The sequence below is a fragment of the Panthera uncia genome, chromosome A2 (assembly GCF_023721935.1).
Source record: "Panthera uncia isolate 11264 chromosome A2, Puncia_PCG_1.0, whole genome shotgun sequence".
In the NCBI taxonomy this organism is placed as follows: Eukaryota; Metazoa; Chordata; class Mammalia; order Carnivora; family Felidae; genus Panthera; species Panthera uncia.
The window spans coordinates 55,457,776-55,528,098 of NC_064816.1; the positions used below are offsets into that span (position 1 = coordinate 55,457,776).

At 48.4% G+C, this 70,323-nt stretch overlaps 3 protein-coding genes and 1 pseudogene across 3 annotated transcripts in view; 1 reads left to right on the top strand and 3 right to left on the bottom strand.

Moving 5' to 3' along the window:
* EEFSEC (eukaryotic elongation factor, selenocysteine-tRNA specific) overlaps positions 1–1,325 on the bottom strand; it is a 249,667-nt gene extending 248,342 nt beyond the window's left edge. The window contains exon 1 of the mRNA XM_049641112.1: positions 965–1,325. Within this exon, the coding sequence (XP_049497069.1) occupies positions 965–1,280 (316 nt within the window). The 5' untranslated portion in view covers positions 1,281–1,325. The remainder of the gene's footprint in view (positions 1–964) is intronic.
* A 13,417-nt stretch (positions 1,326–14,742) lies between these two features.
* RUVBL1 (RuvB like AAA ATPase 1) lies at positions 14,743–58,840 on the top strand. The gene is made up of 11 exons (XM_049641116.1): positions 14,743–14,996; positions 18,669–18,755; positions 27,111–27,243; positions 35,701–35,852; positions 39,634–39,723; positions 40,515–40,664; positions 42,388–42,451; positions 43,860–44,058; positions 52,956–53,058; positions 57,329–57,420; positions 58,458–58,840. The coding sequence occupies exons 1-11, from the start codon at positions 14,856–14,858 to the stop codon at positions 58,615–58,617; spliced, it is 1,371 nt and encodes a 456-aa protein (XP_049497073.1). The 5' UTR covers positions 14,743–14,855; the 3' UTR covers positions 58,618–58,840.
* On the bottom strand, positions 49,800–50,430 carry LOC125931035 (U6 snRNA-associated Sm-like protein LSm3; annotated as a pseudogene).
* An 8,973-nt stretch (positions 58,841–67,813) lies between the features above and the next one.
* SEC61A1 (SEC61 translocon subunit alpha 1) overlaps positions 67,814–70,323 on the bottom strand; it is a 17,022-nt gene continuing 14,512 nt past the window's right edge. The window contains exon 12 of the mRNA XM_049641115.1: positions 67,814–69,925. Within this exon, the coding sequence (XP_049497072.1) occupies positions 69,739–69,925 (187 nt within the window). The 3' untranslated portion in view covers positions 67,814–69,738. The remainder of the gene's footprint in view (positions 69,926–70,323) is intronic.

Here is a 70,323-nt window from a genome sequence, read left to right on the forward strand (position 1 = left end):
CCCACCAGACTTGTTCTAGAAAATTCACCGAAGCATCATTAGCAAAAACTGGAAACGAGATAAATGTCCATCATTAAGAGTTAAGAAAACGTTGGTACAAGCGCACAAAGGAATTTTATATGACCTTTAAAAATTATGTAGCTTTGGGGCGCCTGGGTGGCTCAGTCGGTTAAGCGTCCGACTTCAGCTCAGGTCACGATCTCGCGGTCCGTGAGTTCAAGCCCCGCATCGGGCTCTGGGCTGATGGCTCAGAGCCTGGAGCCTGCTTCCGATTCTGTGTCTCCCTCTCTCTCTGCCCCTCCCCCGTTCATGCTCTCTCTCTCTGTCTCAAAAATAAATAAACTTAAAAAAAAAAAATTACATAGCTTTGTGTGTACTGACATGGAACTCTTCGCGTTGAGTAAAATAGTGTATATGGTGTTACCATTTTGTGAAGAAAAGGAAGAGAAAGGGGGTTTACATACACACGGGTATGCTTGTTCTTATGTGGTTTTTCTGAAATGATACAAGGAACGGGGAACAGCGGCTGACTCTGGAAATGGGAACCAGGAGACCAAAGAACTGAAGAGTGGAGACTTCTTTTTTTGACACTTTTGACATATACCCTTTTTGCAGTCTTTGTGTTTTCTTACTAGTTCGTGTATTACAAACTTATCTTCTAAAAAAAATTAATAAACCAAAAAAACAAAACCAAAAACTTTAGGGAAGGCACCTTCCTGCGCGGTCGTTGTGGGTGGTTAGAGCTTCCAAGTCAGCCGGGCCACGAGTTCCAGTCCCAGGGCCTCCGCTCCCTTGCTGCGGAGCCTCGGGCGCGTCCCGTCCGCCTCTCGCGACCTGGGTGGCCCCGGCCGTGAGGTGAGGCCACCTCCCTTCCCCGGCAGCGGCTCGGGCGAGCTCGGACCACGGGGCCCGGCCGCTCCGCCCAGCGTCCCCGAGCCCGGCTCCCGCCCCGGCCCGCGCTCACCGCCAATGATGGTCCGGATGAGGGAGGCGTGCCCGGGGCAGTCGACCAGCGTGACCTGAAGCTGCGGCTCGCCGGGCTCGGGCTCGGCTCCGGGCGCCGCCGGGGGCGCGGGCAGCGCCGCCCGCAGGCGCGCGGGCAGAGGCACCGAGAAGCACGAGAAGCCCAAGTCGAGCGTGATGCCGCGCTCGCGGCTCTGCGGCTGCTTGTCGAAGGCGGCGGTGGAGGCCGTGGTGCTCAGCGCCCGCGCCAGCGCCGTCTTGCCGCTGTCGATGTGGCCCAGCACGCCCACGTTCACGTTCACCCGCCGCCCTGCCATGCCGCCGCCGCCGCCGCCCGCCCGGCCCGCCCCTCCCGCGGCTGCCGCTGCGGTCCGGCCGGTTAAGCCGCCCCCCCGCAACCCTCGCGCCGGGCACGCCCGTTCCGGCCCCGAAGCTTCCGCCCTCTCGGCGCCCGCGGGCGCTGCCTGGCACTGGAGGAGAGAGCCCCGGGGTCGAACTTGACCGGGGTCGCCGACCGTGAGGCTGTACTCTCACCTGGCTCCTGTCCCCCGAAGCCTCGAGGAGTCCAAGATTGGGTGGATCCGTCCATCCATCCATTCATTCATTTTAACAAGCCCTTGTCAATTGCCCCCTGGGTACCAGGCACTGCTTATTCACGGTACTGGGATACGGCGCTCTCTCCACGTTACACTGTATTTGGGCAGGGGTGGGAGTCAGACACTAAATAGGTGAGCCTGGAACCAGACCCTTTCAGAAAGTGAGAAGCCTTCCAGGGAAAATAAAAGCAGAGATTAAAAGGACTAGAGCACCAGGGGAAGGGAGGACAGCTAATTTACAATAAACGGTCAGGGAAGACCTCTCTCCAGTTGCTGACTGAGCCGAGGCTGGAATGTTGAGAAGGAGCCAGCCCTGGGAGAATCTGGGAAAGACTTAGAAGATGAAGGGCTGTCATCTTCTGACCCTGGAAGTCTATAGCCTGGCCTCAGGACAGGCTGTAGAGCTCCAAATTGTACGTAAAATGTTATGTGCATGTGCTTGTACTGGGGAGTACATAACTCTCAAGAGATGCTTGAAGTGTCTGGAACCACTAAAAAGGTTGTCAACCACGGTCACCAACCAGGGTTCACAAGCAGGTGTCTTCACTGGCTAGGCACCTGACTCAAGGAGAGAGATTAGCAAGACTAAAACTCTTGGACTTAAAATGCATTAAGTGTGGAGACTGGAGACAGGAACAGCATGTGCCGCATAAAGGAAGCCACTGCTCACCTCCAGACAATTGGTACCAGGCAGGAATGCTAGCCCAGCATCGCCCATCTTCCCATTTTTCAAGAGAAGGGAGCATTTCTATATGAAATCTGACTTTTTACATGTCAACAACTAATTTAGCTTTTAATTGAAACACTATGGTAGGTAGCCAAGCACAGAATCTACTCCATTCTGCCTGACCGCCAGTTTGTCGTCTGTAATGAGCTAGGCCGTGCTCTGATACATTCACACTTGCCAGTAACTGCTCCCTGATGCCTCCTGTGGTCCAGGCCCTGCATTAGCAGCAACAGGGTCCCCGAGGTAAACAGACACGGTTGGTCAGTCCATCCTGCTGCACGGGGAAGAGGAGGGCATGTGTTAGGATAGCTAACACCAAGCAACTGCCACTTGAGAAAACATGTGCACAACATAGGATGAAGACGGAGGGCAGGGGTTTAGAGAAGGGCCAGATAAGACACTTTGGTCGGACTCACTGATGGAAAAGGTACTGCTAGGTGCTTGCACACAAAATACCCAGACAGAAAAGAAGCCGCATGGTAATCTTACTCTGAATATGTCTTTCCCAGTATAGTTTTAGTTTGAACACGTGGCCTTCTAATTTTTGTTAATGTTTATTTATTTTTGAGAGACAGAGCATGAGCAGGGGAAGGGCAGAGAAAGAGAAGGAGACACAGAATCCAAAGCAGGCTCCAGGTTCTGAGCTGTCAGCACAGAGCCCAACGTGGGGCTCGAACCCATGACCTGCAAGATCATGACCTGAGCTGAATTCAGACGCTTAACTGACTGAGCCACCCAGGTGCCTCCGAACATGTGGCCTTCTAAAATGTCGCAGGCAAAAGCTCTGGAGAGTCAATTATAGGCTGTGATACTGTGATTTATAATAAGAAATATTTTAGGGACGCATGGGTGACTCGGTTAAGTGTCTAACTCTTGGTTTTGGCTCAGGTCATGATTTCACAGATTCATGGGTTCAGCCCCGCGTTGGGCTCTGCGCTGGCAGCTGGGAACCTGTTTGGGATTCTTGGTATCCCTTGCTCTCTGCCCCTCCCCCACTGGTGCTATCTCTTGTCTCTCTCAAAATAAATACATAAACTTAATAAGAAAAAGAAGTATTTATTTCATAGGGTGCCTGGGTGGCTCAGTCAGTTGAGCATCTGACTTTAGTTCAGGTCGTGATCTCAGGGTTCGTGGGTTCAAGCCCTGCGTTGGGCTCTATGCCATCAGCACAGAGTCCACCTCGGATCCTCTGTCTCCCTCTCCCTCTGCCCCTCCCCTGCTCTCTCTCTCTCTCTCTCAAAAATAAATAAACATTAAAAAAAAAAAAAAAGAACTATTTATCGGGTCTCCCTCCTGTGCCTGGCACAGAGCTCCAAAAACCCTTGGAACTTCCTGTGATGAGAATGAGGTGTCTTTTGTTATGTTACTGAGGTGACTTTTGGAAAGCACCTAACGATGGGGGCTGGCTGCCAGGGGAGCCAACCAAGTGATTAGAGTTGGGACTTTTCACCTGACCCCTGGGGAGGGGAAAAAAGAGGAGCTGGAAATGGAATCAATCGCCAGTGGCCAATGATTTAGTCAATCATGCTTGTGTAATGATGCCCCCCTAAAATTCCAAAAGGGTGGAGTTCAGAGAACTTCCAGGTTCACTTCTGGTGAGCTCAGATAAAGCATGGAAGCCCCATGCCCCTTCCCACATATTTTGACCTATGTATCTCTTCTTTCTGGCAGTTTCTGAGTTAAATCCCTTTTTTTATGTGTTTCTTTTTATTTTTGATAGAGAGAGAGCGTAAGCAGGGGAGGAGCAGAGAGAGAGGGAGACAAGGAATCTGAAGCAGGCCCCAGGCTCCGAGCTGTCAGCACACAGCCTGACGCGGGGCTCGAACCCACAAACCGTGAGATCATGACCTGAGCCGAAGTTGGACGCTTAACCAACTGAGCCACCCAGAAACCCCAATCCTTTTGTAATGAACTTGTAACCCAGCAGTAAGTTGTTTCTCTGAATTCTGTGAGCTGCTGTAGCAAATTAATCAAATTTGAGGAAGGGGTCATTGGAACTTCTGATTTAGAGCAGACCTGATGTGGGGAGTTGTGTGTCCTTGCACCAAGCAGAGTAATTCTGATTTAAGTCCTCAGAAGTGTGGTGACAAACTAAACTTGCAGTTGGCTGCTGAACAGGTTGGGTGCAGTCTCATAGGACTGAGCCCTTAACATACGGAAGCTGATGCTAGCTTCAGGCACATAGTATCAGAACTGAGTTGAATTGTAAGAGAAAACTTTACCCTTCTTCCCTCTTAGATTCTGTGGCTAACTTAATAATTAAATTGATATAAGACAGATTCACAAGTTAGCCAGGCAAATTTGGTTTTGTACATATCAGAACTCACAAAAATATGAGACTCAAAGAAGTGACCAGAGCAGACAGCTTTTTTTATGTTTTAGATAAAGAAATAATACATTTGTGAAAAATCGACAAGAAAAAGAAGCTTGGGCTTAGCATAGCAAATTAGCGAAGAAGTAAACGAGGTTTATTTATACAGCCTTCTGGGCCTTGAATTCCCCATCTCTGGCAATAAGGATGTCTTCTACCCGGGTACCCTTCGTATGGGAAATTTATTTCCTGCTTTCAGGGAGACAAAAGAGGGCCAGCATGGTTTTATTGCACTGTGTCCTAAGTAACTTTAATTCCGAATAATCCATATGCCAAAGTGACATATTTGGGGACAGCCTGCCCTGAACCTCAACCTTGTTAAAAACACGACAACCGGCCCAAAATGGAGTCACTTATGTGAAGCCCTGTGTCACCAAACTGAGCATTAACTTAGTTACAAATTTGGCTCTCCGAGAAATGGAATCTTAAACCAGTCAATGCCTGGTGTAACTTCCTTGTTCCTGCACCTTGTTCCTGCACCCCTAGTATAGTGCATTTGAGATTCATCCACGTGGCCACATGTCACCACATCGTGATTGCCTTCTCGTGGTTGTGTAGTATTCCACTACAAATGGTGGACGGACCACCATTTGCTTACCCGTTCATCCACTGAAAGACAGGAAGACATTTTACTGGAGGTGCACTGGCAGTTTTGACTTTTAAATTATGCAAGAGTATTACCTATTCAATAAACAAGTAAATTTTTTTTTTAATGTAAAATAATGTCAGGGCGCCTGGGTGGCTCAGTCGGTTAAGCATCCGACTCTTGGTTTCGGCTCAGATCATGATCTCATAGGCGTGATATCGAGCCCTGCGTCGGGCTCCAAGCTAAGCGTGGAGCCTATTTAAGACTCTCTCCCTCCCTCTCCCCCTTCCCCTCCCTCCCTTGCACCTGCTTCCTCTCTCTCTCTCTCTCAAAAATAAATTAAAAGTAAAGTAATGTCCTAAAGACACCAGTGGGACTAAGATCCTTTAATTTTTAGTCCTTAGTTGGAGAGTTATAAATGCTTCTCACTGTTGCCTGTAGACAGACTTGTCACCCCGCCCCATACCCGCCACGCTCCTCTCTGGCCACCAAGAACCTGTGCAATCCTGCGAATGGACAGTGCCAATCCACCTTGCCCCACACTCACCCAACAGCTATGCCTTTGGCCTGCCACAACTTCAGGAAGCTTCCTCCTTATTATGTTCCGCACTAGTCACAGTTTGAGGAAGTAAATGACAAAAACCCTCCATGAAACTGACTGAAACAAAACAAAACAAAAAGGAAATTCACTGGCCCGTGGTATAGTTAAAAGTATAGGCCCTAGAAGCTGGGTGCTCATGCTTGAATCCCACCTCCGCTGTTTGAAAGCTGCATAGTCTCAGGCAAGTTACAAAATCTCTTTGTGCCTCAGTTCCCTCATTTGTGAAGTAGGAGGACATCATAGTTCCTAACTCACAGAGTTGCAAGGATTATATGAAGTGGTATTTGTGTAGCACCTAGAACAATGCCTGGTATATAAGTGCTGTATTATGTTTGTTGAGTTAAATAAACCTAAAAAGTCTAGAGGAAGAGCCCATTTTCATGTCGGCCTCACCCAGGGGCTCAGACGATGGCACAGAGCCACCAGCTTTGTTCTTCCCTCCTCTGGGTTTCTTCCATTTCCAGGCACGTTCTCTCCTCATGGTGACAAGACAGCTGCCAGCACCTCTATCCTTACAGCCTCAGCAACTCCAACTCCCCACATCAGGTCCCATTGTCCCTGATAAAGTTGTGTGTCCTTGCACCAAGCAGAGTAATTAAATGCTCTGCCTAGCCAGGTGTAAGTCACGAGCTCACTCCAAGCTCCAGGAGGAAAGTGGGGCAAACTCCCTATGGGAACTGGGGTGCTATCACCAACAAAATACAAATCACATCATGCCCCTCTGTTGTCAATTTTGTCTCTGCCCTGACATCAATTCCACTGAGTTGAGTTTGCTTTAAGCCAGGCTGGTGTTCTGAAGCCACCCTTCCTCCCCCCCTCCCCCCTACACTCCCACACCAGCATCCTAGTAGGCTGAGGATCCCTTATACATCTTTGATTGCCCAGGGCCTGACACAGGCAAATGTTCCTGTTTCTTGGACTCACCCCCAAACTTCCAGTCCACAAATACATCCTTCTCTGCGGCAGATTCCGGGGTCCCCCACAGTTTCACAGGCTGAGCATGGTCCCTGGGAAATGATTGACAGGAAACGGCCTGCAGAATTGCGATTATTTGGGATTTGTTCTTAATGTTAATGCGATGCTGGTTCCTTTCTGTTTCTTTAATGCCATTTTGTACTAAGGTAGTTCAAAGTTCTTTACAAGCAGCTAGTAATTAATTCAACTTCATTAAGGCCAATTAATCCAGGATTAATTATAAATTTGCCCAGAGGAAGTTATTATACTTTGCTCTTTGATTTAGGTTTTGGCTTCTAAAGATTCTTTTAGGAGTGAAATGGAAATTTCCCTTTTCTCTGAGGGTATCTACCTTGCCAGTGATTGTGTTAACCATGTACCTTCCTCAAAATGTCCTATATTAACCTCGAATGAGATTGTCACTCAGGCCACCAGCTGTGTGCTACATGACATTGCCAGCACTAAACAGATCTTCTAATGCCACATTAGACATAGGGTGAAGAAGAGAGTGTCCTGGCAAGAGCTGGTCCCACACAATTTCAAATCATAGCCCTACCTCATGCTGGCTGTGTGACTCACCCTTTCTTCTGCCTACATATGGACATCATAATGTTTTACAAGATCATTATAGTCTATATTGGCCAGCATCCACTCCCTCTTTTCCTGAAAGCCTCCATGATTTTCCTTGGAGGCATCACACCTTCTCTCCTCCAGGTCACTATGGGGACTGACTCCACTTAGTTCCAGAGTGAGACTGAGACTGAGGTCCAGTCCATCAGCCATAGCAATTGGTTGGGTAGTGAGCATGTGACCCAGTTAGCACAACTGGAGAAAACCCTGGAATTGTTTCCAGGGCAAGCAATACAAAAGTGTGCTCTCTGACACTGGACTAAAACCTATACAAATCGGTCTGGGCTATGATGGGATCCCATGAGGGGAGCCTGGCCATGGAAGAATAATGGGCCTCCAAAGATGTCCATGTCCTTTGAGTATGTGAGCATGTTATCCTGTAAGTATGTATCCTGTGAGAACCTGTGAGTATGTTATCCTACATGGTAAAGAGGACTTTGCAGGTGTGATTCAGTTAAGGATCTTGAAAAGGGGAGGTTATCCTGTATTATCCTGCGGGCCTGATGAAATCACAAGAGTCCTTATCAGAGGAAAGCAGGGGGGTCAGATTCAGAGAGATGGTGTCATGAGAAAGGCCCCACTGGCCATTACTGTCTTTGAAGACAGAAGACAGACATGAAGCCAGGAATCAAGCTGGAAAAGGCAGGCAGTGGATTCTCCCCTAGATCCTCCAGAAGGGAATGAAGCCTTGCCAACACCTGGATTTTAGCCCATTAAGACCCATTTTGGACATTGGTCTCCAGAACCGTAAGAGAATAAATGTGTGTTGGCTGAAGCCACTAAGTTTGTGGCAATTTGTTACCACAGCAATAGGAAATGAATGCAAGCATTTAATTGGAGTACTGAGTCTATTTTCATATTTGTTGCATAAATGAATATCTCCTAATTCCCTCCCACCTGATTAGAGGTGTAGGGGGTCTTTACTGGGCTCGCTCCACATCTTAGACCCGAGGATCACTAAGACTTACACGGTAAATAGCCTCAGTGTGTGTCTTCTGCTCAGATCTGCCGCTTTCATCCAGGCCACCCTGACCTCTGCCCCCACTGCCGTGTGACCCCAGCACAGGTGCTCAGGAGCTGCAGGCCCCAGCTGCTTTCCTAGGCTAACACTGGGACTCAGCAGATGCCACCACCGCCAGGTTTCCCCATTGCAGTAGGATGTGCCCTGCTGAAATGGAAACACTGGTCCCCAGCAGAGGGGGTTACAATAGGAGACAGAGGACTAGCTCTTGCTAACCTGACCCCTGTCCCCAGCCTGACTTCTGCCTCTACTCTCCACAGCAGTTCCTGTGAGTGCCCTGGGATACTGTTTCAGCTGAAAAAGCATGACAAAATTATCCACTAAGGCCAGGATACACACAGAGAAGGCAAATATTCAAGGGTGGGGCGGAAAGCCATGCCTCTATATTCCAAGGATCTGAAACCACTTTCTGTACCCTTCCCAATGATAGAGCCCCTTGTAAAAGATCTCATTTAATTTTCTTAGTAATCTCATACATGCATGTTGTTACTGCTGTTTTACAGCACGGGGAAGTAGACCTAGAGAGATAACTTGCTTGGAAAACATCGGGATTTGAATCCAGATCATCCACGCAGGATCCTTTTGTTCCCTGCCAGCTGATCCTTGTTTTATGTTAGGTTGCTTTAACCCCAATGATGTGCACCATCTTCATAATTTATGTCCTATCCAGGTACCACCTACCACTTAATATGTTTCTTTAAATTAACTCGCCTTTTGACTTAAATAAAAGTATTTTCCTATATGTAGAAAAACTGTCACTTGCAACAAGTACACAGGAACCACACAAACCTTAGTTTCAGAGTCTTTAGGGAGAGAAAGGGGTTAAAGTTACACTCTGCCCCCCTAAGACTTATTGAGAGAGAATTTGAAGGGCATTCATGTTCTTACTATAAAAATCAATATTATTTAGTTTTATGTCTTTGTACCACCTCTAAGTTGCCAGCAAAATTCTCTTTGTCTGCTCTGTCCTCAGAAATCAGACTAGGGCAGAAAAAACAAGCATGCCAATTAGGTTGGCAATAATCAGAGAGGCGTGTAATTCCAAATGTAGGTGAGGATGTGGAAACCCAAGATCACTGAATAAGCCAATTAGTTTTAAAAAGAGATTCCCTCAACAGGGTATTTCTTTGACTTACTGCTGATTGGCTGGGATCTTGGGACCATGGCTCTGAAGTGCACTCCACATGTTGGGAATTATTCTGCTTATAATAAGCATAGTAGGCTCCTTGGTGTGACATATTCTCTCAAAAGCTTTAAATGCACATTCCCAGCCATTGATCACCATGCAAATGATCTCCCTAAGACTAGACTGTCAGAAAAGGAATGAAGAGAATGATTAACTTTAAGAATGCAAACCTCACTTTGTGACCTGTGAATACCACAAAATTCAACAAAAAATGGAGGATTCTAGAGCAACCGCTGGGAGGAGCGCTGATGCCTTACATTTTGATCACATCCTTCAGTTTGGCTGAGAGTCTGATCAAAAGGGGGGAATTGTTAAAAACAAGAAACTAAGCTCAAAATGGACGCACTTATGCTAAGCCCGACATCACCAAACCAAGACTTAGTGTTGGTTCTCCAAGAAATGGAATCTTAAACCTTATCAGGAATCGTCTGATCAGCACTAGATAATCTCCCTGATAGACCCTGCATCCCCTAAAGGAAAGGAACCTTGTAATAACCAACCCACTTCTTTTGTATAGTGGGACTTTCTTATTTCTGCCCCCTTTCATTTTGTGTGGCTCCTTGGAGATCCTTTCTGCTCATTGGATGCTGCCTGATTCGTGAATTGTTGAATATAGCCAACAACATCTTTAAAATTTACTCCGTTGAATTTTGTTTTTTAAGCTTGCAAAGGATATCAAAAGATATGGATCGACTGCCAGATGAAGAGATACATAGGTCAAGGTATGGGGAAAGAGCCTGAAGCCTAAGCACATCATACTCCCCAAATCTTCACGTGTTCATCAAGTTCTCTGAATCCTTTTGGGTTTTTTTGGAGACTTCATTACATGGGCATGATTGTTTAATCACTGGTCATTGGCAACTGATCTAACCTCCAGCCCCTCTCATCTCCCTGGAGACCAGGGGAATGGGACTGAAAGTTCCAACCCTTTAATCACTTGGCTGGTTCTCTTGGTAGCCAGCCTCCACCTTAAGGTGCCATCCAAAAGCCACCTTATTAACGTCATAGACCTCCAGCTCCCATCACTTGGGAAATACCAAGGGCTTTAGGAGCTCGATGCCAGAAATAGCACAAAGACCTGTCAAAAAACAAAATTCATTTGACGATCTAATTGGCTTCATTTAATAATTCATGAATTGAGAAGCATCCCATCTTAGCAGATAGAAGGGAGCTCTGGGAAGCTGTACAAAATGGAAGGCTTTTATAGGAAGAAGGGGGGGGAGAAAAAGGAAGTTTCTAGCAAAGAGTGGATTGTTTCAGGCCAGGTCTCCTTCCTCTGCAGGAAGGCAGGGGTCTATTAGGCAGATTACCTCACTAGTGCTGACCAGGTAATTCCAGATGGACTGGTTAAAGTCATATTTCCGGAAGGTGTTGAAACTATAGTCAGGTTAGGAATTAAGTCTTGTTTGCTGCCATGGGTCTTAGCACAAGTGACCCCATTTTAGGTCTCTTGTTTCTTTTTTAACAGACAAAATATGTATTTCTTATTATAAAACACAGTATCACAGCTCCTGTGGATAATGCTGCTATGAAAACTGGTGTGTAGCTAGCTCCTAAGTTCCTGTTTCCAGTTCTTTGGAGTATATACCTCAGAGTGGGATTGCTGGGTCACATGGAAAATTTGTGTTTAACTTTCTGAGGAGAAACTGTTTTCCACAGCAGCTGCACTATTATACGCTCTCATCAGCAATGCACGATGGTTCCAATATCTCCACATCTTGGCCAATACTTGTTATTTTGGTTTTTTCTTTCCCTTCCCTTCCCTTTCCTTCCCTTCCCCTTCCTTCCTTCTTCCCTTCCTTCCTTCCTTCCTTCCTTCTTTCCCCTTTCCTTCCATCCTTCCTTCTTCGTTCCCCTTTTCTTCCTTCCTTCCCTCCTCTCCTCCTTCTTCCTCTCCTTCCTCTCCCTCCTCCTTTCTTCTCCTTCTTCTTCTTCTCCCTTTCTCCTTATTCTTCCTTAAGGCCACCCTACTGGGTGTGAAATAGTATCTCAGTGCAGTTTTGATTTATATTTCCCTGACGATGAATGATGTTGAGTATCACTTCATGTGCTAGTTGGCCATTTGTACATCTTCTTTGGAGAAATGTCTATCAAGTCCTTTGCTCATTTTTTAATGGGTTGTTTATTTTTTTGTGTTGAGCTGTAGGAGCTCTTAGTATTTGCTAGACATTAAATCCTCATCAGATACGTGACTTGTAAATATTTTCTCCCATTTTGTGCATTATTATTTCATTCTGTTGAGAGATAGAGTCTTTTGATGCACAAAAGTTTTAAATTTTGATTGAGTTCAACTTATCTGTTTTTTTCTTTAGTTGCTTAAATATGGTACCATATTTAAGAAACCATCGCCAAATTCAAGATTATGAAGATTTACCCCTATGTTTTCTCTTAAGAGTTTTATAGGTCCTCAACACAGGTTTTGGATCCACTTTGCATTAATTTTTGTATATCGTATAAGGGGCCAACTTCTTTCTTTTGCATATGGATATCCAGTTTTCCCAGCACAATTCATTGAAGAGATTGTCCTTTCCAACTGTCCCATTGAATGGTCTCGGCACCCTTGACCATATATATGAGGGCTTATTACTCTTTATTATGCCTTCCTGAGGCAGTGGTGAGGGCAGAGGTAGGTTTGATCTGGGCTTGTGGTTCCAAGGTCAGGTGTGAAAGAACTCAAAGCAAAGAAGCAGAAGGGGTTGAGAAACAGTTGGTTGAGATCATCAAACTTGGACTGGAGAAAAGAGGAGATGAGGAACTGGAGATGAAAGAACAAGGGTCACAGAAGTAAAATGAGAGAGCTGGCAGGTCTGAGAGTCTCAACCAGCACAACTCGGGAATGTAGCAGTCCACACAGTTACTTGTATACATGTCATCACACTGATAAGGACTTTCATCAGTACCCATGGATGGAGACCTAACTCAAACTATTTTAAGCCCCAATGTCAGTGCCATTTACACTGCAAGTAGGGCAGAGCTGTACCTGGGAATGTAAAAGATCTCATCAGGAATGTCTGGCCAGCTTTCTTCTCCTTTGTGTTGGCTTTATTCTTAGGCAGTTTTCGCATGAAGTGGCAAAGATGACCTGGAACACCATGACTCAAGTCTCTTTCTTGGTATTTCCAGTAAAGGGACTGGGATTCAGTGTCACTGGACTGTCTGCTCACATTGCTGAACCAATCATCATTTTTGTGGGGGGGCGGGGGGGGGAGAAGGGATACTTTGATAGGCCAGGCCAGGGTCCCATATCCATTCCTGAAACAAAGCTGTGGTTGGGTCAACCCATCCAAACAACTTGGACTCAAAGTCAAAGAAGGATGGCTCTCGAAAGAAAATTAGACTCATGGTAGCCAGAAGAAGCAGGAGGACGCTGGGTAGGCAACATATGTCCACTACTGTGGGCTTCACCTCCCCTTTACTCACCTGTGTATCTTGGACAATGGCCTGCTGCATAGTCTTCTGTTGAAATGAAAGAAGCCGTCTGGTTCTGCAACCAGACCCAGCTTTTTTCTACACCAGATGTGGGTCTAGGCTTTGCCAGGCACTTCTCAATTTGTGATCTTGGACAAACTCTGACCCCTCCTAGGGCCTCAGTTTCCTCATCTGTGAAATGAGGATATGGCTAGGCCCGATCTGTGATGGAACAGCTCTGGTAGAAGGGGAGGTGGGGGCATTGGACTGGCATCCTGCCTCTCAGCTTTCCCTTTCCCCACACCTACTGGCCACAAAAGAATTCTACAACCCCAGGGAATGTGGTTTGAAAACCATTGGATCAAGTGATCCTACTGAGTTCCCCTGAGCTCCCAAATCCTTATTCCCCAACCCTCGCCACTCATATCAGCTGGAAGGAAATCCTTCTCTTCGTGCTAAAGTTTGGGGCTTAAAATACTAAATGTAGGAAAGGTCTTCTCTCCTAACTGAACAATACACAAAGAAGTAAGTCCCACAGAGTGCCTCACTTCGACTACTAGTTGGGGGAAAGTTTTCCTCTTTACAGGGTGAAAGAATTGCTCTTCACCTATGGGTAATGACCAGGAAAAAGTCTATGAGGTGCTAAGCAACCTTCTCAGTGTCATAGGGTTGACGAATCATAGGCCACCTGTAACAAACTCAAGCCTTCCAAGGATTTGCCAAAAGCTTCCATTCACTGACAGAAACCATTACTAAGTCCCATAAAACCTACTGTTTAAAATACAAAATAAAATAAAATAAAATACAAAATGCAAAATAATAATAATAATAGTAAGGGGCACCTGGGTGGCTCAGTTGGTTGAGCATCCAACTCTTGATTTAGATTCAGGTCATGATCTCAGGGTCATGGGATTGATCCCTATGTTGGGCTCTGCGCTGAGCATGCTGGCTGCTTAAGATTCTCTCTCTCTGTCTCTCTGTCCCTCTCCTCTTCTTGAGCTGTCTCTCTTGAAAAAAAATTTTTTTTAATTTTAAATAAAAAATAAAATACATGCAGCAAAACTACAGGATTTCAAGCGTGTATGTGGTGGTTTAGAACCTTATTCGGATTCATAAGAAGACTCCATTGTGAGCCAGGCTATGTGCTAAGCAATTGAGTTAAAATGAACACAAACATGGTCTACACGCTCCTAATGCCTGCAGTTTAGTGAGAGACAAACATTGACCTAATAATCTTGCAAACAGAAACCTAGATTCAAAAATAGTATTGAAGTATAAGATGCGAGAGTCAGAAACTACTACAGTAGCATTTAACTTCAGGTCTGCCTCAACCCTAATGCAAGGCGTCCTAAGCTCTAGATAAGTCCCTCCTTTTCCCCATCTCCAAATCGGAGGTAATAACTTGAGCTCCGCAGAAGGGTATGACTTTCAAATAAGATAATACATAGTGGCACAATTAAGAGACAGACTCCAGGACCTCACTTTGGTGCAGCGCCCCACTCCAATGCCAAACTCCTGAGGAGGTCCCCTTGCATTTTCAACTTAGGGTCAGGGCAGGAAGCGCTGGCTGCGGGGGAAGCCAAACGCGCGGCACAGCCGGAAGTGGGTGGGCGGAACCCTGCCGGCAGTCGCGATGGGCGCGGCTACGAGCCAATGGGGGAGCGGAGGCGTTCCCGCCCTCGCCAATGGGACGCTGAGTGAGGCGGGCCTTGACAAACCGCCCTAGTAACAGCCGCATGGTAACCCAGGTGCTGGGCGTGTGGTACTTGCTCCCGGTTTTCCACGCAGGCTGTGGCTCTCGGCGTCTGCAAGATGAAGATTGAGGAGGTGAAGAGCACCACGAAGACGCAGCGCATCGCCTCCCACAGCCACGTGAAGGGGCTGGGGCTGGACGAGAGCGGCCTGGCCAAGCAGGCGGCCTCGGGGCTCGTGGGCCAGGAGAACGCACGAGAGGTGTGGCGGGCCGGCCTGGGAGTTGAGAGGCTGCTGAAGTGGGGGGCTGAGGGCGGGGTGCGCGCTTGGGTGCCCCGCCGAAGTTTCCGTAGGGCAGTGAGAATGGGCTACGAGGGTCGGCGAGGGAGGTGCACCCTGGGAGTGGGAGAGGGGCCATCCAGGAGAACAGGTGCCGCCCCCACGGGGACGGTTGACTGCTTGACTTCATTGACAAGTGTCGATTGAGCCCCGTCCACTGTGCCATGACGCAGGGATAAGGGGGGAAGAAGATAGTTAAGGTCCCTGCTCTCCTGGAGCTTACATTTTGGTGTAGTGAGAGACGATAAACGTTTAACCAGTAAATAAAATAATCATAACGTTTTGGTGGAGGTCAGGTCCTGCAGGACTTTGTCGGACCTGGTAAGGAATTTGGATTTTTGTGAACGGCAGTGGGAGTCTATGGGGGCTTTAAAGTAGAGGAGTGATCAACTTTAGAAAACTCACTTTCGTTCCAAGGCCTTGGCAGCTGAAGGAGGAAAGTGGGAGTTAGGGAGAGGAGCATCCTTTCTGGCCGTTCCAGTCAAATCCACTTTTTGTTTTTAAGTGGCAGTGATGCCAACTCATTTCACCTACAATATAATCGCAAAACTATTCACGCTCTTCGTATTATATTTTTTGCAGATGAATAAATTGAGGGTGGAAGAGGTCACTTCACTTACCCACTTGCCACTGTTTAGCAATGGTAGTGCTGGGATTTGTACCCCCATGTCTTTCCGACTCTCAAAGCAGTGCTCTTTCTGTGATATTACAGCCCCTTTTCTGCCTGCTGTGCTCTAAGATCAGATCCATGCCAAGGCCTTTCATAGCTTATCAGCTATAGAAACCTGCACTTAATGTGAGGTTAAAGCTATTGCCTCCTAGGCTGATTGTGCTAAAAGAAAGGGCCAAAGAAAAGCCTCTGGCTTCTCTTTTGAGCATCGTCTTTCTAAAAGGAAATATTGACAAGGTCAGGGTGACTTTGAAGCTTCTTTATCCAGTCCCTCTCTGCTTACTGAGGATGTTTTACTGAAAACAGCTAACTAACACTGGTTGAATGCTTGCTCTGCGCCAGGCAGCTCTTATCTCCAGTGTCTTGTTTCACCTCCACCCTAATAATTGTCTGTCCCCTACTTTACTATGCCACTTTTCAGACATACGAAAAAGTTAAAAGACTTGTATAGGCACCTGCATGCCCAATTGTGCAATGAACATTGTACTCGTTTGGTTTATCCTGTATCTGTTCATTGATCCATCCACCAATCTACTGTTGCATTTCAAAGTAAGTTGCAGACTGTAGTACACTTTACCCCTAAACCCTTTAGCCTGTGTGCCAGTCATGAACTGTGTTTTCAGATTAGGAACTTGGATTCACAGAAGTTAGGTAGGTAGGTCCAAGGTCACTCAGTGGATAGTGGTAGAGACAAGATTTAAACCCAAGTCTGTTTGACTCCAGAATTCATGCTCATAATTCTGATGTTTTATGCTTCCTTATGAATATGAGCTTCCTGAGAATAGAGATGGTTAAATATGATTATATTTACTCGTTAACGGGGCGCAGTATTTATTTATTTATTTATTGAATTAATAGGCATTCCGCTGCAGCTTCCAGGTTCTTGCATGACTCTGGTCACATCAGCAGTCTCCCTGGTGCTTAACATCCACTCATCTGAGTGTTAGATGAGGCAATCTTTTAAAGGCCCTTCCAGTTCTTTTTAGAATTTTAGAATTCACTAAATACATGTCACTGGAGAGAATTTGGAGCTTAAACCGAGGGAGAGAAATGAAAGAGCTCATAGTGTGTCAGTAAGAGTACACATCGATAGTTTGGAAAGTTTCTTTCCAAAGAGTACAGAGGATTATGAGCTTCCATTATTAAGGAAGACCATAGTGGGTGGCTCTATTTTCTTAGAAATGCAGTATATCTGAAGAATACCTTCTGGGCTCTGTTCAGGGCACTGCTTTTCCAACTGAGCCAAAAATGGAATATAGCCCATCCACATGCATACTTTGAATCCACCTATTTATTTATTTAACAAAAATTTTTAATGTTTATTTATTTTTAAGAGACAGAGTGTGAGCAGGGGAGGGGCAGACAGAGAGGGAGACACAGAATCCAAAGCAGGCCTGGAGGCTGTCAGCACAGAGCCCGACGCTGGACTCAAACTCACAAACTGTGAGATCATGACCTGAGCCAAAGTCGGACGCTTCACCGACTGAGCCACCCAGGCGCCCCTATTTATTTATTGATTGATTGATCGATTGATTGAGAGTGTGTATGAGTGAGCATGGGGGAGGAGCAGAGAGAGAATCCCAAGCAGGCTCTGTGCTGACACAGCAGAGCCCAACTCTGTCTCGTGAACTGTAAGATCATGACCTGAGCCGAAATCAAGAGTTGGACACTTAACCGACTGAGCCACCCAGGCACCATTGAACCCACATTTTTGTAGTGGCTGTCTAAGTGTGGGACCAAGGTACTTCTCCACAGTCCACGGGAAGTAGTGGTAGCCTGCCCTACGGCAAGGAGATGCACCCTTAACAGTTATATGTTAGGTTGTTAAATCAGTGTAAGAAACCTGATAGTCCTGGGATGTAAGTGTTCAGTAAGTGTGACTCTCAGCCTTCTTTATAGTTAATATCCTAAAACATAAAAATCAGTAGCCCATTTATGGAATTTATATATATACACATTTATATATCGATATGTATGTGTACATATGGCTATAAATGGTTTAATAGTATTCAGAGAGTTAGAATGAAGTTAGAATTCAGAGGTGTATTAGGAAATCATCAAGCAATTTACTCTTGAGTATTTGAAAGACATTCACATCTTACGGCGCCCTAGTGTTCACCTCATGTGCAGCATTTGCAGCATTCTGGGAGTTAATCGATGGCCAACTAGTAGTGTGTGCCTTGATTTTTAACCCTTAATGAGTTAATTTGGGAATCTGATGAAAGCTGTGACTCTCTTCCCTGGAAAAATGCATATGGGAACATATACACACAATTTTGTTTTCAATTTAATTCCGAAATTCAGGAGGTGTTGGGCCTCTGAAGTCTATCCCTGGTTTGTACCCTACCATCCATTCTCCACACAGCAGCCATCAAGGTCTTTTAAAAAAAGAAATCATCATCTTGGGATGAATAGTCTATGTAGATGAACTTAAACTTTACTAAAATTCTTTTCTGAGTCCTGGCCCCTGCCTGCCTCTTCGACCTGATCTTCCCATTCTCCTGTTAGCTATGCTTTGGTCATTGCGGCCTTTCTGTCCCTTGGATATATCCAGCTCATTCCTGCATTTTGAATTTGGGGTTTCCTTGGTCTGCAACACTGATTCCTCTTTGCCTGGAACTTTACATGTCAAATAAAATGTCATCAGAGAGGCCTCCCCAGGTCATTACCCTTTTTTCTTTACGTTAGCGATCTCATACAGTGTTTATTTCCCTTCCACTAGACCACAGGCGAGCTCCATGACCACAAGGCTTTCTTTTCTGTCGCCCTCCACTGCTTCCAGCACCTAGAACGCTGCCTGTAGTGTAGTGGCACTCATCGTTGGCTGAATGAGTTTGTGAATTGTTTGAACCAGAAACCGGAATTTTTCCCCACGTGAAACGTTTTAATACTGATTTATTATTTCTTTCCATTGTGGTGTCTAGGCATGTGGTGTGATAGTAGAATTAATCAAAAGCAAGAAAATGGCTGGAAGAGCTGTCTTGTTGGCAGGACCTCCTGGAACTGGCAAGGTACTCATTTTCTCTCATTTTCTAAATCTACCCAAGAGAATGATCTTAATGTTTAAGCCAAATTGAATTCGTGTCTTAACTAGTCTTTGTTTAGCTAAATTGGTTATATGTATGTTTGAAAAACTAATGTGCAGTAATACAATTGAGTATCTAAAATCCATGCTCCTCTAAAATTCAAATTATTCTGGCTGACCTCCAGGGAAGAGAGGATGAAGTCCTCAGAGGGGTCTCATTGTGTCTAGAATTTGTCCTTTATCTCTTTCCAGTCTCCTTTGCCTTGGAAATACATTTCTTTTGGCCTAGGGCTTCATTAAATCTTGGGGATGACATCTTACTTGAAGGGGAAAGAAAATCAGGCAGCGACCATTTTTCCGAATGCTAACTTTGCCTAGTGCTATTCTGGCTGTGTGAGAGATGGGGGAAAAGGAAAGAAGAACGGAATCAGAGATACAATTTTTATCTTTAAGGAGCTTCTCTCTGGGGGAGAGAGAGGAAACCATGACAGTACAAAATGCTTCAGTTGAACACTCAGCTGCGAGGTACTGACTGATCTTAAATGCAGTTGGAGTTTGAGCTGGAGGTGGGACTGAGGGCTGGTAAAAGCTGGTAAAACTCTGCTGGACATTTGGCCTGCAGTGTTTGAGAGCGTTTGGCTTCACAGGGAAGAAGAGCGAGCGCCTTCCAGGCAGAGGAGGCAGTACGGCTTGTTGAGATTTGTGAGAGCACTGGCCAGATACTTGAGACGTTTCAGTGTCCCCAATCTGAGTCACGCACGTTCCTCCAAAGGGCCACTTGGTACAGGAGCGTAGGAGCGTGGGGTTGTGTTTGTAAGGAAATAAGCTTTAAATTGCAGCTCTGGTGTTGACTTGCCATGGGACCCAAGGCAGGTTTCTCCACCTTTTCTGAAGTAGCACGTGCCTCATTTCAGACAGTTATTCCAACCGGTCAGTTGTAAGATAATGACTGTAATTATCATTTTGAAATCATGTAATTGAATTGGTGGTGTCTTTACATATGTCGGTGTCTTAAAATAGAAGAAGTGCTGTATTTGTGAAAAAGTCTATCTTAACCTTTAAAGTGACATTTAAATATGAGCTTTAATTATCTCTCTGCAGACGACATCAGGTTGTCCACTGTATTTACCATGTATTTGCTTACTTTCCTTTTTCTATCTTAGACCTTCCCTCTCCCTCCATTTTTCTTCTTTCTAAAGAAGAAAAGTACATCATTTAGATGTTGCTTCTAGACGTTTGTTGGTGGCCAAGTCGGGCTTGTATTTATCATGTTGCCCTTGTTTTCAAAGACGGTTATGTTGGATATATAAGTCTGTTGATAGCTATTTTCCGTTGGTACTATTTCTCTTGATATTTGCTACCTGTTGGCTTCTCTCTTTGCTTTTGAGAAGTCTCATTTTGAGGGGTTTGTCTTTTCTTTCTGGATGTTTTTGATTTTGGTGTTTCACTATGATACGTTATCTCTTGATATCTCTTGACTATGATATTATCTCTTAGGATATTGCATTTCCCTATTTGTGCTCTTTTGGAACTCCAGTCAGATATTTGTTTGTTTGTTTTTAAATTTTTTATTCTTTTATTATTTTTGAGAGAGAGAGAGACTGAGAGCAAGCAGGGAAGGGACAGAAAGAGAGGGAGACACAGAACCGGAAGCAGGCTCCAGGCTCTGAGCTTTCAGGGTAGAGCCCGACGCGGGGCTTGAACTCACACACCGCGAGATCATGACCTGAGCTGTTGTCGGCCGCCCAACTGACTGAGCCACCCAGGCACCCCTCCAGTCAGATATTTGAATGCAGCGGTTCTCAACTTGGGGCAGTTTCACCCCCCAAGGGACATTGGCGATGTCCAGAGACATTCTTGGCTGTCACAGTTTGGTTGAGCGAGTATCTTGTGGGTGGAACGCACAGGTGCTGCTAGACAATGCTCAGGACGGTCCTTACAAGAAAGAAACACCCAGCACAAAATATCAGTAGTGCCAAGGCTGGGAAACCCTGTGCCAGAGTTTCTCATTTTGTCTTCTTTCTCTTGCAACCTCACTTTCATGTTTTCCATCTCTTGGGCTTTGCTGCACTGTGGGTAATTTCTTTAGGCCTCTGTTCCAGTCTAATTGTTTTGTGGGTTATGACTAAGCTGCTGTTTAATCCAACCCACTGAATATTTTTCTCTTTCTCATTTTGAAAAATTTGAAACCTACAAAAGAGTTGGAAGAATGGTATGATGATCCCCTCTCTACCCTGCATGTAAACAACTAATTGTAAATATTTGGTGACATTTGTATTTTCTCTATTTCTGAACCATTTGAAAGTCAGTGCAAGGACATTCTCCTGTTACCAAGATACTATCATCCGCCCAAGAAACTTAACGTTGCTAACAATATTAGCTAATGTCTAGTCTAAATTAAAATTTTTCCCAGTTGGTCTTTTTGGGGGCTTTTTCATATTTTATATTTGTAAATTCAGAATACAATCAAAGATCATACACTGCACACATTGTTATGTCTCTCTCTCTTTTTTTTTTAAGTTTATTTATTTATTTTGAGAGAGAGGGAGAGCGTGTGTACACAAGATAAAGAGGGAGAGAGAGAGAGAAAGAGAGAATCCCAAGCAGGCTCTGCACTGTCAGTGCAGAGACTCATGGGGCTCGAACTCATGTACCATGAGATCACAACCTGAGCCAACAGAGCCACCCAGGCACCCCTCTTTAGTCTCTTTTTATCTAATCAGTTACCCTCCCCAGCCTTTTTTGGTTTTGTTTTCTTTTTTGACATTGACCTTTTGGAAGAGTCCTGGACACTTGTTTTGTAAAAAGGTTCTACAGCTGTCCTACAGAGATCATCTTATTGTTTTGTCAGTAGGAGAAGTTAAACACTTGGAAACACACTGCCCAGGTGGTGTCGTGTCCCATTGTGTCACAGCAGGAGGCTGACAGGAAAGGGGGATGAGGCCACATTCAACGGGAAGGTCCTGGTTCCCTTTCTAATTAATTAGTAATTGGAAGTGAAGTGACCTGTGGAGATGTTGCAAATACCCTTTCACCCTAAGGGTGCAGTGCTCCCTCTGATGGTTATTGCTGTATCAGTTACCACACTGATAGTTGCAAAACAGTGATTTTCTAAATCTGTCATTCTACATGTATTAGCTTGCTTTTGGTTTTGTTCTTTGTAAATAAGGAGCATCCACCTCTTATAAGTTCTATTTTTTTTTAATCTGGATTTTTTAAAAATCTGGCTATTTTTGATAGCCTTTTATTCCTTGTTCATGAATCAGTTTCTTTTTTCTGTATTCTTGGTCTGCCTGTGAACTTGTGTTTGGCTGGTCAAATCTGTGAGGCTTCTCCTGAGAGTGCTTCTGAGGGGCCCTGCTGCACTATCCAGGGCACTTGCTGTGAATTTTGTGGCTTGGGTTTTCTGGTCATCAGCGTAAAGACTGATCCTAGAGTCGTGTGAGAGCATGCTGTGGAGACTTTTCTCCTCACCCAGAGCCACAGGCAGGACCTACAAGTTTATACCTTGTATGTCAGGGGTTTTTTGTTTGTTTGTTTGTTTGTTTGTTTGTTTGTTTTTGGGCTTTTTTGGCTCACCTTTTCTACTCATGCATGGCCCTTCAAGCCTCCTTTTTATTCAGGGGTTTCTCTCTTACCACTGTAGTACCTTGCTGAGGTTTCTGCTGTCAAAACCCTCCAAACTTTTTTTTTTTAATGTTTGTTTATTTTTGAGAGAGAAAGAGAGAGAGACAGAGTGTGAGCAGGGGAGGAGCAGAGAGAGGGAGACACAGAATCCGAAGCAGGCTCCAGGCTCTGAGCTGTCAGCACAGAGCCTGATGCGGGGCTCGAACCCACGGACCGTGAGATCATGACCTGAGCTGAAGTCGGACACTTAACTGACTGAGCTACCCAGGCGCCCCAGAACCCTCCAAACTTTCAAGGTGATGGTAGTTTACTACTCTGGATTTTTTATTATTTCTTTATTTCTGGCTGTTTGTAACAGGAAGGATTTTCCATGACTCTCTCTAGTGTGCCATATTCCTGGCAGCGTAAACTGTTCGTTCGTTCCTTTTGTAGTACTGTACCATTTTCCTCCAGGAAATACGGGAAGTTCTCACCACTGCTGGTTTGTCCAGTCTCTTTACATGAAGGCATGTGGTAACTCTCCTGCTTTCCAGGGCATTGATGGGCCCCACGGTTTAGGCAGCTTAACTAAGTGGAGGCAGGAATACGGTGGTGCTTATTTTAGAGAAACAAATAAGTGGTTCGTATGGACGACCTGTTCTCTTGAGGATGTCACACTGTTCGTAGCAGGGCTTTGTGTTTAGGTTTTAGAGAAAGGTGGTGTTCTGATGATATGGGAAATGAAGCAGACTTCTTCAGTCTTCTTTTGGCAATAACCTCTTTTTTGTGTGCCACTTGCCACTTGCATGAGGGGTAGTCACAAAGAAATAATGTCTTAGAGGTTGGGGTTTGCATCTTGGCTTTGCTGCGTGCTGACTGATGTTGGGTGAGTTAGTAACGTGTGTGTTTCAGTTTGTAAATCTATCCAACACGATATCAGACATCAAACACTAGATCATCAAGTTCATAGGCTAGTTGGGAGGATCCACTGAGACCTCACGCAAGTGACCTAGCACTATATACCAGGTGTGGGTATAATAGCTATATTGTATACCCGCCTTCTGGGAACCTTTACAAGGAAGAAACTGGACACGCCGGAAGCATTTCTTAACCAAGTATTTGTCATATTTTAGTGGAAGAATACTGATCATCTCTTCTGTATTAGCTGGAGGTGGGGAGATGTCACCGAATCAGATACAGTCGCTGTCTTTGATGTTCACAACTGAGGGTGTGGAGTCAGGGCCCGTGGAGATACCTGGGTGAGAAAGAGGAGTGACTGAGAAGGTGGCAGGTTTGGATAGCAGGTGGACGTGGTGCTGGAGTCTGCTCCTCACACTGTACCCTGTCGTACTCCAGAGATTATTCCTTCGCTTTAGGGTATCAGAGAATAACAGTTTTAGGGGCATCAGTCTCAAGGTCACAAACTCAGATGCCCACTCAGATAGGCTGTGAGGATGAGGGAGGTGCCTGGGCACCAGCATGAAGGGGCAGGGTGGCTGTGGTGGCCAGAGCGGCACACCCTCACTGAAGGTGGCAGCTGTTCCTGAGGTCTACACCAGGTGCTGCCACGCAGTAATGAGGGCCCATTGTGGCCAGACTTTCTGGGTCCTCAAAAGAAGCCAGATACCTCGATTTTTTTAATATATGAAATTTATTGTCAAATTGGTTTCCATACAACACCCAGTGCTCATCCCAAAAGATGCCCTCTTCAATGCCCATCACCTACCCTCTCCTCCCTCCCACCCCGCCATCAACCCTCAGTTTGTTCTCAGTTTTTAAGAGTCTCTTATGCTTTGGCTCTCTCCCACTCTAACCTCTTTTTTTTTTCTTCCCCTCCCCCATGGGTTTCTGTTAAGTTTCTCAGGATCCACATAAGAGTGAACACATATGGTATCTGTCTTTCTCTGTATGGCTTATTTCACTTAGCATCACACTCTCCAGTTCCATCCACGTTGCTACAAAGGGCCATATTTCATTCTTTCTCATTGCCACGTAGTACTCCATTGTGTATATAAACCACAATTTCTTTATCCATTCATCAGTTGATGGACATTTAGGCTCTTTCCACATTTTGGCTATTGTTGAGAGTGCTGCTGTAAACATTGGGGTACAAGTGCCCCTATGCATCAGCACTCCTGTATCCCTTGGGTAAATTCCTAGCAGTGCTACTGCTGGGTCATAGGGTAGGTCTATTTTTAATTTTTTGAGGAACCTCCACACTGTTTTCCAGAGTGGCTGCACCAGTTTGCATTCCCACCAACAGTGTAAGAGGGTTCCCATTTTTCCACATCCTCTCCAGCATCTATAGTCTCCTGATTTGTTCATTTTGGCCACTCTGACCGGCGTGAGGTGATATCTGAGTGTGGTTTTGATTTGTATTTCCCTGATGAGGAGCGACGTTGAGCATCTTTTCATGTGCCTGTTGGCCATCCGGATGTCTTCTTTAGAGAAGTGTTTATTCATGTTTTCTGCCCATTTCTTCACTGGATTATTTGTTTTTCGGGTGTGGAGTTTGGTGAGCTCTTTATAGATTTTGGATACTAGCCCTTTGTCCGATATGTCATTTGCAAATATCTTTTCCCATTCCGTTGGTTGCCTTTTAGTTTTGTTGGTTGTCTCCTTTGCTGCGCAGAAGCTTTTTATCTTCATGAGGTCCCAATAGTTCATTTTTGCTTTTAATTCCCTTGCCTTTGGGGATGTATCAAGTAAGAAATTGCTGTGGCTGAGGTCAGAGAGGTCTTTTCCTGCTTTCTCCTCTAGGGTTTTGATGGTTTCCTGTCTCACATTCAGTTCCTTTATCCATTTTGAGTTTATTTTTGTGAATGGTGTGAGAAAGTGGTCTAGTTTCAACATTCTGCATGTTGCTGTCCAGTTCTCCCAGTACCATTTGTTAAAGAGACTGTCTTTTTTCCATTGGATGTTCTTTCCTGCTTTGTCAAAGATTAGTTGGCCATACTTTTGTGGGTCTAGTTCTGTGGTTTCTATTCTATTCCATTGGTCTATGTGTCTGTTTTTGTGCCAATACCATGCTGTCTTGATGATGACAGCTTTGTAGTAGAGGCTAAAGTCTGAGATTGTGATGCCTCCTGCTTTGGTCTTCTTCTTCAAAATTACTTTGGCTATTCGGGCCTTTTGTGGTTCCATATGAATTTTAGGATTGCTTGTTCCAGCTTCGAGAAGAATGCTGGTGCAATTTTGATTGGGATTGCATTGAATGTGTAGATAGCTTTGGGTAATAATGACATTTTAACAATATTTATTCTTCCAACCCATGAGCACGGAGTGTTTTTCCATTTCTTTATATCTTCTTCAATTTCCTTCATAAGCTTTCTATAGTTTTCAGCATACAGATCTTTTACATCTTTGGTTAGATTTATTCCTAGGTCAGATACCTCGATTTTTATATGAAATTTCCCAACATTAAAAAATGGGTAACAGATTGAGTTTAAAAACACACATGACACTCAGCAGGGCAAAACAGAACTGGGCTGTGGGCAATGAGTTTACAACTTGTGATTTAATCCAGGACTTTGATTTGGCAGGTGAGGAGATAGGGCAGCAGAGGTTTGCCATGTGCCCAGGGTCACGGTAAGAATTAGTTGCCGAACCAGCACTACAACCCAGTTTTTGCCCTTTCCACCAGTGCTTTTCGTGCTACATCACATGCTGCTTCTCTAGCAGATGCTACCATCTTAAAACGATCACCAACATGGCACTGAAAAGAAAATCTGAGAGGAACCTCTGCTGGGCCAGTTTTAAAATCCTGTCTCAGGGTGCACTTTGTTGTTCTGGGCAAGCTTGTTTTCTTGCTTAGCCCTGACCCCTTGGGAACTGACCTTACTTAGGCTCTTGTTTCAAAGTTGAGGAAAGATGAAAACAGCATTAAAATGCTATGGCATCTCCCTGTCCTGTACCAGCTTTAAAGCATTGGCTTTTCATACTTGATATTTGACGATACATCTATTTGGTCTGCTTGTGTTTAGCATGTCAGCTGTAGTTATCTTTTGTAGTTATCTACAAAATCAATTTGTAGTTTACTAGGGCATGTTCAAGTGTAACTTGGGACCAGCTCATTGCTTGAGAATCTAGCTCCCACATCCTTCTTCACCGTGTGTGGGCCACTCAATCCAAAGCGAACGTCACGTAATTCATTCTTTGGTTAGTGTTTTCTGATGCTCTCCAGGTTGGAGTCCTCCCATGCCTGTAAAAACAGAGAGTAGTATCTCAGAGACTGGAGCGGTGTTTCGAGCCCTGTTTTGATATCGAGGGGACAGTTTGGGAAGTTTACTAATTACGATGGCAACAACGATCTTTGGAACCCTACTACTGCCAGAGTTCAAGTTCCCACTCTGCCCTTTTCTAGATTATGATTCCCAGGACATGTTATTTTACCTCTCCTGTGTCTCAGTTTCCCTATTTGTAAAGTGGGGAAAGTTCAGTGTGTAGCTCATAGGCAAGTGGGAGGGTCACGTGATGCACTTAGAGTCGGGCCTCACTGGTGTCAGTGAGTGATAACTGGTAATTACAGGGATGATTAAAGGTGCCATTTAGGTTATAAATCGACTGTCCACAAAAGTCATTCAGCATTTATTGTGTGAAACATGCCAAATGATGTTGAAACTAAAAGGACTAGATTTTCGGTTATTCCTGATTCATAATTTTTTGATAGGATATGTTTCCAAATTATCATATTTTCAAGAATGTAAAACAAGTGCATTCCCATTGTTCTCTGTAGACAGCTCTGGCTCTGGCTATCGCTCAGGAACTGGGCAGTAAGGTCCCCTTCTGCCCAATGGTGGGGAGTGAAGTTTACTCCACGGAGATCAAGAAGACGGAGGTGCTGATGGAGAACTTCCGCAGGGCCATCGGTGAGTATCACGTCTGTGGCAAGAGTTGTTCTCATTTGCCCAGTTCGCTGAAGCTGCTTCGTTGTGCAAACACCTTTTCAGCTTGTATTTGTCGTGCTACCATTTTTCTTTTGGCACCATTAGTGTTATCTTCGCAAGCCAAACAAAAACCCAACTTTTCTAGTTGAAGTGTTTTAGCAGTCAGATAATGTAGACCCTGGCTACGGGACTGGGGTTTTTCACATGACAAAGTAGATGTGGCCATAAAATGATTTTTTAAAAAATAAGTCAGATTTTCCCGGCAGCCTTATTATGCTTTTAGAGGTGACTGTCCAGTGAGAAGGTTTGGATTATGCCATCAACTTTGTGTGTCGCGATGCTAGAATGTCCCCAGTCCTGGATGTTGAGCCAGAAGAATTGTGGCCTGTCAGAGAGTGAGGAAACCATGGGGGGACGGGCAGAGGTTTGAGCTTACAGGGTTTGGTGCTTGTTACATGGCAGGGCCCCCCTCAACATTGATTATAGCTTTTTGTTCCCCCAAGAGGAATTCTCTGTCTTCATTTTGCATATGATGACACAGAGTCTCAGGACGTTACACGACTTGCCTACAGTGACCCAGCTAGTGAGTAGCAGCACTGTAGTCTGAACCTATAGCTCTCAGATTCTAGAGCCTGTGCTCTGAAGACCTGCAATGAGAAGAAAATGGCCTCTCCCAAATAGTTATGTCTTCTCCACTAGGAGGTCTGGGCCTGTCTCCCTGCCCCATTTTTGTTGCCCTCGCTCTGGGAAAATCCCAGTGTCCCTCACATCTAGAAATAGTTTATTCCTTTTAAGATACTAAAAACTGTTTAATGTGTGTCTGCACATGTGGGAGCCTATCTCTAGGATACAGTTGCTGAGTCATGGGTTATGAACCCTTGTCATAGTGCCTGTACAGTTTTCCAGGCCCTTTGGTTGTCAAAACAAGGTGAGCATTCTTCAGAAGGAAATTTACTGGAAAGCTTGGAGGAAATGACGAAAGTTTAAGCAAGAGTGGATTTGTCTAACCCAGAATCCTTGCCTTAAGAATGCTAAAGTCTAGGTCAGGGGTGAAATCATGTAGGGTCTTAAGCACGATTAGGGCTTTGCATCTGTCACTGAGTGAAAAGAGAAGCAATTAAAGAGTGGTTTTGATTGTCCAAGGATCCCTCTGGCTGGGGCATGGAGAGTGGACAGTGAGAAGAGTGAGGGGACAGTGGGGAGACTGTGAGGTGCCTAAGCAGGAGATGGCAGTGGCTTGGACCTGGTGGTGGTGGCAGAGGTGATAAGAAATGGTCAGATTCTGGATCTAGTTGGATGGTGGGGCTGACAGGATTGCCCAGAGGATTGGATGTGGGGCTGTAAAGAAAGAGAGGTGGCCATTTTGGGGGATAGGAAAGTCTGGAGAGGAGCAGACTGGGTGTTGATTGAACGTCTGCTATGGACAGAGTATCTCCTGTGGCCCCAGTTCCTGGCACATAGTGGGGCTCAGTGAAGTTTTTCTGAATGAGAGAAGGGACTGGGCTTTTAAAGCAGGTAGAAAACAGAAGCCTTTAGCCAAAGAAAGATAGCCCTCAGTCTGTGTCTGGTGATAGACATACTCCGCTTGGTCTGCACAGGGTTTTTTAAAATAAATGTTGCATTGGTTGCCAGTGTTTAGAAATTGGGAAATGTCCTATGAAATCCTTCTTTCTGGCTTCCTGAGAGAAGCTTTCCTTCCCACACAGCAGCAGTCGGGTGGGGCTGAGCAGGGCCCCTTTCCAGAGCGGGGCCCGCCCTCCAGCCTGCCGCCGTCCCTGGGACACCGGCCCTGCTTCTTCATGTCACCCGTCAGGCGCTCGCCCACACCAGGTCCCTGCGATCGCTGGAGTGTGGGACTCTTGTTCTAAGCCAGAGACCCTGCGAGCTGTGTCTGTAGGCTTTGTGTTGTGTAGGTATGGACTTTTTTTTTTTTTTTAACTGTAAAGTATTTCTTACTGGAAATCTTTTTTACTGTGAAACATTGAATTTTTTTGGTGGCTGTTATAAACTGAAATATAACATACTTAGAGAAAAGTATGTAAAGCATGCCTGTAGTTTAACAATTTCTTATGAGGTCAATGCTTATGCCGTCACCGCTCAGCTCAGGGAACGGAACAGGGCCAGCACCGCAGCTGTCATTCTGGCCCTGGCTGGCCACAGCCCCTCCCCTCTCCCACACCAACCCCAGAGGGTTGTGTGGCCACGGCCTCTGTGCTCGTCAGAGCCTGTACAGCAGTGTGGCTGAATTTTGCCCTTTTCTTTTCTTTCTTTCTTTTTTAAAGTTTATTTGTTTATATTGAGAGAGAGAGATTGAGATTGAGCAGGGGGAGGTGCAGAATCCTATACCAGCATTGTCCATGACTGTCAAACGCTGGGAAAACTCCAATATCCATCAAATGTGTAAGAGATGCTTAAATGTGGCTTATTCATACTGTCAGCACGGAGCCTGACGTGGGGCTCGAACTCACAAACCATGAGATTATGCCCTGAGCTGAAACCCAGAGCCGGTCGCTTAACTGACTGAGCCACCCAGGTGTCCTGTATTTCGCCCTTTAAACGTCTTCTAAATGAAACCTGGTTTAGGTGTTGTTCCTTTAGCAGCATTGATGTTTGTGAGGTTCAGCGGGTGTCATTACATGTTTGGCCGTCTTTGGACTTTTGCATCGTATCTGGAATAAGGGTGGAAATGGGTCACAGGACCCAGGATTTATAAAATCTTTCTCTGAGTGCCTTCTAAAAACTTAATGAACATGTGGCAAAGATCGTATTTAACTCACTAATTAAGATGCTACAACTGGCCAAATAACCTAGCACTTTCAATATGTATTTTTAATTATTAAAAAGAAATATTTTTCTGCCCTTGATAAAATCTGACAAAACTGACTTTCGCACACGTGCGTGCGTTTAGGTTGCATGAACTTTAATGCTCTGCAGTTTGAAAAAATAGAGATAAATTTCCTAGGTATCTATTTTGCGATTTGCCATTTTTGAGGGGAGGGGCAGCGTAGTTCTTTTGATGGCAGTGAGGTAAAGAGAATTTCTTGATCCTGCCACAGAATAAAAAGGCAGGCCATTGACTGTCTTCAAAAAGGAACCCTGCCCATCTTCCTCTGCCTTTGAATTCCTGTGAAGTTGGCAGAGGGGTGGGGAGGAAGCGGTAAGCTGACCAGAAATAAAAAGCAAGGAGTCTGTGCTGTTTCCTTGACGTGATGAAGGTCCCTGTCAGGGATTTAGAAACCTGAGCCAGCAGATGAAACCTGTGTCATTTGTGTTGCCGGTGCCAGAGATAGCGCCAGCTCGGCCCCTTCCCTGGCTAACAGCAGCTTTCATTGTCCGTCACCCACATCCCCTGCCTGCTTGTCAGCACAGAGCGACTTCTAAACAAATACGGGCACTAGTGAGAGACGGGAATGCCTTTCTTCCCCACTCAAGGAATTTCATGTCATGGTCATTAACAGGAAATAGAGGGAAGCATTCCACTGGAAGAAATTTATCTCTGTGGGATATAAAATTGTTGATTGAAAAAAAAATCCAAGTTCATTTTAAAAGTACAGAATTTTCCAAGTATGTCACAGGCTTCTGATACATTCATGTAGTTTGGAAAATTTTTGTCTCGATGTTCAGGAATTGAGAGTTTGGTAAGGCAAAAATGTAACACAACATCTCTTTTGGGGCTGTTCCAAAACTTCCATTTGTAGGCTATCAGATTGACTGAAGGTAGAGTAGAACTTTTCCTTAACTTCAGTATCTGAGAGAGTCTTTGTCCTGGTTGGGTTTCTGGAGAAAGAAGGCAACCACTCCAAAGATAAGATAATGACCACATTTAAAAATGCGAAGTGGTCGAGAGTGTCTGACCCCATTGGCGGTGTTTCTTTGTGCCGCTGGGCTATTTGCATATCAGAACAGAGGTGGCTTGATGGTGAGGACACCCAAACCATATCTGGGCTACCTGTCATCAGAAGTGGTTCGTGTCTCTACATTGTGAGCAGAACAGAGTTCTTCATTCCTTCTTACGTGAGTGGTTCTCAGCTGTGACTGTACATTGGCATCATCCAGGGAGCAGTCCCAACCCCTGAGATTCAGGCAGATGGTCTGAGTACAGCCAGGGCAGGAAAAATAGTAGAAACCTCTCGTGATTCTAAAGAGTGAGAGCCATGATGTAGACTCCAGCTGAGGTTTAGAGCAGTGTTCCCAAAACTTAAGCCAGCAGTGTTCCTCCCTCGCCAGGTCTTACCAGTTTTACTTACTTAAATATTTCTTTTTAAAATGACGTGGTACTTTTGTGTGCACATACAGTAAAGTGCATGGGAGCATTAAGCGTATAGCTCTGTGAATTGTCATACATGGAAAACCCATGCCGCCAGCATCCAGTCAAGAAAGAGAGTATTGCCAATACCCCAGAGTGCCCTTCATGTCTGCCCCCAATCTCCATTCTTCCTTCCTCCCCGCCCCCCCACATTAACAACTGTCTTGATTCTAACATTATGGTTGTAGTTATGCCTGTTTTTGAACCTCATATACGCAGTCATGCAGTATGTATTCTTCCGTGTTTGGCTTCTTTTCCACAAAGTTATGTTTGTGAGATTCATCAGTATTGTTGTATTTAGAATAATTCTTTTTCACTGCTCTGTGATATTCTATTGTGTGAATAAGCCACATTTAGGCATCTCTTCCACATTTGACGGATATTGGAGTTTTCCCAGTGTTTGATAGTCATGGACAATGCTGCTATGACCGTTACTAGCCATGTCCCTTGGTGCACACGTGCGCCCATACCTGTGGGTATATACCTAAGAGCTGAATTACAGGGATACAGGATATTCATGTGTTCAACTTTAGGAGACGTCAGTTCTAAAGCATTTGTATCAATTTATACTCCCATTCGCAGTGCAAAACTTCCTGCTGTTCTGCGTCCTCACCAACTCTTGGAATTGTCATCCTTTTAATTGTAATGATTCTTGAGGTTGTCGAATAGTATTTCATTGTTTTTTTTTTTCTTTTTAGTTTGGAAATTTTCAAATGTACAAAAAGTGGTCAAATGCTGACCTTCCCACATGGTCTCATCACCAGGCTTCAGCTCATAGTTGATCTTGATTGATCTGTAGCCCCCATTATTCCCCTCCCAGATTCTTTTGAAGTTAATGGCAGACCTGCTTTTTCATCCATAAATATTTCAGTATGTGTCTCTGAAAAATAAGGACTTAAAGGAAACCCCATTGTACCACTGTCCTGCCTAGAATAAACAATATATTCCTTAATATCATCAAATATCTAGTTAGTATTCAAATTTCCAGTTGTCTTGTGTCACAGTGTGCTTTTTCTTTTTTGAAGATTTTTTTTAATTATTGTTTGAATCAGGACACAATCTATCTGCATGATAGATTAGTTGATATGTGTCTTCTATCTTTTTAACCTATGGGTTTCCCTTACATTTGTGTTCTTTCCTTGGGGCAAAACATGAACTTGCTGGAGACTGGGCTCACACCCAAGGGCTGGCAGAAAGGACCGCTGAGGTCTGTGGACACATGTTACCTGGAAGAGGAAGGACAGAGCAAGTGTTGTGGGAAAGGCAGTCAGTGAGCTGGGGCCCTGTGGTGTAGTGTGGTGTGGTGGGAAGAAGCTGGTCTCAGAACCAGAAGACTTGCACACTTGTCCCAGGTCTACCACGAGGGAGGAAAGGACCCTTTGCTCCAGTTCCCGGAGCTGACTTCCCCTCTGTAAAATGACCTAAAGAGTCCTCACTCTGGCTGTTTCACGGGGCTAGGTTGGGATGTGGTGGCACCTCCTCTTGTCCTCACGATACCAGTGTAGGATCAAATGAGGCAGTGACATGCAAGCCCTCCACAGACTGGCGGGAGGGCTGCTTCTGTGGGCTAAGAGGCTGCCACAGCCAGAGGTTTATAGTATAGTATGTTCCTACTGGTGTGGCCCACGGCTTTCCTAAACGTAGGGACTCCTTCTGTACCCATCTTCAACTAGTATGACCCAAGGATGTTTTCCTCCTTGCCTTTGAACCGATGACATGTACAGTGACTTAAAATTATTTTCTTGTTGATGTAGAATTCTTGGAAAACAGATGCATTAGCTGTTAACTAACCTGTGATGGGCATGGTTTCAGAGAAAGCCATTTGTATCTCTAGACTCAGACTTTGGGAATTTGGGAGAGCTTGTGCATGCACGTGTGTGTGTGTGCTTTCAGAGCAGCCGTGTTCAGTGGTATGCGTTTGTTTTCCTGTCTTAAGAAAACCTTTATTTGCAGGGTGTTTGGGTGGCTCAGTCAGTTAAATGTCCCACTCTTGATCTCAGGGTGGTGAGTTCAAGCCCCTGTGTTGGGCGCCATGCTGGTTGTGGAGCTTACTTATAAATACATACGTACATACATACATACATACATACATACAAAAATCCTAGCAGAGTTAAAAAAAAACAAAGAAAATCTTTAGTTATTAGTAATTATCATTGCTTTGTTAGAAAAACTCATGGGGCGCCTGGGTGGCTCAGTCAGTTAAGTGTTTTACTCTTGATTTCGGCTCAGGTCATGATAACACGGTTCATGGGTTTGAGCCCCACATAGGGCTTAGTGCTGACCATGCAAAGCCTTCTTGGGATTGTCTTGCTCTCTCTCTCTCAAGATAAATAAATAAACTTAAAAAAATTAAAAAAATTTTTTAACGTTTATTCATTTTTGAGAGACAGAGAGACACAGAGCACGAGCAGGGAATGGGCAGAGAGAGGGAGACACAGAATCTGAAACAGGCTCCAGGCTCTCAGCTGTCAGCACAGAGCCTGACGCAGGGCTTGAACCCAGGAAATGTGAGATCATGACCTGAGCCGAAGTCAGATGCTCAACCGATTGAGCCACCCAGGTGCCTCAAACTTAAAAAAATGTTTAAAAGAAAAGAAAAACCCAATTTTCTTGTTGTTATTTTAATGTGTTATTAAAGATTATATATATGTGTGTGTGTATGTATGTGGATACATACATACACACAGGAAGAAAACATAATCATAGGTATATAACTCAGTGAGTTTTCATACAGTCAGCATACTCGTGTACCCTACACCCAGATCAAAAGACCAGTACTAGAACTCCAAAAGCTCCTTGTACCCCCTCCAGTCACTCTTCCCTGCAGGGGCATGCCTGTGTTGACTTTGGAGGCAAAAAACGTTTGATCCAGATGAGGCCTGGGTTTCAGGGTTGGGGGTGTCATGGTGGACCTGGGCTATTGCATCACATGGCAACTTCCTTAGAGATCTTGGACATTACGGAGAATACGCGGAAGTATCTGTAGACAGATTTCTTCGGTATCGGATGGTCTGCCTGATGGCACTCCCTTTCCCCTTGCATTTATCCATTTTTGTGTGTGGCTATTGGCTGTCTAGCAGAGGGGGAGTCAGGTCTCCAGAGTCCCCGCAATCCCATGTGTGAGTGCTGGGTGGGAGGCACAGGTTGCCATGGGAGTCATTGGAGGGTAAAGAAGAAGGGTGTGTCAGGCAAGCTTTCTAGAAGGAGTAAGTATTTCAGCTGGGGAGTTGGCAAAGCCAGAAAGGAGGGAAGAGTACTTTAGGCAGCAAAAACATTATATAAAAAGGCACTGAGACCATGTTGTAAAAATTAATTTGGTAACAATTCTTTGTTTGCCAACAACATTTATTGACTAGCTTATGTGGTTGATGTTTCGAACAAGGAGAGACATTTGCCTTCACTTATAATATTCTAATCTGAAAACTGTGAATGCTTTATTATAGGGTGAGGGGGGGGTGGTTTTGGGGTTGTGGCCTTGGAAAACTTCTAGAACAACCCACTGCAAATGCTGAATGACAACTGGGTATTTCTTCTTGGGGTGTGCACCAAGGGTCAGTCAGAGGCCCAGAACATTTGGCAGGTCACATATCACTTGCTGTTGGCACGGACCTCTAATTAACATAGCATACCTAGCTCAGGTCTGTTGGTGACACAAGGGATGTAAGAGTTATTCCATTGGTTCTGAAATTTTTTTTCAAGAATCAAAAACACAAGAAACAAGGGTAGATGTAGTTGCTGCTGTAGTGGAGTAGAATGGTTGGGGTTCAGAGATTTGATTAGAGGCTAAAGCTCGATTTCACCCCCTTGGAGGTGGAACAGATGGCGGAAACAATTTTGAGAATTGTAGCTTGTCTAATTAATTCTAGATTTGAACCGACAAGTCCCTTTGAAAAGTTGAAATAAAATTGTCTGCGTTCTGACTAGCTCCTCCAGTTTACAGTTACAGTATTTTCCTATCCAGTACTTTTCTACCCTTGGATGTACATTATTAGTAAAGCTGACTTGTCAGTCGTTGTGACATGGAGGTTTGTGGCTAAAAAGGCTATTAAGGACTTACGTAAGAGAGAGAGGGAATACGGATCTGTGAGAGAGAGTTCTGCTTCTTACTGGAGCTCACCTGCCGTCTCTTCCAGGGCTGCGGATAAAGGAGACCAAAGAAGTTTATGAAGGCGAAGTCACAGAGCTGACTCCGTGTGAGACAGAGAACCCCATGGGGGGATACGGGAAGACCATTAGCCATGTGATCATAGGACTAAAAACGGCCAAAGGAACCAAACAGCTGAAAGTGAGTATGTGTTTGTCCTCTCTTTTCTCTTGCCTCAGAATCTCTCCACTGCGTGGCCTTGGGCAAGTGGTGTAACCGCTCAGTGTCCCATTTTGCTCTGTGCACTGTGGGTGATGATACGTCACAGGGCCATTTGAGGATGTTTTGTGTACGGAGCAGTACCTAGAATAGGGCAAGTACACAGGGAGACTCAATAAAGATAGCTCTTGCTTTTCTCATTCACTCCTGTGAAACTGCACGTTAAGACATGAGCTGCGTGCCTGCCATCGTGTATCCTGTATTGTGACCATGTGTCAAAGGTCACAGGCCTGTCTCTGAACCTGTGGATTAATTTTTCAGATATCAGTGCCCATGCTTCCAGAAAGAAGCAGCAGTGACTAATCTGGTAAGAGTCGTGTATGGATGTGTATGGATGACGAATGGACATCTCAAGGGGCCAAACACAGAATCCTGACTGCCAATTCCTTTTAGGAGTCAGGGCCCCGAAACCTATAATAGCTTTAGCGGTTGGTTCTGCTCAGGCTACAGCTTTGTGGAGAAACCATAGTGGTGGCAGCGTGGGGCCCTCGATTATGCCCCTCAGACACTTGTCTGTCAACCTTGAGGATGCGGGTGGCAGGGGCACCTGGGGGAAGAGTGTGGTTTGGAGGCCGACAAAGTCTGAAAGAGAGACCAGCCTCTGCTGCTGACAGCGGTGTGGCTTTTGGCAAGTTACTTAATCTCTGAGCAGTAGTTTCTTTGTCTGTTAAATGGGGATAATGGTTGCCTATCTCATGGAGTTCTTAGAAGGATATAAAAGTGGTAGCTTTGGGTGTAGCCCCAGTTACCTAGGAAGTGGTAGCTGTTGATGTTACTGTGAGAGCCTTTAGTTAGAGAAATGGGACGATTGGGATTGTAGGTATTGTCTTATTGTTATTTATAATAAACAGTATTATAATAGTTATAAAAGCATTATAGCTCTTACTTACTGGATGTGGCAGGCCCGGGCTAAGTGCTTTAACAAATACTTCATTTGTTGTTATTTATAGCTTTCTACATGTGTATGTGCCACGTGTATAGTTTCCCTCATGTTACAGATAAGGGAACTGAGCCTGCATAAAGAGGTTAATAAGCAGGTGTCCTAGGGTCCTACAGCCTGTTAACAGGGAGAGCAGACTCTGCATCCCAACTGTTATGCTGTCCCTCCAACTTGCTGTGTGACCTTCAGGAGTCAGTTGAGCTCTCTGGGCCTCCGGGTGCCCATCTGTGAACTGTGGTAGGTTGACCATATAATGTCTCCATCTTCACTCTCTTCTGCGATTTTATGGTTCTTTGATCCTGTAAGGTGGTTTCTTGGTCACTGCTTTATGGAGATCATAAAAATGTCACTTCTTCAGAGGGTCATTTTTCTTTTTCCTAACAGGGTTTCCATCTCAGGAGCTTACCTCTGCAAATATCTCTTTTAAACCTCCCCCTCATCTCTCCCATTCTGTATTAATTAGATTTCTTAGTAGGATCTGCTGCCTTTCCAGTAATTACATCTTCAGTCAATTCATTTGGGAAATTAACCGATATTAAAGTGCTTGAGGCAAAAAAAAAAAAAAAAAAAAAAAAGGACCCCTCCCCATTGTAGGATAGCTGAAGTCAGTCCTGCTGTTTACATTCCTGCCCTCCATCAGGCTGCTTTGCACAGTCTCTTCAAGAAAATAACAGAAGCGGGGCACTTGGGTGGCTCAGTCAGTTAAGCATCCAACTCTTTTGTTTCAGCTCAGGTCATGATCTTGCAGTTTGTGAGTTTGAGTCCCACGTCGGGCTCTGCGCTGACAGCAGGGATCCTGCTTGAGAGTCTCTATTTCCCTCTCTCCCTGCCCCTCCGCCACTCATGCTGTCTCTGTCTCTCTCCAAATAAATAAATGAAGCTTAAAAAAAAAAAGAAAGAAAATAACACGAGAAAGAAAATAAATTTTTCTTCTTCCCAGATGAGTACTTCTAGCTCCTTTGAGCATATGTACAAAATACTTGGACAAACAGAGCTCAAATAGTTGGTGTAGAGGGGCGCCTGGGAGGCGCAGTTGGTTAAGCATCTGACTTCAGCTCAGGTCATGATCTTGCGGTTCGTGAGTTCAAGCCCCGCATCAGATTCTATGCTCACAGCTCAGAGCCTGGAGCCTGCTTTGGATTCTGTGTCTCCCGCTTGCTCTGTCCCTCTCCTGCTTGTGCTCTGTCTCTCTCAAAAATAAATAAAGATTTAAAAAATTAAGAATAAAAAAGAGAACTAGTTGGTATAGGTATTGACCATATTTGCCATCGCTATCACGTACCTCCCTCATGCCAGGCCTGTGTCATAAGCTCTGCTCCTTGTGCTCTAGGAGGTTACCAGGCCTCACCACGCCAGTGACACAAAGCCCCGAGCTTGTTCCTGTGGTTACTGTCTCTAACAGCTTTATTGAGATTTAATTTTAAATAAAATTCACCCATTTTAAATGTACAACTCTAGGAATTTTAATCTACTTACAGTGGTACAACCGTCACCACCGTCCAACTTTAGAACATTTTCAGCACCCCAAAAGAAACCTCATGCCCATTGACAATAGTGCCCATTCCCACCCACACCTCCTGGCAACCACTAATCCATTTTCTGTTTCTGTGTATTTGTCCTTTCTGAACATTTCATGTAAATGGAGTCATACAAGCATGTGTTCTTTTGTCTCTGGGTTCTTTCATGGAGTCCTAGATTTTTACTCTTTAATTTTGAGACAAAGTTTTTTTCGCATTATAAAATACAAAGTTTAACTGAGAAACAGGTGTCCTTGAAGTTTAACAGAGAAACTTACTATTTTTTTTTTAGTTTATTTATTTTGTGTGAGAGAGAGAGAGAGAGCACACATGAGCAGGGAGGGGCACGCAGACAGGGAGAGAGAAAATCCCAAGCAGGCTCCATGCTCAGCACGATGCGGGGCTCAATCCCACAACTCTGGGATCATGACCTGGGCCGAAATCAAGTCAGACAGACGTTTCACCAACCAGGTGCCCCAAGAAACTTATGTTTAAATCCTGACTCCTGACAAAAGATGCTGTCCTAGAATATTAACATCAAAGGTAGCCTGAATCTGGATGATCCGGAGAAAAGCAGCAGTCTGCAAAATACACTCCTCTCCTTTTCTGGAGATTTAAGCAGGCAGGCCCAAGAGAACAGACATGGATTTGAATTAGAAGGCCTGGGAAAGATCCTGGTTTGTGTTTCCCTTTGGATATTTACACCTGGGTGCTGCTGTGTAGATGAGGAAACTGAGGCTCAGAGAGCCTTGTCTAAAATCACAACCACAAAGTGCCAGCCATAAAGAGCAAGCAGGTTCCAGCAGGTGCTTCACTTGCAGGAAGTTCCACCCCCACCTGAGGTGAGGAGGAGAAGAATTGAAGCAGGGAGAGCAACCCCAAAAGGGGGCGTTAGGGCCTGTGGTCCCCTGGACAGCGTAGACCTCACCTAAAAGCAGTCAGAGCCATATTTGCCATTTTGCGACCTCAGGAGTAAAAGGAAGGAGAATTCTAGATCTCCCCTTGTGCTCTCCTTGGGTGCCCTCACTCTCCTGCTATCTCTAGGACACACATCCCCAAAGCCATTGTTCTCCTATATCCACTCACACACACACGCACACACACACGCGCACAAATATACTTTCTCCATATAGTCATGAGGTAGCTACAAGTCTCTTGTGGAAAGGTACCTTACGGTGAGTTGGAAATAAATATTGTATTACAGTTCTCTGAGCCCCATGTTTTTGGGTTTTTTCTTTTTTTAAAGCTGGATCCCAGCATTTTTGAAAGTTTGCAGAAAGAGCGAGTAGAAGCTGGAGATGTGATCTACATCGAAGCCAACAGTGGGGCTGTGAAGGTGATGCTATGACTGGTTTGCGCGAGGAAGCCTGGGTTACAAGGGGGTTGTTTTCTTCAGGGGGTGCGGGGTGCGGGAGGGGGCTGGCATCTGGCACGATGCTGATGGAAGGTCAGCAGTTGCCCCTTTAGGTTTAATAAAGTTTGCTTTCCCTTTATCTTCCTGCTTTAACCTTCTCATGATTAAAACAGACAGTCTGTTCGAAAAATACTAAAACCTGCGTAGAGGGGGAGTACAGGGTGAGAAAGCAAAACAACTGTAGTCATTTTCAAATTGAAATGTGCAGCGTATTTAATCTTCCTTTTATCTCTTTGGTATTTTCTTCCCAAGATATATGCATGTGGAAGGGGATGCTGCATTAGTTGGCATTCTTTTTATATCTGATTTTCAGTGTCCTGTACAGTGTTCCTCACTGTTTAATGGATGAGCATAATACTTCATATCATACGATAAATCACCCACCTACAAAAGAGTCTGAACAGCTCCCTCCGTCTCCAGTTAATCTACTGGATTTGCCCTTTATCAGGAATTGCATACAGTTAAAAGAAAGAGAGGGGGGAAAGATTCTTGGAGAAAGTATCAGGTGTTTTTCAACGGGGTTTTTGGAGCCCAGTGATGAGCAGATAGCTTCCTTCTCTTGGCAGCAGGGGAGTGGGGCATATTTGGAGTTTGTCAAGTAGGCTGTCAGGCCTGCGGTTGGGAACTGAGACTTTTATCTCACTTAGCACTGTGCCATTTGGGGACTTGGCAGTGAAAACTCACCAGGCACTCGGGTTTCTCTCTTTTTGCAGAGGCAGGGCAGGTGTGATACCTACGCCACAGAATTCGACCTTGAAGCTGAAGAGTATGTCCCCTTGCCAAAGGGGGATGTGCACAAGAAGAAAGAAATCATCCAGGATGTGACCTTGCATGACTTGGATGTGGCCAATGCACGGCCCCAGGTGCTGCCTCGATGCCAGAGTGACCTGGCACTTGAGCCCTTTTGTGTGTGCACGGAAGCCCTGGGAAGCCCTGGGAATGAATTGTCAGACTCTTGCTGCCCATTTCTTAGGGCAGACGGTCCTTTTCTATCTGTAATGTTAAGCAATTAACATCGACATGAGCTAAGAGCGACTCCTTTGTTCCAATTCAAATGCTCTAGTCACAGATGATTTCGTATGTATTGTTTCTTATCCCAGCCAAGCCTCTGGCCCTGAGCTAGCCAGCTTCTTCTGTGGCTTCTCTCCAGCATCGGGCTCACGCTCATGCCTGGGATTCTCTGGGTGTTAACGGTGGAGGGCAGGAGTGTTCTTTGAGACCTTTGCAGGATTTCAGAAAGCCCGACAAAGCCGTGTCTTCCCCCCTGCTTAGCAGAATCTTCAGTGTTTCCGCTTTGAGCAGGAATTGTGTCTGCTCCTCATGCCGACAAGATGGATACTTACGCCTTGACTGATAAATGTGGGGGAAATATAGTATGACTTTATGACATCTCTGGGAAATGTGTGATTTTAAAACCCCACCCCTTCCCTGCTGCTGGTCTTTCAGTTCAATTTCCTCTTGATCTTAAGAGAGTCCACCTCCTCACCAGCAGGGAATAGACTTTCTAACTTGAAATTTGACCCTTGGTGCTTTGCCCCTTGGAGCCTTGGCTGAGAGATTGGTGAAGAATTGTCTCGGACCTCCAGGTCCCTCAGTGTTAGAATGGCTGTCCCCAAACCAGCCTCCTGGGAGTGTTTGCCTTAGTTAGAGTGTTTGGCCAAGAGTTGGGAGTCAGGGATTGTGTCACTCCGACACTAATGAGCTCAGCCAGTTAGTCACTCTGTGTCCCCGGGTTTTCCATGATTTAGGGCTATCTGGTTTTGAGTTCCCTCCTCTGTGAAGAAGGCATTATAGTTCTTGTCCTGCAGGATCAAGTGTTGTAGGTTCTCAGGAAACATTTGCTACATTTTACAGCTGAACATTTAGCGAGCACCTCTGTGTCGCAGGGCGTGGCAACAATGGGATCTCTTAATCCCGTGCAGGTGACAAAACAGCACCTCTTGCTGATGGCACTGGGAGGGGCTGGGGGGACGGTCAGCAGTGGGCAGGTGGTGAGCAGCTCCAGGCCAGGACTACATTAATGTCACTGTGTAGTCGAGTCTAGTAAGGAGACACAGGAACGTAGATAAGTATGTCCTAACGCTTCCTTCCACAATCCCTCTGTCCCCAAGGGAACCAGAGCATCAGCAGAGGGCAGGGGCCTTTGACCTGAACTTTACGGGTAACTGGTGCTTCCCAGAAAAGAGATGGTGCTTCCTGGCAGGTGGACTAGAGTATGCCAAAGCACGGAAAGAACGTGGGTGTTCAGAGGAGGGTACAGTCCTGTGTGGCTAATCAGGGAGTGCTGATTGGAAAGGAAATGGCTGGAGAGGGAGACTAGGGCGGGCCCCACAGAGCTGGTACTTCCCACGAAGGGTTTTGCTCCTTCTCGCAGGCCGAGGGGAGCCTCTTAAAAATCCCTCTGTTTGGACGCTCCTCACGCTTTCCGTTGTGGGGGAGGGGTGGGGGAAGCGGTCTGGCTTCTCCACGCCTCAGGACCCTGTGTCCAGTTGACAGTGGTAACTGGTGTGATGGAGGTGGTGATGATGAGACTCTTGCAGGTGCCTTAGAGAGCAGGACTGACTGTGTAAATCTTCTGTTTCGCAGGGCGGACAAGACATCCTGTCTATGATGGGCCAGTTAATGAAGCCAAAGAAGACCGAAATCACAGGTAAGAGAAATAGCAAGGCCTGTGAGCAAGATGCCGAGCTGTAGGGCCCTAGATTCTGGCATAGCATGAGAGGCTTTTCGAGTGAATCCCCAGACCTGAGGAAATGCCTTGGGACAGGTTCTTTCTTCCTCTTCATTCAGAGCCTGACCAGCCCGTGGCTGCATTAGACAGTTGTAAATAAAGCACACTGTGTCTTGTCTGGCCCCAAGTGCTAGCACGGCCTCCTGGATGCACTTAGTATCCTTGCACTCGTCTGTGGAGATGGGGGCCGTCACAATCTCCTGTCCCTTTGAGGTCCCAGAAACGTGGGTTGTATCGGGCCAGCCGTGCAGGACAGCTCCTGCCAGAGCACCCCGAGCACGGCAAGCCCCGCCGCCTTAGTTCCCTGCAGTCACCCCACAGCTCCCAGCCTGCCCTGCTCAGCTTCCTGGGGCTCAGGAGTTTGGCAGAGTTTGGCAGGGATGCCGCTGCTCCCTTGTGGACCTTGGGTGTACCCTGCCTCTCTTCTCACCTGGTACGTCCCTCTTTTTTCTAATTACCACCTATGGCTCTGTCACCCTGAAAGGTTTTCTGTTTCACGTTAGCCCATGGAATGATCTGAGACCTTTCTATTAGAGTCGCCAAGACCAGTGTCTGTGCTGTAATCATTTTCACCATGCCTCCTCTTCTGACCAGCCCTGCCTCAAGGCTCTGGTGGCAGATGTGGCATCCGATCTTCCTTTTCTGTGTTTGTGAGCTGCTCCCTCCTGATGCTAGTGCAGGGGCTGGGCAGGAGAATGAGAACCGTGACCTTAGATGGTCCTCTTTGAACCTGAGAGCCCGCCCCTCTAGAGCTCTGAAGTGGGACCTTTCCTCAGAGCCTGCAATTCTCCCAGATTTCCTGCCAGAGAGGCTTGTGAGAGGCCTGTTCACGCACCCTGTTCCTTCGCCTAGGCACTTGATTGAAAGTTAATTAACCTAAGCTTTGTCTACAGGGCCAAAAGAAAGGGTCATTTCCTGAGTGCAGAATGGAAAAATTTGCATATGAAAACTCACTTCACGCAGGGCTCCCCAACTCTGGGATGTGGCAGGGCACTAGGTGGGTGGATGTGAGCAATAAGGCAAAAGGTGAGGAATGCGACTGGGGGGAGGTGTGTGCCCTTGTGAAGACATGCAAAACTCAAAGCCATTTACAGACTTAACAAGACATGTTGGCAGGGGAAGCTGCCAGTTCTGTGACTTCTACGTGGTGATTATCCCTATTTTCAGATGATGGCACTGAAGCGGGGATGTAACCTGACAAAGGTCACACAGCCAGCAGTAAAACTGGGCTCCACACTTGGGTTTGGGTCAAATTTGGGGGGGATGAGGAGAATAGGTGACCACTCCCTCCACCTGACCTTGCCTGTCTACTCCTGCTGTCTCCTAGACAAACTTCGAGGGGAGATTAACAAGGTGGTGAATAAGTACATCGATCAGGGCATCGCTGAGCTGGTTCCAGGTGTGCTCTTTGTTGATGAAGTCCACATGCTGGACATCGAGTGCTTCACCTACCTGCACCGGGCCCTGGAATCTTCTATCGCCCCCATCGTCATCTTTGCATCCAACCGAGGCAACTGTGTCATCAGGTAGGGTGGCTACCTGCCAACCATGAGGCTTTTTCACCCTCCGTCTGGGTTCATGTTTTCCTCTGGGATCACTTTAAACCCGTAACATCATGAGTGGGGATGGAGATGAAGGAGGTCACGTTCATTTCGAGAGAAACCTGTCAAAGTGGCCTCTGCCTTCACAGGTAGTTCATGCATCAGCTTCATACCATCATGGCCATCAAAGGCAACAGTCACCCTGTTGCTGAATATGAGGGCCTCCCACATGGTCTCTGGGGCTACGGTGTGGTGTGATTTGGTCCTTCAGTTGGAGTGGGCAGAGGTCAGGTCAGACAGGCTGGCCTCCAGTGGTCTTACATATGTTGGCTTCTATCCTCATACTAGCTGTGGGCAGTAAGTATTCTTGGCTTTATCTTTTAGATAAAGAGACAGAATGGCAGAATAACTTGCCCCTGGTCATAAAGATAGGCTGAGGACCCAGATCTTTCTGATAACGAAACCAATATTTTCTCTCTATCCCAGATCTTCTTGGAGCCACGCTGGCGCCTGCACCCACCCCCAACCCCTTTGGCCTGCTTTTGGGAAGGGGGTAGATGTTGAGGCCCAGAAGGCACATGCCCACATGGTGCTCCACCCTGCCAGGGCTGGGACCGGGGACTTTCTTGAGGTTCTTTTTCTCCTGATTACTCTGGAAGCTTATGAGCCCCTGAGAACAACACACTGTCTTCCTAGCTCTCAAGGGCCCTGGACTTGGTCGTTTTCTTGCTCTTTTGTTTGAATGTTGGGGCCTGGTCCCAGCAGTGCTGGGGCGTGAAGCGGGGTGGCAAGGAGCCCTTTTGAAGCCTGCAGCGAAGTCGTGTGGGTGAACAGAGCCCTGGAGGCTGCCAGCTCCTGGCAGCAGGGCTGGGAGGAAAGAGACCCTCAGGCCCATGACTGTCTCAGCACAGAGCTGGAGCCAAACCAAGTGAGGAACCCAAATTGCTGATTCACCTAGACTTGCCTCTGAGTGATGGCGGGTCAGATCCAGGCGTTTAGCTCACTCTTGACGGAGAAGCTTTGTCTCCATTGAGATTGTTCAGAAGCTGTGTGGCTGGCTGTGGGGCAGCTCCCCTCTCAGGTGATCACTCTGGCTCCGAATTAGGATTTGCGAGTGTGATTCCAGTTCATGTGGCAGCAGCCTATAGTCCCTCTTTAAATCCCTGTAATGCTGTCTTGACAAGATTATCATCACAGGTGTTTTCTGCATCCTTGGGAAGAAGGCAGCTTGTTCCAGGGCTGGGCCAGCCATTGGTGAGAGGAGCTGGCTACCTAGGCAGCTTCTGGAAATGGGGATGTGGCCTGGTGCCCGGTGAGCCTGGCATCCCTGCTGCACAGACCCTGTAGGTTTGCCGGACTTTGCATGCTTTGGGGAGGCCTGGCTTCGGTCTGAAAGTTGGTGAAAGGCTCAGCCTGGAGTGATGGCTCCCCCTGCTGGGGACTGCTAACAGGCTCCTCTCCCTTACGGCTGAGCAGCCTGGCAGCTTCTGACAGGACCAGAATCCCTTAGGACTCAGAGTACCTTCTCTCAGACCCAACCCGTTCAGAAAAAGAGTGCACGGTGAGGCAGCTCTGATCTCAGAACATGCCCAATGGGCATGGAGCTCTGGTCCGCCTGAAACCTGGGATACTTGGCCTCAGCCCCTCCAGACTGATTTCATCAAGGGCTGCTAGAGGTTGTGGCTGCCTGCTGCCGCCAGACCACAGTCACCCACCTGGGAAGAAGATGCTCGGGGTGTGAAGCTCTCTGCTGGAGCCACCAGAGTTGGGGTGTATGCTCTTGAAGCAGGTTGTGGTGCTAAGCCCTACTAGGAATTTTGTTGTCGTGGCGTTGATAATAATAGTGTCAAATTAGCAACAATAAAAATCATAGCTAACGTGTATCGAGGAGTCCTTCCGTGCACCAAGCACAGAAGTTCACACCTCAACTTACTGAGGAAGGGACTGGTTCTCACCGTTCAGATGAGGACACTGAGGCTCCACCAGGATGGGGGACTTGGCTAAGGTCATACAGCACAGAAGGAAGGCTGGGATTTGAATCCAGTGTTGATTGAGTGTAGATGTGAAACGATGAAATTTCTGGAACGTTGGCACAGTGTTGGCAACATCTGACTTGCTTCCCAGCAGACTTTTTCCTAGAGGGGTGCTGTTGAGCCTCCTTGCCCTTGAGACCCTCTGTGACCTCCAGAGCTCGAAAGAAAAGGGAAGAGGAGGAAGCGCCCAGTAACTGAGGGCTTCCTCTGTGCTAGAAACTGTCCAAAGTACTTGACATGGGTCATCCCTTGTAGTCTTGGGCATCCTGACAATCCTGTGAGCAGGTGATGTTATTTCCAGGTGCACACGGGAGGTGACATGAGTGGGCCACAGGCCTGAGGGTTGGCTGGCTCCAGAGCTCCTGCCACCCCTGTTCTCCTGTGTTGCTTCTGGTCAGTGTGGGGGGGGGGCGCGGGGGGGTAGGTTGAGCTGGTGCAACGAGCCTTGACCACCACCAGTGAGTGGCCCCCTTGTCCTCTAGGTCATGGCTCCCTGTGCACAGGGGAGGGGGAGCCATTCCTACAGCAGCATCTGGCACTAGGTTTCTTCCTTGAGGCCTTAGGCTCCTCCTGGGAAGAGATGACACCCCTGGGTCCCCAAGGAGGTGCACCTGTACTGCTGTGCCTTAGCTCCACCCTCCCTTGCTTCCCTAAGAAGTCCCCTCTGTGCCAGGACCCTCAGCCATTAAAGGAGAGCCTGACCTTCATCCCAGCTCCCAATACTTGGGAGGTCTTCTTTTCTTGTGGGGAAGAGCCCCCTGGGGCTAAGAAGTCTTCAGAGGAGTTTCTCTCCACTTTGTTGCACCAAAGAGCAAGACTTAGGAAACAGCGTGGTCTCCATTCTGGGTATTCCTGGGGCAGAAAATGGCAATTTTTAAAAAATGTTTATTTATTTCTGAGACAGAAAGAGACAGAGCATGAGTGGGGAGGGGCAGAGAGAGAGGGAGACACAGAATCAGAAGCAGGCTCCAGGCTCTGAGCTTTTAGCACAGAGCCCGACTCAAACCGTGAGATCATGACCTGAGCCGAAGTCGGTCGCTCAACTGACTGAGCCACCCAGGCGTCCTAAAATGGCACTTTTTTAAGAAAACAGCTTTATGGAGATAGAATTCACACACAGCATAATTCACCTATCTAAAATGTACAATTCAGGGGTTTTTAGTATATTCACAAAGTCGTATAACCATCATCACTATCTGTCTTGGAGTATTTTCATCACCACTGCAAGCAGTCCTATGCCAATCAACCAGTTATCTGCCATGCCTCATCCCCCAGCTTAGTTTCCCTCATCACCCTTCCCCACAGCCCCTGGAAGCCATTCATCTACTTTCTGTCTCTGCATTTGCTTTCTCTGGACATTTCATATAAACTTCACCATACAATCTGTTTTCTTTTGTGCCTGGTTTCTTTGACTGGGCATGTTTACAAGGTTCATCCATGTTGTAACATATGTCAGTGTTTTTTGGTCTTTAAGGCTGAATTGTATTCCATACTGTGGAATATTTAATAGCACATTTACCCATTCATTAGTTGATGGACATTGGGTTGGTTGTTGGGTTGTTTTTACTCATGGCTATTATGAATAATGCTGCCATGAACATTTGTGTACAACTTTTTATGCAGACTTAGGTTTTTATTCTCTTGGGTACCTACCTATGAGTGGAATTATTGGGTCAGATGGGAACTCTTTTTTTTTTTTTTTTAAGTTTATTTTTGAGAGGAAGAGAGAGAGAGAGAGAGCAGGGGAGGGGCAGAGAGACAGGGAGAGAGAGAATCCCAAGCAGACCCTGCACTGTCAGCATGGAGTCTGACACAGGGTTTGAACTCCGGAACCGTGAGATCGTGACCAGAGCCGAAATCAAAGAGTCAGACACTTAACCAATTGAGCCACCCAGTCGCCCCCAGATGGGAACTCTTTTTAACCTTTCACGGAACTGCCAGACTGTTTCCACAGTGGCTACACCATTCACCACTACACAGCAGTGTCTGAGAGTTCCAGTTTCTACACATCTTTGACAACACTTGTTACTGTCTGTCTTTTATTTTATAGCTTTCCAAGTGTGAAGTGGTGGCTTACTGTGGTTTTGATTTGATTTTCCCTGGTGGCTACTGATGTTAAGCATCTTTTCATGTGCTTATTGGCCATTTGTACCTCTTCTTGGGAGAATTGTCTATTACTGTCCTTTGCCGCTTATCTTATCCGGGTTATTTGTCTTTTTATTAGTGAGTTGTAAGATTTATGTGTTCTGCACACTAGACCCTTACCAGATGTATGATTTGCAAATATTTCCTCCCATCCTGTGGGTTGGTTTTTTGTTTTTTTTTTTTTTTCAGTTTCTTGATGGTGTTTTTATGTTTTGATGCAATTCAGTTTTTCTGCTTTTTTTTTTTTTTTCATTGCTTGTGTTTTTAGTCTCATCTGTGAGAAACCATTGCCTAATTTAAGGTCACAAACATTTACATCTGTGATCTCTTCTAAGCATTCTATAGTTTTAGCTCTTAGGTTTAGGTTTATGATCATTTGTAGAATTTTGTGTTTGGTGAAGGAGGAGGCCTGTCCAGCTTTCAGTCATTTGCATGTGGATGTCCATTTGTCCCAGGACCATTTATTGAAAAGACTTCTTTTTTCATTGAATTGTCTTGGTAGCCTCTTCAAAAACTCAAATGGTTTTCTTCGTAACACTGTTTCTGTGTCCACTGAGCCAGGGTTCAGTGTGCTTATGGGGATTACCCTTCACATTACCAGAGAGGTGTCCTTCACTGCACTTCCTGTCATCAGAAAAGCTTTGTGTTATCTGTGTCCCCGCAGTTACAGGGTTATATAAAGAAGCAGTCAGGCAGTGGTTCTCAGCCGGGGACATTTTTACTTGTCACGACTCATGGTGCTACTGGCATCTAGTAGGTAGAGGACAGGGATGCCACTGAAGATCCTGCAATGCACGGGATAGTCCCCTACAAAAAACTGATTTGATCCGAAATGTCAAAAGCGTCGCAGTGGAGGCATTCTGAGTTGTAGTAAGAGGGAAGCATTCACAAATGAGTCAACCATTTACACTTGTAGGTGTAGCTATAGGATAAATAGAAGTGCAGTTACCTTGTTCTTGCAGATACACCATACTGGATTTGAAGGAGAATTAGGCGTCTGGCGTCACAGCCCAAAATCGTGTGCCTGGAATAGGCACAGCGTTAACACCATTTGAACAGTTGTCAAATGGCCTAATGGTGAAATCAATATTGGGCTGGGGCCAAAGCCAGAAATGAGCCTCTGGGTACAAGAATAAATCTGCAGTTTTAGCCAAATGTAGTTATTACAGTTTATTATTAGCAATTTCATAATCTAATAGTGCAATTATGGCGGCCTTGTCAAACGGTGATTGCTCTGCACGGAGAGCTCCTTCTGGGCTCACCACCTGGGCAGGAGCTGGTAAGTAGAGGCTTCCGTTCCTGGCCCACTTAGTGTGATGGACTCTTTTTGCAGAACAGAATTCCAGAAACCATTTTTCACTAATAAGTTTTCTAAAAGAAACTTTGTACCTAAGATTCATAGCTTGGACAAATGTTTTGGCTTTAATTCCTAAAAATGCTTAGCAGTCTTTAAACAGACTTTTTTGTTTAAATTTTTAGTTTTGTGGACTCAAAACTATAAGAATTTTTTTCCTTTTTTTTTTTGCGCGTAAAAAACAAATCAAATTAAATTTTAAAAAATCAGAAATAATTTGAAAAAAAAACAAAAGAAAGGTGCAGGTCAACTGAAAAGAGTTCTATGTTTTGGTGAGCACATTTATTGGAAGGGTTGGAGAAAAATAAAAATGCCCTTTAGCTTGAGAATTTGTGGGTTCTCTGCAAATCGACTCCTTTCAGGAGTGGAGGAATCCTTGGTTCTTTCTTCATACCAAAATTTACGCACTTTTCTCTTTTGAGTGTCTTCTGTAGTTAAGGAGGCACTCCTACAGACTCTCCTATGTCCCGCGGTCAGTTCTTTGTTTCAGCCAACTCTCAGTGGTTGGGCAACTACTACAACACCATCTTCCCGGACAAAGAGCATCGGAATTTTCCGTTTCGCCGATTTTGTCTCTTTGCATGTGTCCTCATCAGTTTCTGTAGTAGTTGCCGTCTCTCCCACATCTCCTGATACCATATTTAAATGTTGAACACAAGCATATAATCTGCCTCGAAGCTCTCTGTCATTTCTCATCTTTGTGTAAGGTCACGTGTCCAGGCTGAGCCTGCGGAGACCCAGGGGCTCTTCTGAGGTGCTGGGGGTTTGCTGCTGGTCCACTTGTCTGCCGTGGGTCAAGTCCCTATGAGAATTCTTTTTTTTTTTTTTTTAAGTTTATTTATTTAGAGAGAGAGGCGAGTGAGGTGGGGGCGGGGCACAGAGAGAGAATCCCAAGCAGGCTCCATGCTGGCAGTGCAGAGCCTGATGTGAGGCTGGATCCCACAAACTGAGATCATGACCTGAGCCGAAATCAAGAGTCAGATGCTTAACGTACTTGAGCCGCCCAGGCACCCCCTCCACGAGAAATTCTTAGTGCACTGTTATAAATACTGTTTTTTTGAAGTTTAATTAGGGAGTACTTCATCTTTTCCTCTAACCATTTCTTCTTTATACTTTCTATGTTTGTTATTATATCTGAATGGAAAGTTATTTACCACAAGTGTTACAGAATTTGGGATATCTTAACATGGCAAAGTTGAGATCTTTTAAAGAGTTCCCGAGAATTCCCAAGAGAAATCCAAAGTAAGACTTAAAAAAACTGAACTTGCGGCCTAAACAGAATCAGATACTTCAAAATTAATTGTAGTTTTAATTTTGCATGTGAAGATTGCAAGCATACCAAATACTGAGATTTGAATCATGATAGAATTTACTCTTTATAATTCTTCCTTGTTACTTTGGAAATCTTTTTTGGTGGAAAAGATTTGTTTTCTCTAAAGTTACCTTAATATTTATATTTGCTGTTAGTTGACTTCCCTATTTATTTTGAAAGGTCTTAATTGTTTTTTCATATTAGATTTAACAATTATTCCTTAAGGATAGCATTTTATTCTTTCTTTGAATTGTTTGTATTTGAGAAAATGTATATAACGGAATTTGCAATTTTAGTTACTTTTGAGTATACAGTTCAGTGGCACTAATTGCATTCACAGAGTCATACAGCCATCCCACCACCCGTCTTGAAAACTTTCCCATCTCTCCAGACAGAAACTCTGTACCCATTAACCAGTGAGTCCCATCATCCCCTTCCCTGAGCCCTTGGTAACGTCTACTCTACTCTGTGTCTATGAATTTTCCTTTTCTAGGTATTTCCTACCAGTGAGATCCTGCAGTATCTGCCCTCTTGTGACTAGCTTCTTTCACTTAGCATCCTGTTGTAGTGTGCATCAGAACATTTTATTCTTGCAATAATAAATATACATTTATACTTCGACTGACGACCTGATAGAATTTCAACACAAAGATTTCTTCACTAAAGTTGTATTTCTTGAACGTTCACTTATTTTTTTTTTTTTTTATTTTTTTTTTTTTCAACGTTTTTTATTTATTTTTGGGACAGAGAGAGACAGAGCATGAATGGGGGAGGGGCAGAGAGAGAGGGAGACACAGAATCGGAAACAGGCTCCAGGCTCCGAGCCATCAGCCCAGAGCCTGACGCGGGGCTCGAACTCACGGACCGTGAGATCGTGACCTGGCTGAAGTCGGACGCTTAACCGACTGCGCCACCCAGGCGCCCCTGAACGTTCACTTATGTTTGAAACTGAATACTCTGATGTTAACAACTAAATCCAGATGACCTTCCTTGTTCTTTGTTCTGTTGATGAGTTATGACCATGGACTCTGCAGCCTGGTGCAGGTTTAGGGACGCAGGAACAGCGCCGATGTAGACCTGCGGCCGCTCTGACACCAGTGGCTGCGGTGGGAGCCCGTGGCACGTCGGGCTTCCGGACCCTATGGCTGAGGCCAACCTCATTTGCGACCAGGTCTGCCGGGCACACAGCCTATCGGGCACCTGGAGTCTTGGGGCCTGGTGGGTCAGCAGGACTCCCCTCCTGGGCTGCTCCTCCCACGACTTGTTTAAGGACTCGAGAGAAAAGTAGGCACCAAGGACACAATTAGACAGTTCCAAAAGGAAAGAAAATAATTAATGCACCTAAGGGAAGACGTTCAAGTGATTTGCTAGTAATCCAGGAACTGTAAGTTCAAACAAGGTGTCACCCTTCCTTTTTCTAAACCATGAAAACAGCAAAATATTTAAGAATTAGACTACCCTGTGCTGGCTGCAGTGCAGTGAGATCGGATCACTCATGTAGCTGTGTAAATTAGGACATTCATTCCTTCAGACAGATATTCAGGGTCGTGTCAGGCACTCTGAGAGTGGCTGAGGAAATGTTCATGACTGTATGCATAAAATTATTTATCAGACATCATTATTAATGGCAATACTTGGAAACCAGCTAAATCCCCAACAGGTTGGGTTAAGTAAAATACTTGATAGCTTATTAAGACAGAAGCAGTGTGGGCAAAACCAGAACAAAAATCTACATACTTAGTGTAATTTATAAAGGCATGTATATGAAAATTTGGTAAATATCTATATGAGTATTTTTAATAGGATTTTAGGTGTCTTTTTCTTCTCTTCCCCAAATATCCTATGATACTGATATTTGCTAAAATAACAAAGCTGTTTTTGACACCACCTGAATGTTAGTTAATTTATTCTGTGGTCGCGGCTTGGCCCAGGATGTGAATTGGCTGCTCTTTCATTGTGAGCACCTCAGCCATGTTTCCGGTGTCTAGTTTCGGGTCTCAGAGAGGCCCGGGTGATGTGATCATTCCGGTCCTTGCAGGGGTACTGAGGACATCACCTCTCCTCACGGCATCCCCCTTGACCTTCTGGACCGCGTGATGATCATCCGGACCATGCTGTACACCCCACAGGAAATGAAACAGGTGAGCCCCCCTTCTCCCTCTCCACAGTCTTCTCCCCTCATTTGCCCCAGCATCCCTGATGCTGTGTAGAAAGGTATTCACGGAGCACACCTGGCTCCCACCACCGTCCCGGCACTTAGCTCCTGGCCTTGGGCAAGTCACAGCACTCCAGAGCTTCAGTCCTCATGTCTGAAAGATGGGTGGGCTCACAGGGGGCTAACGAGCCATTGCTTGAGGTGTTCCCAAACCCTAGCTGCCTGTGGGTCTTGGCTGTTGTCTCTTCTATCACATCCCTTCTGATAAACTTTAGGAAAGGGATAGTGAAAAAACCAACTTGATGACAGCCTTTAGGGAAGCCACCAGCTCTAGGAAAGAGGCAATAAAATATGATTTTGTGGTAGCCTCTTGCTTATCTAGGCCACGCCCCCTCCAAGGCTTCTTCTGTTGAGTAGGCGAAGCCAAGAGCTCTGTCCCACCAGGACCCACGCAGGCCGGCTCCAGCAGGGCACAGAAGCTGGAGGGGGGCGAGAGCGTATCTGCTGCCACCAGTGTGACTAGTGGTAGTCGTCCTGGGGGCTTCGGAGGCTGTGCCTGAGGCTGCTGTGGAGGCCTAGAGAGCTGGTGAGGCAGGGTCACACAGCTTCAAGGGGCCCCTGGGAATGGAGGTCCTAAAAGCAGCCTATAAGAGGCTGAAGGAAGTGTACCTAACACAGAGTGTATGCTCGACATTCCACGTGAGCCAAATTTGCGTTAGACCTGGGGGTGGAAAATGACACGGGTGTCTGAGATTGGGCCTTACCCCAGAGGGCACTGCCCTGGCTCTCTGCACAGGGACTGCCTCTTGCTTGATCTGGACCTGGGGCGCCACGTGCCCAGGCACTTTACACTTAAGAGTTTCTAGTCCCCTTGTGCGTACTTCCAGGTAGTCATTGGTCACCCTCGCTTCCTACGGATGGCTCAGTCCCTGGGTGACAAGTCCAACATGCAGAGCCAGCCAGTACCCTGCAGAGCCTGCACACGTGCTCAGTGGCGGCCTGTGGCCTAGGTTGGTACCCCACCGGGGCAGCGCGGCTGTGCTCTTGCCCTGCTCTGCCCGCCCTTGCCCCAGATGGTCCCACTGCCGGCGTAGGTCCCTCACTGTGGGTTCGTGTGGACCAGGGCTGCACCAGTGTGTGTCTCCACAGGCCCTGCCTGGACCCTCTCCTCTCACAGAGCACAGGCCCCCTTTGTTAGATGTCATGCTGAGCCCATGGACACACTTAGCCAACACGCTTCCGTTTGATCCCCGGTACCTGTGAGGTGGGAGAGTTATTACCCTGTCATTCTTAAAGGTGAGGACCCAGAGACCAAGGCTGACTAAGCCACCCAAGCTCATAGAGCTTGTCAGTGGCCAGTGGGTGACAGGACTGACAGACTGGAGTCCAGGCTGCCTGGTCCGGAAGCCCCTGGTCTTCATCACTGTGCCACCAGCTCCCACGTGCTAGAAAGGTCCCGGTTGGGGGTGGCTTCCCTGTGGCAGTTTGTCGGCAGGGCCTTTCCCTTTGGAGCTCTGACGGCCTCTCCTGGCGTTCCCTGGCAGCACTCCGCTCGCCGTGGCCCGAGCGGCCCGGCCCTGCTGGTGTTTGTGGTCGACAGCGCTCATGAGTGCCATGGAGACTCGGGAGCCAGAGACCTCCTCGTGACCAGCACTGACAGGGGTGCAGAGCAGTGGCGGGCACACTGTGTAGGGGACGGTGTCCGTGGCCGGGGGCCTTGTCATCAGATCATGGTCTCCGGCCCTTGGACGAGTGCCGGGTTGAAGCCAAGGCGTTCACTGAACAGAAGCAGAGGCAAAAGCAAAGGAGAAGCCGGTTGCGTCCCCATCCTTACCCTGGGGACGGGGACACCGCGTCATCGTGCCAGGGAGGCAGCCCACACGCTGGTGGTACTTCCTGGCTGAGTGACTAGAGCAGTTGGCACAAGGTCTGCTGTCTCTTTTCAAGGTTGTCGTGAGGACTGAGTGAGACAGCGAGGCTGACTGAGGGAAGGGACAGGGCCAGCCGCCTTGCTCCACTGCGGTTACTATCATGGCTATTAACAGCTTGCGGGGACTTCACAGTCACCTGCTAGGGTCCTCACAACAGCTCTCAGTAACCAGGCTTCGGGGCTCGGGAACAACGAGCATCCCCGGGTCACAGAGATGAGCTGCAGAGGTAGGACCTCGCGCGGAGCCAGCTCACCGTGGAGCACGTGGTCTGGGCTCTCCGGGAACGTTCCGCCCTGTGCCTCTGGCCCCTCCAGAGGGCTGGTTCCCTCTTGGCTCAGCCAGGAGAGCCTCTTCTCAGGCTCTCTCTCTCGGGTGAGCAGAGGTCAGACTAACTGCCGGGCTGCGCACTGCTTTGTTCTTGTGGGTTCAAGGGATAACCTCGGCATTTTTACGGGAGCCTGGGGTGGGTTTTTAAAAAAACAAAGTAAATGTAACTTGTGTGCCCTGCCATCAGTGCCGACACCCTCATAAACTATCCCTGCAGGTTATTAAATGATTAAAGATCTAATTTATGAACTGTCCGTTTCCGAGCAGTCTGCAACAGGGAGCGCTTGGGATTGCTCTGACCTGCTCTCGAGAGAGAGTGAGAGCAGAGCATCCCTGACATTCCCGAGGCCCAACGTCCAATGCCGTGGGGCTTGCTGACGGCCGGATGCTCTGGTCTGAAGCTCTCACCTTGAGCGGGCTCCAGGATTCAACATTTGCATCTCCCTAGAGTTTCTGAAGGCCCCCAGGGGACATTTTTCTTGGCAGGACCTGGAGGTTTCCTTAATCCCCAGCTGTCAGTGAGAAGCCCTCTTGCACAAATCTGTCTGGCTCTGGCTGTTGTGGTCGGAGGGGCGTCCTGTGGTTGGAGCCAGGAGCGGGATCTCTCTCCCTGCTCCTTTGCCCGCCACCCTTCTGCCTATCCGGTAACTTCCCTCTGCCCGGTGCCTTTAGCTTCACACCCTAGACAGTGGACGGTGGAGCTCCTCGTGCACAAGCTAAGAGTCTTTGGACAGAGGTCACACTGGCAGCCCGCTCACTGGCTGAACAGAAGAATTCTACGCAGCTGGGGCCGTGTTTGTGAATTATTTGAACAGGTTGCCAATATTTAGACATCAGAACATTTCACACAGAAGTCTAAGTTCTGAGTCTCTCCTGACAAAATGAAACATCCCTGCCCTCCGCCCCGGTGGCACTGGTGGCGTGCAACAGACAGGCCGGTGGCCCTGGCTCACGCGGTCTCGTCCACCTTGGCCCTTGCCCTGGTCCAGTTGTGCGGGGCCTGGCTGTCCTACTGAGCAGGACTCGTCCGTTCACGGCAGCCGATGTGCTGGGTACCCTCCCCGGGGTCCCTGACGCTGAGCTGCCTGCCTCTGCGGGTCTCTGCCCGGGAGCTGTAAGGCCAGTCTGAAGAGCCCGGCTCCTAAACCCCGGGTCCCTCTCTTCCCCATGCAGGGCTTGAGCCGGGGGCTCAGTCTTTCCCATTTCCTATGCCTCTACCTCGGGTGTTTTTATGGCTTTAATTTAAACAAGGGCTTCTTGATATCTTGTTTACGAAGCTGCCAAAGTGAAAAATTCCTGTATTATATGAGGCTCGAAGTCCTCGAGTTATCTCGGCTCCCCAACACACAACATCATTATCCCAGCTGCCCCTTATCACTCAGCGCCGGTGCGCCTGCAGGATGCCGGGGCCACTTGTGCTCCAGCAGCCACGCCGCCAGCCTGCCTCCCCTCCAACTTCGCCAGGATCTTCCAACCGCAACAAGCGTCAGCCTCTCTGTGATAGATTAGATATCTCCCAGTGATGTTATGAGGGCTGGTAAATCTTTAAAAGTAACTTTTTTGATTTATTTAACCATCGTATTTATCAAACAAATAAAAAATGTCTCCTCTTGCCTGAGTGCTTATAGGTGGTGGTACCCATGCTGGGGAGGAAGGTTAGAGCCCTTGAGGGCTCCTGGGCAGGTGTCGGAGGGGCCCACGTTCTCTAGGTTTGGGGAGTGCTGCGGGGAGGGTGGGGAGGTAGGAGCCGAGCTACCCGGCCCACACCTCCAAGGGTACCAGCCGCCATCTGGTCACTGTGAACACTGCACCCCGGAGGTGAGCAGGGCCAGCAGCCCAGGGTGGAGGCCAGCTCTCTGCCCTTCCAACCCAGGTTTGGGCCTCTTTGGCACGGTTGATGCCAGGCAAGACACGCTGGACAAGATTGTTTTTAAAGCACTTGATAAAGGGGACACTTAAGGTCAGTCACTATTGATCATGGTCTTTCTCCTCCAAAAGATTATTAAAATCCGAGCCCAGACAGAAGGGATCAACATCAGTGAGGAGGCGCTGAACCACCTGGGGGAGATTGGCACCAAGACGACTCTGAGGTGAGCACATCTGCCCGGAGCTACTCCCCACCCATCTGCCCTGCGGAGCCTCCGTAGGGCCCATTCTGAGACATACTGATGGGTCCCTCACAAGGGCACAGGACCACGTCTGCTCTCACTGCTGTGATGGCTCTCGTCCTGGGCACTGCAATTTAGAACGAGGAACATTTAAGTGACGGCGTCCATAAAGCTAGAGTAACAGGTTAGGTCCCTTTGTCCTACAGTGGACGCCCCCCTGTGTGGAGAGCTTGCCAGCTCCCTTAGTGGAAGAGATGGACAGTCCGGAGACCAGGGTCCGAGGCAGAGGGCTCACTGGCCAGGCCTGGCTTGGCCCCTCCCCCTGGCTCTGTTCTCCAGGCTATGGTGGGCAGGGGGTGGTGGGTGCAGGGGAGGGGGAAGGACGAGCATGGACACAGATTGTTCTCCTGACTGTTCGCCAGTGGCCCAGAGCCACCTGCCTGTGGACGTTGTCCCTCTTGGTGTCCCAACTGCTTGAGAAATCACAACCTCACAGCCCCCAGCCAGTCCCTGTTTCCCTTTGAGTCTGTTCCTTGCTCGGAGGTTGAAGCAGAATTGCAAGATGTTTTCTTTGGGTGGAGCGGTACTTAAAAACTCCGGGATTTTTGTGCCTTTGCTTGGGGAACGTGCTTTTGGTTGTGTGCTCATTTGCCTGCCGTCTGCCATGTCCAGTGTCCAGTCTGGGCCTTAGCATTCCTTGCCTGCACCTGTGTCCACCACAGATTGTGGTCCCTTTTATTTTTCTCAAAGATTTTAGTTTTAAGGAATCTCTATACCCAGTGCGGGGCTCGAACTCACAACCCCGAGATCAAGAGTCTCGCACCACCGACTGAGCCAGCCAAGCGCCCTTGTGCTCTTTTTCGAGTAGCAGCGCAGTTACAGCCTGTCCGAGAACTTTCAGACTGTGACAGATTTGGGGGCTGGGATGTGGCTTGTGGCTTGTGGCCCTCCTCTGATGTGGTGAGGGGGCTCCCATATGTGGCCCCGTCTCACTCCTGCCCTGGCCCCTGTCACTCTAGGTACTCGGTGCAGCTGCTGACCCCGGCCAACTTGCTGGCCAAGATCAATGGGAAGGACAGTATCGAGAAAGAGCATGTGGAAGAGATCAGTGAGCTCTTCTATGATGCCAAGTCCTCGGCCAAAATCCTGGCTGACCAGCAGGATAAGTACATGAAGTGAGACGGCCGCGTTGGCTGCGAGACACTCCGGGCGAGCCTGGCCTCGGGTCCGGCGGGAGGCCGCCCTGCACTTGGGCTCTGTCCCCACTCAGCCGCGGTCGGGAACGGCATCAGTTCAGCGTGGAAAGTGTTTCTTTGTAAATTATCATAACTTCTGTGGTTGCTTTGAAGGAACCCTGCTTCACCTGGAATGTTTTCTAATAAACCCTTGTAGGTTATTTTGATGCCGTGTCTCTCTCTGAATTTTTTAAAAATAAACTTTGTATTTCAGAACAGTTTTAGATTTCCAGAATGTTGTGAAGACAGTGCAGGGGGTTCCCGTGTGCCTCACACCGCTTCCCTCATTGTTAACGTTCCACAGTGCTGGTGTGGTTCCTTTGTCACATCTGATGAGCCAGTATTGGCTCGCATTGTCCTGCCCTGCTCCAATTTTCTGGGTTAAGGAATGGCCTTGTCTGTCCCAGGATCCCACCCAGGACACCACACTACATTTAGCCGGCCCACCTCCTTCAGCCCCTGTTGGCTCTGACGGTTTCTTACCCGTTCTCTGATTTTGCCGACCGTGACAGGTTGAGGGGCGCTGCTCAGGCGTTGTGTCGATCAGCCCTCCGCGTTGTCTGAGGTTTTCTCACCATCACTCTGTGGAAGACCACAGAGGTGCAGGGCCGTTCCCGGCAGTCACCTGGCTCCGGTCATGTTTGTCACCTTTGTCTCATCCCTCTTCTATATCGTCCTCTTCGGAAGGAGTCACTAAGTGCAGCCCACCTAGAAGTGGTGGGGTGGGGGGGAAGGGGGCTGCTTCACCTCCTCGAGGGCTGGGGATCTACAGAGATGATCTGGAATTCTGCATGGGAGATACCTGCTCTCCCCCATTCTCTCCCACTTGCGTGTTTACTCAATCCTGTATATCGGTGTGGATCGGGGAGGGATATTTATCTATACTTGGGGTTATAATCCAATACCACGTTACTTATTCTGTTACACTGGTCTGGCTTCGACCATTGAGAGCTCTTTCGGTGGGCTCCTGTGTCCCTTTGACACGTTAGTGCACTGAGTGGGGCTTTCGCCCCTTGAGAGGAAGGGGAAATGGCAGCCCTGGTAGATACCTCGGTGGAATGTTCTTGCCTGGTAGGAGGAGCACAACACTCTGCCTGCCCAGCCTGATCCTCATCTGCCAGCTTAGCCACCGAAGTGGTTCCCGACACGGGCGGGGTCTGCGTGCTCCTTTTTTTATTTTTTAAACGTTTATTTATTTTTGAGAGAGAGACAGCGCAAGTGGGGGAGGGGCAGAGAGAGAGGGAGACGCAGAATCCGAAGCAGGCTCCAGGCTCGGAGCTGTCAGTGCAGGGCCCGGTGCGGGGCTCCAACTCACAGACCACGACACGATCATGACCTGAGCCGAAGTCGACACTTAACCGACTGAGCCACCCAGGTGCCCCATGTCTCCGTGCTCATACACGCCAGAGAGAGGACCAACCACGATGGGGATGTTGATCCATTCAGGGCTTTAATCCCACTTAGCCATGAGGGCCTTGTGGGGCAGGCACAACTGTTGTCCCGTGAGTGATCTCCACCTGAAAATGTCCGGGACACTGAGGGCAGGAGGGCTGAGGTCTTGTGTGGGAGTTCATCTAACCCTCCGAGGGTCCCGTGGCCACACTCACGCCCCGAGAAGGCCTCAGCTGGTCCCTGTTGCCAGAGTGGCCTGGCCCCAGAGGGAGGTGCCACCTTGCGGCTTGGGGGGGTGGGGGGAAGGCGGGTGAGGACAAAGGCTTTGGCGGGAGGCGGCGAGACGCTTCCCGAAGTCGGGGCTGAGCGCTGCGCCTTGTCCCTGCAGCCTATATCCTCTGACCTTGTGCCTGTGTCTCTGGCCTCCCAACTCAAGGCACGTTAGAAAAAAAATGACACCTAAGGTGTGGCAAGAGCTATTTAGTACTGGAGCCCGTGTAACTGTTTTCCATTTCCATCCACATCCTTACAGTAGCCCAGCCAGGAAGAGGTGGAACCCGGATTTGCGGTCAGACTGGCCTGAGTCCGTGCCCCTAACCCCTTGCTCCGTGTGGAGTTGTTGGGGAGGCCTCCAAGATCTGACCTCTGTACCAGGCAGGTGAGGCAAGCAGGGTCCGGTGTGAGGACAGTGACTTGCCTCAGATGTCCCAGAGGCGGAGAGCAGGCTCTGCCCCTGCTGGACCTCCTCCCCTGGCCCCCAAACCTTTTCCAGTGTTTAAGGAGCAGCAGTGCTGGCAAACCTCTCAGGCCTGGGTTAGGACAGCTCCCTCCCCACTGCTCAGGGAACCCCCCCCACCCACCCAAGGCCAGAGCGCTGAGGAGTGGGGGGCGCAGGGGGGGGGGGAGGGGGGGTGGTGTCACAGCCTTCCTGCTCCTCAGGTATCTTGGCCTTGGAGCCACCCAGGGAGCTGGCCCACCTCCCTCATCTGTGCTCCAGTAAGGGAGATGGTTCTGGATAGGTACGAAGGTTGGGTTATTTTAATTTTCCTCCTATTTTTTTCCAGCAAGGCCCGTGATTGTTACATTAATCTTCCAGGCGAAGTTTTTACGACCGATCCCTCGCCGACTATGAGAAGTTTCTCCATCCATTACCAAAAGGGAAACAGACCCTGGTGGGGAGGAAAATATTTGTTACATCTTATCAGGCTGACACACAATCTAACAACAATTACAGCAGCCCCATTTTTTGCACTATTTCAGCTCGGGTGTGAAAAATTGTTGTAATATTAAAGTGAGGCAGGGTGGGGGGCTGGTCGGCTGATATTCAGAGCCCCGGGCCAGGCTCTCCTAGGGGCCTCCCGGCTTGCCCAAGTTGATTGGGTGGCTGAGGGGAAGTTGTTGGCATGTAAATCCCAGCTCCCCGATGGGAGCTAATGGCCCTTGAGATGCAGAGATGCATGTGAGAGATGGAAAAGCTCCTGAAAGACAGAGCGTCCCTTGTCTGGGAAGTCCCCTTGTCCCCCTCCATTTTCTCAGCCCACATGCCTTTGCCCCGGCCACACACACCTCTTAGGGTGCGCTTCCTACATTGGTTCATAGGATATCATGTTTTTTAAGGACTGAACAGATAGATGGTGTCACACCAGAAAGTGACTTCTTGGTTAGCAAACAAGAAGCAAAACAGAGCTGCACAGCGGTGGGGGGTGGACTCCCTGGTGGCCCCCATGTCTGAGCCCAGCGTCAGCAGGCTTCTGCCAGGAAAGCAGCAGACGCTGGTCACCCAGCAGTCCTCAGCGGCCCCCAGAGCCTGCCCTGGGCTGGGCAGCTGGTCCGGCCCGAGCAGCTCTTGAGGGATCCCGGTCAGGTGACAGGTGGGAGTCCGGAGCATCTGGGTCTGGGGGCATGATGCACAGGGATGTGTTTTTGATTGGGTTAGGCCCTTGGTCCCGATGAGGGTGGTCCCTTCTGGTCCTTGAGCTTTGGCTTCCGCATCTATGAGATGAGGGCAGCCGAGTCCCATCGATGGATGTGGGGACACAGTGAAGTGATGTGTGGCTGCATCGGGCGCTCCAGATAAGTAAAATTCAGAAGGAGTGCCGGATCCCTCCCTATCTCCTGGGAGAAGAGAAGGTCACGGTTTTGCCCAACGGGAGGCAGAAGCTGGCTAGGCTCTGCTCCTCCCTATCCGAAGAGCAGGCCCTTGGCAAGGCCTAGAAATCCCAGGTGGCTGGACTCTTCTGTTAGGCCCAGAAGGACAAGCCCTGCTCAGGGCTCTGGAAACCTGCAAAGGCAGGAGCTTTTTCCTGTGTTCACAATTTCCCGAAGCCTGTCTGCCCCTCACTGGGCCCCTGGGCCCTGCACCCCCAGAGGCCCAGCCAGGGCTGGAGCAGCCAGAGGGCAGAAATGGCTGCCTCCGGATTCCAGCCAAGCACTGGCGGCTGTCAGGACAGGTCAGCCCTCCCTTTTGGTGTCTGGGAGGCCGCGTAGCCCAGGAGCAGAGCAGGGTCCACCTGGGCGCACCTGCTCGGCGCTCCCCACTCCACACCCCCCCCCCCCCATTTATCCCGCGGCCAGCAGCCCCCTAGGGACCAGCCGGAGGCCCGGGCAGGGTCACCGGGCAGCCCAGGGTGCGGGGAGAGGCGCGCAGCAGGGCCGGGTGGTGGGGAAGGGGTGGGCCGGCCGCGGGGGCTGGCTGTCGGCCCGGCTGGCCCTGTCGCCCCTCCCCGTCACTCGGCGGCAGGCGCGGTGATTAATGGCCGGGCCGCGCCGCCCGTGCCGCCATCAGCGCGCGTCTGGGCGGCGATGGATGCGGCTGTCAGGCCGGCCCGGCCCGCGCTGACCCCCGGCCCCGGCCCGGCGCGATCAATGGGCGGCGCGCGGCGGGCGGCGGCTGGGCCGGCGCGATAAGATGGGCCGATGGGCGCCCGCCGATTGCCCGCTCCGTCACCCGCCGTCACCGTCCCCGTCACGCCGCCCGCGCGCAGATCGGCGCCGTCAGCGCCGCGTGATTAATGGGGACGCGGGCAGCCGCGGGGAGGGCGCCAGGGTGCGGGCGCGCGGACCCCGCAGCGGAGGGACGCGCCGGCGGCGGGGGTGCCCCCAGGGGCCCGCCGTGCCACCTGCAGCGGGTCTCGCGCACAGCACACCGCCCTCTCACACTGGGGCACAGGGGTCACCGAGGGGGTGGCGGAGTGCGGGTCTGACAGCGCGGGGAGGGTCGAGAGTAGGGGGGACAGCTAATGTGACCTCTGCTCCCAGACTCCTCCAGGCCTCTGCCACCAGGGCCACCAGCCTCCTGGACCTTTGCAGGCCTGTCCCCACTGTCCCAGCCATCTTTGGAAACTCCAGACCTGAACCAGTCAGGCCCCTACTCAAAACCCTTTCATAGGTCCCCACGGCCCAGGGGACAGATCACAAGGCTCGCGGGTGGTGTCCCGCCAGCTCCCTGGCCCCTGCCCTCTCTCCAGCCCTGCGTCTGTAGGGCACGCATCACCGCGCTCCCCTGCACTACACCCGCCTTCAGCTCGGCGTCCTGGGTTCACCCCGTCTGCCCCGCCCGTGCCACACCAGGTGACTGAGAAGAGCCTGCGGACCGCCAGCGCCAAAGTCCACAGATGCCCACCGAGGTGACCCGTCCCCAGGCCTCTGCTGGGGAAAGAGCCAGGCTGCCTGGGACGGTGAGCCTCGGAGACAGACGCCAGCCTACCCACCCATTGACAAACTGACAGAAAGGAGCCGTAAGTCAGGTGCTCAGGCAGGCGTCTGGAGGGCTTCCCAGAGGAAGCGACGGCAGCGCAGCGGCCCCAGGCCGGGAAGGGGGAGAGGCGGGTAGTAGGCGGGAAGCCCGGGTGGCTGAGCACGGCGCGGGCGAGGCGAGGGGAAGGGCGAGGGGCCCGGCTGCGGCCTATCCGGTGGGCGGCGGTGTCCCAGAGGCGAGCGACTGCGAGGACAGTGCCAGTCCCTCTCCCTTGTCGCTTCCCGGGGGTCTTGACCGCCTCCCCACCGCGGCGCGAAGCCCGTGACTGCGAAGCCACAGCGCCCCCGCGCGGTCAGAAGCGCACAGCGCCTGCCTCCTGTGCGCCCGCCCTGCTCCCAGCGCCCCGCCCGCGGGGCGTGGCCAAACCTGGTCTTAGGGTCGGAGATGAGAGCGGACCCTGAGCCTCCAAGCAGGCTCCCTGCAATGGAGGCTGAGGCCAGGCCGACTCCAACACGCTAGAGAAAAACAACGCTGTTCTGGTTTTTCTCACCATAGATCATCTCTGCCTGCTCTCAGACTTAAAAATGAGGTAGTACTTAAAAGCGTGGATGCATTCTCTTGTGACTCTTTTGAGTCCGCTTCAAACAGATTCGTGCAGGCTGTGCTATCACTGTTCTTTTGATTCCTGGAGATGACACTGTATGAATGTACTACTGTTTCCTCGTCCATCTACCTGCCGTTGGCTGTTTGGCCCAATCTTACATTTCAGCTACTATGAATCAGCTGTGATGAACATTTAAAAAAAAAAAATGTTAGAGTTGCCTTTAATTCTCTTTTCCAATGTTCAGCAAATATATTCTCACAAAATAGTGAATGGCAGTACAGAACGTGCATGTGATGTATATAGTCTTTTTATTTTTTATTTTTTAAAATACATGTATTTTTTTGAGAGTGAGAAAGCAGGACCGGGGGGGGGCGGTGCAGAGGGAGAGAGAGGGGGAGAGTCCCAAGCAGGTTTCATGTCCAGCATGGAGCCCGACACAGGGCTTGATCTCACGAAAGTGAGATCATGACTTGAGCTGAAATCCAGGTCAGATGCTGAACAGACTGAGCCACCCAGGCGCCCCTGATTGTTTTATTTTTAAGTAGTCTCTGCACCTAATGTGCTTGAATTAACAACCCAGAGATCAAGAGTCGCATGCTCTATCGACTGGGCCAGCCAGGTGCCCCAGACATTCTTGCATAAAAGTCTTTGTGTAGACATAGATTTTTATGTCTCTTGCGTAAATACCCGGGAGTGGAACAGCTGGGTGCAGATTCATGAGAAATTGCTAGACCTGTTCCTGATGCACAGTGTGTTTTTTAACCACCCCCCCAACCTTTAAAAAAGTTTATTATTTATTTTTGAGAGATAGCAAGCAAGCATAAGTGGGAGGGGGCAGAGAGACAGAGAGGGGGAAACAGAGGATCCAGGCTGACAGCAGAGGCTCAAACTCTACGGGGCTCAAACTGTCGAACCTGGAGACATGACCTGAGCCGAAGTCAGATGTTTAGCCAACGGAGCCACCCAGACGCTCCACCCCTGACTTTTAGAATACAAATAGTGACATATGCTACTGCTGCTTCTAGGGTTTTTTTTTTTCTCCCTCAACGGCACATCTTGGAGATTCCTCTAAGGCCATATATAGACTTTTCTCCTAGTTCCGTTCCACGGGAGGGAGGGGCTGTAATTTATCCAGTCCCATTCCGATGGGCATTCCAAGGTTTCTAGCTTCATTGAGCTGGGCTTTGAAGGATGAATAGGAGTTTGTCAGGCAGACAAAAACTGAGGGAAACTGGGGAGAGCCCAGGAGCTAGGCAGATGTTGCAGAACCTGTCACTGGGGGTGGGGGGGTGGGGGTGGTGGTGGTGTGTGAGCTTTCTGAGCATAGAATCAACCCCTGCCCCATTTACCCCCGGGAGCTCGATAATGTGCTTCAAATGGAAAGGACTGGGCGATGTGGACGTGTGCCGGCCAAAGGTTCTGGAGCAGGGTGATGGAAAGTCCCAGAATGTTTGGGGCAGTGGGGCAAGGTGGGCATCGCCACCAGGGGGCACTCCTGGGACTCTCCAGAACCAGGTACTGGTGGATATGATAGTTCGTACTAGGGCTTTTGCTGAGCCTTGGACAGGGGTCACATGCCCACCCCTGGGGCCTCATGTCGGGAAGCTGTGCTCTTCCCTACGAAATGGCTATCCTCTTGGGGCAGAGACAGGATGCTCACCTGTCTTCCCCACTATACACGGGCTTCTTGGCCCAGCCAAGGGCAGGGTCCGCACAGGTTTCCAGCAGGGGAAAGCTCCCAGGAACGCAGCAGGTTTCCCGAAGCCCCCCATGCCTGGTTCCAACTATGCCCCTCGCAGAGGAACCCACAGGCGGGCAGGCCCAGCAGCCAAGCAGGAACTTGGGGCAGGAACGGCGCCTTGGGCTTTCAGTCTCGGCTCTGCCACAGAGTGGTCGTGTGGCTTCGGGTCACACTCTATTTCCCTGGGCTCAGTTTCTGCACCAAATGGGGACAAACTGTTTCTCTCCCAGGCCTTGACCAGGTTGGGGGGCAGCGAATGAGATCACGTGTAAGGGGGCTAGCACAGCACCAGCCTCATGGGGAAAAGAAGGTGTTACCAGGCGGTTAGAAGGAGGCGCTGCTGGACAGTTCCTGGCACAAGGGTCCCGCCTGGTGTCACGTGAGCTGAGGCAGAGCCTGGCACCCCGAGCCACATACACGGCTGCTCCAACATGGGCTCCACTTATTCGGCTCCCAGGTTGAGGCCGGTCTGGTCACAGGCCCAGCCAAATCGCCCAGGCAGCGAGAGAGGGTGCAGTGCCTCTCTGGGGGTGGGAGCTTCTCTGACTTGAGTTTCTGGACGTCACAGCCGGGGACCCTACCTGCTTGCCTGGCTCCCATCGGGGGTCTCAGCCCGTTCCGGCAGCCAGCAGTCTGGAGGGAGCACAGGGCAGGTTGGCCACACACCCCATCTTGGGCGCAGCCTCAGCCCAGCTCTGACAGGGGGCTTCTGCAGGGTCAGGCTCCAACACCTGTCCTTCCAGGGGTCCCAGAGGGACATCCTGCCCTGGCCCAAGCCCATCTCAGAAATCAGAAGTTGTTTGTTTTTTTTTTTAAGTAGGCTCCACATCCAGCGTGAAGCCCCATGTGGGGCTTGAACTCATGACCCAAAGATTAAGACCTGAGCTGGGATTGAGAGTTGGACACTTAACCGATTGAGCCACCCAGGTACCCCAGAAATCGGTTTTCCAAGACAAAGTCTAAGGTTGTCCTTGGAACACTGAGGCTGGAGCCCAGCTAAGGAGAAAGGGTCCTGCCCACCGGTCACGCGGGAGTCACTGAGGCAGCACCAGGCCGGTGGTGGTGGCAGAGGGTCCGGGGTGAGGCACCGTCCAGAAGCTTGTCAGCTTCAAAACCAGGCAGGCAAGTGGGAAGTTTTCCTCTCACATCACCCTGGGAACATGCGCTATTCTCCTCAGGGTGGAATCCCTCGGGAAGACTTCCACACGCCCATCCCAGGGGAGCAGTCATCATGTCAGCCCCCGCCATCTGCGTGATGCTGGGGTCCAGGACAGGGTGGAGACCCTCCTGGCTTAGCTACAGGTCCGGCTGATCAGTGGCTGGATGTATAGCGATGTCTGCCGTCACAGCCTAGGGCAACGGTACCCCTTGGCCTGGACAGGGCGGGAGGGCGCTGCATGGGTACGGCGTGATGGGCTGCATTCACAGAGGTGACACCTGTCTACTCCCTCGCTTCTGGGAGGACCCGGCACTTCACCCGTGTTTCTCTTCACCAAAACCCTGGGCGTGCAGCTGACACACCCCCAGGAGAAGCACGTTTCCCAGGGGCTACGCCTGCCCGGGGAGGGACTTCCGTCTAGTGGAGACTGGGGCACCCTGTGCAAAACCAGGACTCAACCACACCTCACACACACCCGAAGGGCACCCAGCTCTTCTCTCGCCGGCCTTCCTGGGAACTGTAAACCAAGAGAACGTGACCAAGTGGCTTGTAAAAAGTTGGCTTTATTTGTCACTTATTCACCTTAACTCAGTTATGCCATTACGGCGTCCACAGTGACAGTCCCCTGGAAGCTGGGGTCGGCCCCCACCCACCATGATCATGGACCACAGAGTACGAGCCCCGCGGGGCCCCACCCACGAGGCGGGCGCTCCCGGCGTTGCCACGCACGGGCTCGCACAGACTGTGCGTCTCAGGGAGGCATTGAGTCTCTGCTCAGGACTGGGTCTGACAAGGCCACGTGTGATATGGTGGTATGCCCTGGACTGGGGGTCGACAGACCTGCCGGGCCCATCCTGGTTCTGCCGCTGGCTTGCCGGGTGGCTTTAGGCAAGTCGCTTTTTGTCCCTCGGTTGGTTTGTTTCCTGGTTAGCGCTGCTAGTGAGGTCTCCTAGGACTCCGACTCAGACGGGCGCCGGCCCTGTCACCTCTGCTGAGTCGTGACCATGGCTCTGTGCTTCGAAGGCCTCTGTGTGCCTGCTGCTGGTGGGGCGTCTCCTTCCGCAGGGCCCCAGGTGCTCCCTTTTTAGAACCGGGGCTTCTTCCGGTGAGAACCCCTCAGGGTTGCGGTGCCTGACTCTACTGTCCCTGCTGCCAAGCACAGCCTGTCCCCTGAGGAGCCTTCCTAAAGGCCTCAGAAAAGGTTCCAATTCCTAAAATCTAGGTCCTCTGTTACTGCAAACAGAACTTAATTTAGACATAATTGTGAGTCTTTTCATTCCAAACACACTGGAGCCACTTACAAAAAAACAAAACAAAACAAACCCAAACACCAAAAAACCCGAAGCCCTCTGACCCGGATCTCATCATGGATCTGAGGCCCGAGTCCTCCTCTCTGCTGGGTGGTCCTGATGGAAGTCGACAGGAGACGGGTGGCATCTAGTTACTTACTTTACATGCATTTGGTCCCAGGCACAATAAAAAAAGTGCTAAAAACATGATAGGAAGTCCTCAGCCTGGAAGGCAGCGGTGCTGCGACAGCCAAGCTGCTGCCTTTCCACGTCTGTGTGCGTCTCCCTAGGGGTGAGCGGGAGGCCCGTCCGGCGACAACCAGAAGGACTGGACAGACACACATCACTCCAAGGGACCTCTATGCAACGTCCACCTGGCTTGGGTCAGCCACAACGCCATAAAAGCTGGTGACTCCTGGCCCCGCTCGATCAGGGGACACAAACCGACTACAGACAGACATGGTGGAGCCAAGCCGACTCTGTGCTTTTCAGCCTCAAAGCCCGACTAGAACAGTCAATGAGAAGAGCCAACAGGCACATGCAGAAAAATTAACAGACGGCCCAAGAGCGTCTTCTGGAAAATCCATCCCTTTCTTTTGGAAGAAGCTTGGTCCTAAAAAACTACTTATAAAAAAGGAAGACAATTGTGTCTTCCAGAAAAACAGTTTTAAGCCAGATATTCCCACCCCTGATTGTGAAAGGGACTCACTAGTGAGTCCTCCAGAAAACATGATTTGCTCTCAGCCTCGTGCCCTGTGGCCACGACGTAGACACTGCCACAGGGTTTGTGCTTCTAACCAACAGGACATTCCCTTGGTGGGGGAACAGCTCAGACCACTGCAGCCGCCTACGGCACTGAGCAGGTGCAAAGGTTACAACAAAAGTTACATGGACACTTGGGGACGGTCACTTACCACCCCCACCTCTGGCAGTCAGCTCAATAAAACCTCAGTTCTACCGTTCTTTCTGCCAATGCCAGAATAAAAAGCAAAATTTCAAACTGGAAAAATTCTAGCACTTTACAAAGTGGAATGAAAGAATATGAAATTCAAAACCATTATTAAACAAAAGTCCTGGTGCCGTAGCAGCACTCCCTGTATGAGCACCCCACGGTGAGGTCTCGCTGTTCCCTTCCCCCACAATTCCGTGCACGGCCCCTCTCCCTGGTCCGGGGAGACAGGGCTCAGAACAGAAGGGCCCCCATGCTGCCGACCTCGCTCTGCTCCTTCACGAAGATTTCAAAGTACTGGTAGATGATCGTGACCGCGAGCAAGATCCCGGTTCCCGACCCGATGGCGCCCAGGAAGTCGGCCAGGACGGAGAGGGCCCCGATGCACAGCCCGCCGAAGGCTGCGGCAGTGGGGATGTACCTGGGGAGCGGGGGGGGGGGGGGGCGGTCAGCCACGTGGCACCATGCAGAGTCCCCTGGCCGGGCCATCCGACACGCCCACCTCTGATTCAAGACCCTGACTCCTTACAGGCTACTCCACTACCTCCTTGAACCTTCACCTACGTCACGGCTTGTTGGTCTAGACTGGGGCTGTGCTGTCCAGTGAGTGCCGTGTATGGCTCGTGAAACAGGACTAGTCCAGATCAAGATGGTAAAGGCCTCACGTGAGGTTTTGAAGACAAGAACGTAAAATCTCAATATGCTTTTTCTTATGTTAACTGCAAGTTAAAGAATGATATTCTGGACATAACTGGATTAAATAAAATATACTATGAAATTTCATTTCACCAGTTTCTTCTTAAGATATAGTCTACATAC

Coding starts and splice junctions, on each gene's coding strand:
- RUVBL1 (XM_049641116.1), top strand. CDS start 14,856: ATGAAGATTGAGGAGGTGAAGAGCACCACGAAGACGCAGCGCATCGCC. Junction 35,853..39,633: donor AAGGAACCAAACAGCTGAAA/GTGAGTATGTGT, acceptor CTTTTTTTAAAG/CTGGATCCCAGCATTTTTGA. Junction 44,059..52,955: donor CGAGGCAACTGTGTCATCAG/GTAGGGTGGCTA, acceptor CGGTCCTTGCAG/GGGTACTGAGGACATCACCT.